The 72089-nt window shown below is 41.1% G+C and overlaps 1 protein-coding gene across 7 annotated transcripts; it reads left to right on the top strand.

Moving 5' to 3' along the window:
- The first annotated feature begins 17347 nt into the window (after window positions 1-17347).
- On the top strand, window positions 17348-66913 carry DAZAP1 (DAZ associated protein 1). 7 transcript variants are annotated; one of them, XR_016315033.1, is made up of 14 exons: window positions 17348-17499; window positions 33744-33784; window positions 34679-34845; window positions 35406-35471; window positions 35582-35695; window positions 45050-45098; window positions 48307-48389; window positions 53339-53492; window positions 54861-54890; window positions 54983-55129; window positions 55229-55402; window positions 55719-55779; window positions 63652-63696; window positions 65925-66015. XR_016315033.1 is itself a non-coding variant. In XM_089690742.1 (13 exons), exons 1-12 carry the CDS (start codon window positions 17471-17473, stop codon window positions 63687-63689), a joined length of 1092 nt encoding a protein of 363 aa, XP_089546868.1. In that variant the 5' UTR covers window positions 17348-17470; the 3' UTR covers window positions 63690-63696; window positions 65925-66062. The 7 variants fall into 7 exon arrangements, 6 of the variants coding, with proteins under 6 accessions (XP_089546868.1, XP_089546867.1, XP_089546869.1 ...); XM_089690742.1 differs by lacking the exon at window positions 55719-55779 and having other exon boundaries at window positions 65925-66062; XM_089690741.1 differs by lacking the exon at window positions 63652-63696 and having other exon boundaries at window positions 65925-66062.
- The last annotated feature ends 5176 nt before the right edge of the window (window positions 66914-72089 follow it).

Here is a 72089-nt window from a genome sequence, read left to right as displayed (position 1 = left end):
CAATGCCCCTCCTGTTTGCAATATGCACACTGATCTTTTCCCAGCCTCGGTGCATAATCTCCTTTTTTTCACTTTCTTGGCCTCCTTCCGTCTAAACATTCCCTGGTCCTTTTGGATCTCTCTGTCAGAGCTTCTACTAACACGTTCACCTTCTTTTTCATTCTCCGATTCTCCTCTTTTCTTGTTTCTCAATCCCGATTGACAAACACTTTCGTAGCTATTTCTAACAACTGTGAAATGTTCATACCAGTGAATTCTTCTTGCTCTTGCAATTTTACACTTATATTTATCTAACCATATATAGAAATATTAATCTTGCTCTTGGTATCCTTTTTCCCCTCTCCCTTCTCCTACCCCATACCTCCCCAGCCTCTAAACCCTCCCCCGCAGCCCTGATTATTTTCTTTCCTACTCATTCTATTAATCCTATTCAAAGAATATTACTTTTTTTAATTTACTATTACAATTATCCTCCATGACTTCTATTATCTAATACATATATTCCAGGTATGAGTTTGACTTTTTAAATTCCTCCCACTTTTCCCATTTTATACGGAAAATCTCCATCCTATCTTCATCCATATGGTAAAGTTCCTCCAATTTATTTAAGTCCTCTCCACCCTATCCAGTCCTTTACTCTCGGTGTCTGTTGTTCCCTCCAGAATTTGGGTATCAGGCCCTTCGCTGCATTCAAATAGTACCCTAACCCAATTTTTTTATATTTTTTACTGAGAGCTCAGAGCCATAGAAAAGGCAAATCTCTGGATCCTTTGGCATATTGACCCCCATTATTTCCTGTATTAAGTATACTATACCTCCCCAGTACTCTTGTATTTTATGACACTCCCACCACAAGTGAAACATTATGTCTCTATCTCCACATCCCCGCCAACATAAAGGTGAATTATTTCCACTTATCCTATGTGCAACACTCGGTGTAATGTACCATCTTGTCAAAAAATTATAGTTCATTTCCACCCTTCATATTTACATTTCTGTGAATTAAACTGTACATTTTCTTTTGTTTTTTTTCTCATCAATTATTACTCCTAGATCCCTTTCCTATTTTTCTATAAATAGTGGCCTTATATCCGTACTCAAACCTGTAAGTATCTTATATATTTTAGAAGTCCCGTGCTTCCCATCTCCCTGTGTTTCTAATAAGTGCTCAAAGGGGTTCCAATCCTCTTTTTTTCTTAGTGGTTTTGGAAGATTCTCTATAAAGTGTTTCAGCTGAAAATAACACCATACATCCATTCTCATGAATATTTCCCTCTTACTGTCCAATTCCCTACGTGAACATATTTCCCCTCCCTTCATTATGTCTCTTAACTGTACTTCTTTCTTCTTTATCCACTTCCCTATAATACTTTCTTTATCTGGAGGAAAAAACTCTATGTACCCAAGGGGCATTAACAGTGAATTAAATTCCCATCCCTTTTGTGTAGAGCATCCCAAACTCTTAAAACATTACGTGTAAATAAACTTGTGTTATCTGCTAATCCAGGGTACTGAGGAGGTAACCAAATATTTCTACATAAATCCGTACAACTTAATGTATTTTCTATTTTTACCCAGCTTTACCCCTGTGCATTATATGTCCAGTCAAAAATTCTTGCCAATATTACTGCATTATAGTATCTTTTTATGTCTGGTACTCTTAAACCGCCTCTTTGTCTGTACTTAAAATATCTTAACTAATTCTAGGTTTCTTATTCCTCCAGATAAATCTTGTCAGGATTTTTTAAATTGTACTAAAGTATACCTCAGGTAGTTTAATTGGTATCATTTGGAATTTATATAAAATTTTTGGAACAATCACCATTTTTATCAGATTTATCTGTCCAATCCCTGACTGAGATCCCCAGCCTAGTTTCTTTATTTCATCTTTAATCTCATTTAAATAGTGGAATATAATTTAATCTATATAGATTTTTTTATAGATACCGTCAATTTTATACCAAGATATTTTAATTCTCTTTCTCTCCAAAGGGGAATTACTCCTGTAGCATTTTTTTATCTCTATTTAGAAGGTTTATATTTAAACTCTCTGTTTTAGTTGGATTATTTTTAAATTTGACATCTCACCATATTCTTTTAAAGATTTAATTAAATTTGGCAGTGTTATCCTTGGGTTTCCTACATAGAACAGCATGTCACCTGCATAAGCTGCCACCTTATGCTCTATTTCTCCCACCCAGATTCCTTTTATATTTATATTATTTCTTATGGTGGCCAGGAGAGATTCCAGAGATAATACATATAACAATAGAGACAGACAGAGGACATCCCTTTCTTGTTCCATTCTGCATCTCAATATATTCTGACAATTCCCCATTTACCATAATTGCGGCCGAGGGTTGATTATATCATTTCCTTATCCATTTTCTCATTCTGGGTGCTAATCCCAAAGCTTCCAAGGTGTCTATCATATATCCCCAGTTAACTCTGTCAAATGCTTTATCAGCATCTAGAGTATCAACGCAGTTTTCTCCTTCCTACTTTTTTGTATAAGAAACAGAGAACTTAATCCGTTGCCTCTACCCTCTCTCCCTGGGACAAACCCTACTTGGTCCATATGTATCCACTTCGGCATTAAATCTTTCAACCTATTTGCTAGTACTTTTGCATATAATTTAGTATCTGTAATTAATAGGGAAATCGGTCTATAGCTTGAACAGTGAGTGTCGTCTTTACCTTCCTTACGTATAAGGGCAACATGAGCTTCCAGGGATTCCCTCATTTCCATCTCTCCTCCCAAAGCATTCATATATAGCCTCAGTTTTGGTATTATTATTTCTTCATATTTTTTATAGTATCTTACCGTGTATCCATCGGGTCCTGGGCTTTTCCCAACTATAGTACTTTTTAATGCTATATGTATTTCTTCTTGTGTTATTTCTATTTCCAGATTTTAATTGTTCATCACTTAATTTCGGTAATCCCGCCTTTTTCTTGTTCAAACTTTTTATTGGGTTACAGGGATAAAGTACATACAGTGAAATCCTGCACGTGGTACCATATGCCACGAGTAGGTAAATATGAGGCTCAAGGCCTTTAAGCAACTGTATGGTTACAACAACTTTATGAACTGAATAAAATAACCAAAGAGAGAGGAAGGGAAGAAATAAAGAAGGAGGCAAAAGTAGAGAAAATTAGAAAAGGGGGGGAAAGGGGGATGGATAGGGCATGTGACTTCCAGGATGGGGGGGGGGGGGTTGAGCGGGACCGGACCAGTGCTCCGAAGCATCTATCAGGGAATAAATGCATTAAGGGAGGAGTAGAGACTCATCAAATCCCTGAGGGAGGAAGTGGTCAACAAAGATCCATTATCTCCTGCGCTCAAAGACTCAGATCAAACAGGCGTTAGTAACAAGCAGCGTGTTGTGTGTTCATCCACTGGTGATCAGAGGTTGTGCAGCTCTATCATGAAGCTGGGGATGCTTGATAAAACTGTAGAAGAAGATGAAAGAAAGAGCGCACAAACTTTGCGCATTATCTCAATAAATAGTGACTCATTTTTTTAAGGAAACATACTCACAAATGTTTAGACTAAACAGGCTGAACTGCTGTAATACTGACACTCAGTGGCTGAATATCTCCTTGCCATGGGAACTCTGCCATACTGAAGTCTCTATCTGCTCAACCCAGCTCTGATGAAGAAGGGACCACCCTTCGAACGTGTTAGCCTTCATCCCCACCCCCTTTTGGATTTATCTGTAACCCCGTTTGGATTATGGTTACTTATGCCTGTTATACCATCACTTTGTGAGTATATTTCCTTAATAATAAAATTAGTCACTATTTGAGGTAATGCGCAAGGTTTGTGCGCTCTTTCATCTTCTTCTACGGAGGAAGTTCTCAACCCAGGGGGACCCGGTCAATAAGAATTTGGAGATTGTGTCAGTGACGGTGGCCTCTATTTTAGCATGTATCATAGACTGCGTCACCTTGTTCCGGACCGCCTGTACACTAAGCGAGGGGGTCTTCCAGGATTTCACTATGATTTGCTTAGCGGAGCTTGTAATTTGTAAAAGAAGCTTAAACTGGGTTTTAGAAATAGAGAGGGGCCAAAAATTGAGTAAGGTGATTTCCGGTGTTGGCACAAAATGCTTTAGAAAAAGGGTGGATAACATGTGGAAAATATCTTCCCAGAAAGAGTGGGCTATCGGACAAGACCACCAAATGTGGAGGTATGTGCATTTCATCGCACAGCCGCATTTCATCGCACAGCCACGGAAACAGTCGGGGGAGTATCCGGGTGTAAATTTAGCAACCCTAGTCGAAACCAAATACCATCGGGATAAAACCTTATAGTTTGTCTCAACTGCCACTACATTTTGCGAAGAGGATTTGGTTGCCTGCCAGATATGATCCCAATCTTCAGGGCTCAGCTGTGAGGTTAGGTCCCTCTCCCACATGGTGACATATGAGGGGCGAGAGGAAGATATGGGGGTGGAGAGTGGAGCATAAAGAATAGAGATAATCCCGCCTTTTTTTATATATGTCTGTCGTCTTTCTATTTTTCTTACTTCATCTTCTCCTTTGGTACCATGGGGCATAATATTGTATAACTTATTATAATATTCTTTAAACACTTTTGCTATATCTTTAGTTGAGTACACTAGTTCTCCTTTATCATCTCTTATTTTCTCTATATAATTCCTAGATTTTTTTTCGTCAGGGCCCTCATTAAGTATTTTCCTCGTCGATCTCCCTATCTAGATCTTTCACTTATCATTTTGTTAAAAACGCTCCTCTTATCCTCTTCCAAGAAATTATTATTTTTTTTTATAAATATTTGATTTTTCAAATCATATACAAAACATTTCAACATTTCTATTAAAATCGTTATCAAAACATTGTTTTCTCCTCATAATTTATTTATATATAACTTCCATTTCTTACCATCCCCCCCACCCGAGAACCCCCCTCCCTCTATCCCCTTAGCCCCTCCCTCCTCCCCCCCCACTCCACATTTTCCCTTCTCAGATTAAGTCCATATTATTCTGTTGTTCCTAAACCGTTTCTAAACCTCTTCCAGGGATATTATCTCATCATATATTTCACCTTTTCTCTGTATTCTTCCCAGCCTTTCCATTTTTTTATTATACAACTCCAACTTGTCGTCATGCGTATAGAACAATCTTTCTGTCTCTAAGATCTGGTTTACTGTACCCATCCAATCCTCCTCAGTTGGCACCTCTCTTTTCTTCCAAAACCTGGGTATCAGGCTCTTTGCTGCGGTCAAGTAATACCATATCCCCGAACTCTTATATGCTTTCACTGAGAGTTCTGAGATATGGAGGAGACATAATTCTGGATCCAATCCTATTTTGATTTTGGTGATTTTCCCTATCAAATAAACTATCCTCTGCCAGAACACCTGTATTTCTGGACACTCCCACCACATATGATACCACGTGCCCACCTCTCCACAACCTCTCCAACACATCCGTAAAATTTTGTATATTCATCTTGTGCTCCACATTAGGGGTAATGTGCCATCTATTCAAACACTTATAATTTATTTCTACTTCCCGCATACTAATATTTTCGTGAATTAGTGTGAGCATTTTCCTCTGTTCCTCCTCCTCTATCTTTCTTCCCATATCTCTTTCCCATTTCTCTATGTGAATTAATTTTGTGTCTGTGTCAAGATCCATTAATATCTTATGAATTTTTGCCGTTCCGTGTCTACCATTTCCCCGTGTCTCAAATATTCTCTCAAATGGATTCCAGTCTTGGAAGGCTCTCATAAAAATACTTCAGTTGGTAATATCTTAGTCTATCCATCTTATTGAAGACTTCTCCCTTTCTTTCCTCCAAATCTTTGTATGACCCAATTTCCTCTCCTACCATTATATCTCTCAATTGCGCCTCCTGTTTTATAATCCATTTCCCTGCTATGCTATCCTTACCCGGGGTGAAGTATTTTGTGTTCCTAAGTGGTATTAATTGTGAATTATAAACCCACCCCTTTTGTCTGTGTAATAAATCCCATTATTTTAAAACATTAAGAGTGTACATACTGGTGCTCTCCTCTAATTCCCTATATTGTGCGGGTAACCAAATACTTTTACTTAAACTTATTCCACTCAGTGCTTTCTCAATTTCAACCCAACTTTTCTCCGGATTATATATCCAGTCGAATATTCTCGCAATAAACCCCGCTTTATAATATCTCCTGCAATCTGGTACCCCCAATCCTCTTTCTTTACTTCTAGTCAACAGTTCATAACCTATTCTAGGCTTTTTATTCCTCCATATACATTTTATTATCATTTTCCTAAGTTCTTTAAAATATGCCTCTGGGAGTTTGATTGGGATCATTTGAAATTTATATAATATTTTGGGGACAATTACCATCTTTATCAAGTTTATGCGACCTATCCACGATGGGTTTCCATTTCCCACTTTCCTCAATCTCATTTAATAATGCTATATAATTGGCTTTATATAGGTTCTTAATTGAGGCTGATAGTTTTATTCCTAGATATTTCAATTCTTTGTCTCTCCAGAGGAACGGGAATTCCTCTTGTAATTTTTCCTTTTCGCTGTTTTTAAGGTTTATATTTAAGATTTCTGTCTTTGTCGGGTTAATTTTCAGGTTCGACAGTTCTCCATACTCCCTCAATGCTTTCATTAAATTTGGAAGTGATGTTCTGGGGTTTCCAACATAAAACATCAAATCGTCCGCATAAGCCACTACCTTATGTTCTCTATCTCCTATCTTTATTCCTTTTATGTCTATGTTTTTCCTAATCATGGACAATAAGGGTTCCAGTGATAACACATATAACAATGGCGACAATGTACATCCCTGTCTTGTACCATTTGACATCTTAATATACTCCGATCTTCCTCCATTTACCATTTTGGTAGCGGTAGGGCTTCTGTATAACTCTCCAATCCACCCTCTCATTCTATTTCCAATTCCTAACACATCCAGGGTATCCATCATAAAACCCCAATTCACCCTGTCGAATGCCTTCTCAGCATCTATCGACATCAGTATCATTGGGGTTTTCCCTTTTTTGCCCTCCTGTATAAGCAACAGTCATCTCAGAGCATTATCTCTACCCTCTCTTCCTGAGACAAACCCCACCTGATCTCTATGTATCCACTCCGGCATCAACTCTTGCAATCTATTTGCCAAAACCTTTGCATATATTTTGATCTCTACATTCAGCAGCGCTATTGGTCGATAGCTTGCACATTGCGAGGGGTCTTTATCTTCCTTCTGTATCAATACTATATTAGCCTGTAAAGATTCTCCCCTTATCTCCATCCCCTTCCCCAAGGCGTTCATGTAGATCTTCATCTTAGGTATTAAAAGCTCTTTATATTTTTTATAGTATTTGACCGTTTATCCATCCAGACCCGGACTTTTCCCTCCCGCCATGCTTTTTAATGCTGTTTTTATTTCCTCTGCAGTTATTTCTGCTTCTAAAGAATCCAATTGTATTTCTCTTAATTTCGGTAGGCCTGCATCCTCTAGGTATGTCCTTCTTTTCCCTCTATTTACTGTTTCCGTTTTCTCAAACGTATCCTGAGGTATGATATTATACAGCTCGTTATAATACTCTTTGAATGTACTAGCAATATCCTTGGTTGAGTGTACAAATTCCCCCTTGGGATTTCTTATTTGCTCAATATAATTTTTATTTTTCTTCTTTCTTAAAGTTCTTGTTAAATACTTTCCCGGCCTATCTCCCCATCTATACCTTTCACATGTTATTTTATTAAAGACTCTTCTTTTTTCCTCCTCCATTACTTTCTCTAATTCTTCTTTCTTCTTCATTAACAACTGCATTGTCTCCTTAGATCTTTCCCTTTTATGCACCTGTTCAAGATCATATATTTCATTTAATAATCTATCTTTTCTCTCCTTTCTTTTTTGTCCCCATTGCAATGAGTATTTTTTTGGGGGGTGGAGCCTGAACATGGCGGCACGGGAGAGTGTGGTTTAAGCACTCCTCGTTAGCCTCCCCCGTTTATCCTCCCTGAGATGTCCCAATACCGTGACTGGCTGCACTGGAGAGCGTGCGGAGTGTTGTCCAGCTGGAGAGGGGCCTCGGAGACGACGTGGCGGTGAGCCCGAAGGGAGACGTATGAGCTCCTTCTCCCCTGGAGATTCCCGCGGCAGCTCCGAAGGAAGCGCAGGGTTGCCCAAGAGACGGGCGCAGCGGCGCAGACACGTGGGCTGCCGCGGAGGAGCTCTGGGAGTGGGGGAAACTTCTGGCGTCCCAGCGTCCAAGGTATCTGGGTGAACGATGTAAGGGGTAAACGCCGGCATACCGCCTCCATACTACCTCCATACCCATACCATCAACTCCATACGGCCTCCATACTACCTCCATACCCACACCATCATCTCCATATTGCTTCTATACTACCTCCATACCTATACCAGCATCTCCATACTACCTCCATACCTATACCATCATCTCCATATTACTTCCACACCACTCTTATACCAATACCTCCATACCATCACCTCCATACCATTTCCAACCATAATACCACCTTTAACCCAGGAGAATACGGAAAGGAAGACAAGGTATAAAGAGACCCACAGGAATCCCTCTAAGAGAAGACAGGAGAGGACTGCATACTCCAACGTGGAGGGTGAGTGATTACTGCGGCCTCTCTGCAGGTCTCCTTATACTCTCTATATATACTGGATTTATATACTGGATTCTTTGTTTTTTTTATACATGGGATTTATGCATTGGATCTCCTAGTGCTTGTAACAAGACTTTATATATTATATATAACAGCTAATTGGAAGTAAGGAAATAGAGGTTCCCTTGGGAGGGTCTGGAAGAGCTGAAGAAGAGGAATTCTCAGAATAAAAGTTAAAAAAACAAAATACCATGAAAGGTAAAATTATTAAAGGGAGTGGGACTAAGAATTCCCAAACTGGTACAATTAAGAAGTACACGTCACAAGGGAATTTGACCCCAGAAAGATCTCGGGGAGCAAGTGAAAAGAGTGAATTGGAAATAAGTTTGGATAATAGTCCGAGACTTTCCCTGGGACCGGTATATAATAGTCAACATCTAACGGAAGGTATAGAGCCGAGAGAAATTGAAAGAGACCTGCAAATACCAAATAAAAAGGAAATTGAGATGTTCAAAAACCTGGAAAAATCAATAAAGCAAGAGATGGGGACAATACAGGAAGATTTGGAGCAATTGTTAACCAGGGTGGAGGAAACGGAGGAAAAAGTTCAAATTCATACCCAAATTCTCCCAAAATTAGAGAAATGGATAACAGATAATAGAAAGGAACAAAAAAGATTGCTTTATATGATGGAAGAACAAGAAAATAGAGAAAGGAGAAATAATCTTAGAGTAAGAGGAGTCCCAGAGCCGACTCGGGGAAGACTTAAAAGAGTTAATTGGCAAAATCTTAAACTCCATAATGGACAAATCGGATACGGTGACGTTTAAATTGGATGGAGTGTATAGAATTGGGAAGTACCAACAAGAAAAAGGATTAGAGAAACCAAGAGATATAATTGTTAAATTCCATAATTATGGAGATAAAGAAGAAATATGGAAAAAGATTAAAGGAAGAACAAGTATTGTATATGGAGGGAAAAATATTCAAATTTCTGCAGATTTAACAGACTCTGAGAAGGAAAAGATCACTGAAACCCCTATTAGAAGTGTTGAAAAAATATAATGTGAAATATAGATGGGGTCGTGCAATGAGCTTAATCAGTTGGAGGGATGGAATTACAGCAATTTTAAGATTTCCGGAAGATATGGAAGATTTCTGTGATAAATTTGGACTGCAGAGACCTGAGATTCTGGGTTGGGAAGTAGAGGAGGGAGAGTTATATGCTCCTGGGGAAGGAAAGTGGCAGCTGGTTAGAAGAGGAAATAGAGAGTCAATGGATAAAGGGACACCAGGGAGGAGGGGGGGAAGGTGAGCGGTAATAGGCACAGCCGAACCTCTAAGATAGGGATCAGAAGTGGATTATGATCCAAAGGCAAAGGAGGCCTGGGGGGGGGGAGTGGAGGGGGGGTGGAAAGGGAGGTAGGGACATGGGGAAGGTAAAGGGTAGGGGGGGTAGTAAAACTCTGCAGGATAAGAGAAGGATGGAAGAGGAAGGATAAGACCGCAGGAAAAAAGTAAGATGGAAGAAATCCAATATATAACCTATAACGTGAAGGGGTTAAACTGTCCAGGAAAGAGATTTAAATTATTTAAAGAACTACAACACAGAAAATCCTCAGTGGTATTCCTGCAGGAAACACACTTAGAGATGGAATCAAAGGTTAGATTGAGGACTAGACACTTTACAACATGGTTTTATGTGGACTCACCAATTAAAAGAGCAAAAGGAGTAGCTATAGGCTTTGCAAAAAATATAAGGTTTGAGGTGGAGGAGAGATTAACGGATTTGGAGGAAAGGTTTTTGTTTTTGAGAGGTAAATTACAGGGAACTGAGTGTACAATAGCAAACATATACAGTCCAAATAAGAGGCCGGAGATGTTTATGAGAGAAGTGTTGAAGAGATTAATGGATTTCAAAAGGGGGTGTATGATAGTAGCAGGAGACTTTAACATCTGTATGGATCCACGGATGGATACTAATTCCTGTGTGAGGAGGGAGGAAAGCAAGTCCTTGAGAATGTTAAAGAAATTGTTGCATGAGTGTCAACTGGTGGACATCTGGAGAATTAGGAATATGAAGGAGAGAGATTATACTTTCTTTTCACATGTACATAAGACTTATTCTAGATTAGATTACATACTAGTGGAACATCGAATGATAGAGTGGGTGGAGGAAGTAAAAATTGAAGGAAGCACCCTGTCAGATCATGCCCCAGTTACAATGAAGTTAAGATGAGGTAGAGAGGGGAGAGAAGGGTATGTATGGCGGTTGAATGAGGCACTTCTCATAGATGAAGAGATTGGTCAAAGAATTAAGAGGGAAATTGAATGGTTTTTTGAAGAGAACGAAACAGAGGATGTGTCGGTTGCAACGGTGTGGGAAACACATAAAGCCTACATCAGAGGTCTACCCAAGAAATTATTTAATTCTTTGCTTTTATTTATTATCTTTTGCATCCCCTCGTTATTTTATTTTTATGTATCTGCTCTAAAAAGTGTATTTATTTTTTCCCTTCTTTTCCTCTTCTTTCTTGCTCCTATCGCTTTTAGGATTCCTCTAATATAGGCCTTATGAGCTTCCCACACCGTGGCCACCAACACTTCTTCAAACTCATTTTCCTCAAAAAATTGCTTCTTAACTTTCTGGTCCGTCTCTGGATCCTGAATAAGTGTCTCATTTAACCTCCATGATCTCCCTCCACTCTGCTCTTTTCCCCATATCAATTTCATTGTGACAGGAGCATGATCAGAAATTGACATGGTTTCTATATTTACTTTAAGCAAAGACTCAATAAGTTGATGATCCAACAGTATGTAATCCAGGCTGAATACATCTTGTGTGCATGAGAATAATACGTATAGTCTCTATCCTTCACATGCTTAATTCTCCATATATCTACCAATTGACATTGATATAGCATCTTTATTACATTTTTAAAAGAACTACTACCATCTCTATGCACCGAAGAGGTCACATCCATCTGTGGATCCATACAAAAATTAAAATTCCTTGCCAAAATCAAACTACCTTTTTTGAAATCCATTAATTTTCTCAACGTACTTTTTAGAAATATCTCCGGTTTCTTATTCGGGCAATAAATATTTGCTAGTGTACATTCTATTTCCTGCAATTTTCCTTTCAAGAACAAGAACCTCCCCTCCAGATCTGCTCATCTTTCTTCTAACTTAAACTTTATGTTTTTTGCGAATCCTATTGCTAATCCATTTGCCCGTTTAATTGGGGAATCTGCATAAAACCACTCTGGAAAATACCTAGATTGTAACTTCACATTTGTTTCTTGTACTAGGTGAGTCTCTTGTAAAAACACCACAGAGGAAAATCTATTTTGCAGCTCTTTAAGGATCCTAAATTTCTTCCCAGGACTATTTATACCTCTAACATTATACGTCTCGAAGTGAATCTCTTCTGTTTTTCTCTTTTTCTCTCCTCCTTTCATCCCTCTTTGCCCTCCTCCTCTCTCCTTCATGTCTTCCCCTTTGTTCATACCTCTTCACCCTCCTCCTCTCTCCTTCATGTCTTCCCCTTTGTTCATACCTCTTTACCCTCCTCCTCTCTTCTTCATGTCTTCCCCTTCGTTCTCTTGAGTTTCTCCTAACTAGTGTACCTCCTGCTATCCCACGTAGTCTAAGGCTGCCAAAGAGTCCCAGGCTGTCTACTACCTCCCCATACCCTTCTTCCTCCCCTAACCCTACTCCCACCATCCTCCCTATCCCCTCTTAGGCTTCTTTCTTGCCTATAAATCATTTGTGGTCCTAACCCCACCTTTGATTCGACTTTAAAGTGGAGCTCTAACCATGTACGTCCCTCCAGTATTCATACCTAAACCTCCGTGTCCCACCTTACTCAAAAAATAAAACACTCCAAAATCCTAAGAAGGAGGCAGAAATAGAGGGAGATAGTGAAGGGGAAAACAAAAAACAAATTTAAAAAAAAAAAAAAATCATTCAATTTCCCCCCTCCCTCCAATTTTGATCCTATTTACTATTTCTGCTCTCTATTCCTTCTTAACACTACCTGCCATCCCTCTTTTTCTTTAGCCCATGTCTCCCCTTCTACTTCCCACCCAAAAGTCTCACAAAAGTCACTCAAGTCTTCAGGATATCTCAATCACGCCGGGAATATCTAATAATGGTTTCAGAGATCTCCTTCTTATGAATGTTTCTGCTGCTAAATTAGCAAAAATTTGTATATTTATTTCTCCATATTTTATCACTGTTCTTCCTTTTATCTTCTTCATCTCGATCTTGTTGATGTCTTCCTATTCTATATACTCTGTCCATTTTAAGGGTCTCTGATGTAGATCTGTCCATTATAGTATTCAGCATTTTCCTTATTATTCCCATTAGATCTTCTCCTTGAGAGATCTCTGGAAGACATCGTATCCTTAGGTTCTCCCTATTCTCCTGATCTTCTATTTTATATAGCAGATTTCTTTGTTCTTTTCTTATTTCTAACGTCCGTTTTTCTAACTTCTGAATAATTTGGGCATGTTTATCCACTCTTTCGTCCGTCTCCTGCACTCTTAATAATATTTGCCCCAGGTCTTTGTGTATTTTAGCCATTTCTTGTTTTATAGATTTCTCAAGTCCCCTAAACATTTCTGCTATTTCTGTTTTAGTGGGCATCTGTGAGCTCTTATCTTGTTCTTCTACATTTCCCATCTCCACTTCTTACATTTGTTGACTACTATTGGCTATTCCTAGGGATAGTCTGTAGTTTTCTCCAACACCGATTTCCATCTCACTCCTTTCAGATATTCCCTGTTGTCTTTCTGGGGTCTGTTTCTCCTGTGAGGGTATATATTTTTTAATTGAGCCTGTTTGGGAAGCCTTAGGCCCGCCTCCTTTAGGCACTTTATTTTTCATATGGTCTATAATATTTTCAGATTTTTCCAGATTCTGGAGATTTTATTTTTTGAGCTAAATATCCAAGTTATGCTCAATTTTATACCCTTCCAGGGGAATTTCACTCTACTTTCTTCTTTTCCTCTCCCCCCTCTCCTTATCTCCTCCGCCAAGTTCCACTTCTTCTGGGTCTTTATTATTTTATGCTCCTTTCACTACTTTTCTTCTCCTTCCTCTCTCTTCCTTTAGACCCCCTTTTAGTTTTACAGCACAACTCTAGTCCCCCACATTTCTTCAATCACAGCAGTCTGCCACTCTCACCCTCCTGTCGCTTTTTTCACTTTCTCCTAGGTGAGGCGGCTGCGACTGCTCTCTGTTGGGGGTTTCAGTAGTCCCTTCCCATATTAGGCAAGTTGCAATGGGGGGGTTTTTCAGACTTCCGTGGGGTTGCGGCAGCCACAGTCCCTTATGCGAGGGGGGGGAATCCGGCGTCTCCTTCCCTCAGAGAACACCGACCGGCTTCCCCACCTCCCAGTGCTGGTTGTCAGCTGCTTCAGGGTCAAACGAGGTATATAGTCTAAAAACATCACATAGTCCCTCATAAAACTGTCCTGGACTTTCATTGGGCTGTTGAAAAACTTTTGTCGTCTTACTGAAATTTGTGAGCTTCTTGCCAGCTGGTTTCATCTCCTCTATAATAGCTCTCTGATAGTCTTTCCATATCCCCCTATTTGGATCCCACTTGGGGTCAGTTCATGGAAAATAAGCCTCCACTCAGTCCTGGGGGTAACATTTGTCTTTTCCCAATTCTCCAACATACTTAAGAGCGGCCTGGGTTATCCTGTGTCTTTCCTCTGTGTTAAAAAGAGTCAGTAGAAGTTGCTGGCAGTCAGACCAGGTGGGGTTATGTGTCTGGATTATCACACGGTGAAAGTCTGTCACAGCCTGTGGTTTCTCACTATAAGAGGGGTTATAGGTCTTCCAGTTCAGTAAATCAGTTGTGGTGAAGGGAGTGTAGACTAGAGTCCAGTGTCCCCCTATCAATTGTTCCCTTAGGGGCATTTGCATAGGTAAATTGTAGGATGTGGCAAAAATCTGATTACTAGCAATGGGATTCTTTGGGGTGGAAGTGAACACTGATCTATGCACCCAATACTTGTTGCTGTACCCCCAACTCCCATCCTACTGCTAATACTGAGAGTGTCATAACTAGGGGTGTTAGTATGAACATGTTTAGTAAGATTTGGCATTGATGGGCTGCTCACATCTGCTTTGGGAAGTAGGTCTGAGCTAAATTCCAACTGTCTATGGGGAGAGGTGTCAGGATTTGCCCCTTATCTATATTCACCCGTGGTGTGTCCCTGTACACATGGAGGAGGCATATCTGTCTCTTCAGATTGAAAAAAGATGCACTTGATACTTTTTAATCTGTGGGATTATCTTTATCATAACCATAATTTTACACTGCTCCTCCCTCACTTTATGTATCCACTTAGGGTCTTCCTCTGTCACCCTTTTCCAACAGATTATGTACGGAATCTGGTCATGCTACTGTGAATCAGACCTAATACATTCTTGCAATCAGTCAATTATCTCTAAATCAAACGTGCCCTGGGGTGGCCAACACCCAGAACGGGGGTCAGTCTTCCTCGCATAGAGTTGCTAAACTTTTAGAACGGAGTTTCAGTTTGCAGATTTTGCAAAATCCACTCCTGAAAATTACCGACCATGCACTCTAAGGGGGTCTGGATTGACTGATTACCACCCATATTGTTTCCTAAAATACACCAAAACAGACACAGAGGGGTAGGGGATTGGATTGAGGATCTGATAAGGAGTCCAAGGTCCTCGACACAATAGGGTTAAAAGAGAAACGCTTTCCCTTGTTGATGACTTGGTAAAGAACGATATCAGCCCCGGCACCAAGAACTGCACCGACACAGGGTCCACTCTCGCTTCACTGCTGGGCAGCATCTCATTCACTCACATACACACCAGACTTTCCAACCCAAAATTACTGACTGACTGGAGATATGGCCCAGGATGCGCAATCATCCAATTAAGAGCACCTTGGCAGGTGATCAAGCTCTCCTTCCCTCGAATACTGTCGAGAGGCCCTGACTGACTGTTACAACCCAAAAGGCAAAGATCTCAGCTTTTCCTGAAGTGGAGCTCCACAATTTGATGGTTGGTTCCCCAGTCTAGGTTCTTTAGATTTCAGCAGATCTATCCTCGGAGCAGGTGACCAAGATGTAGTGCAGTCTCCCAGACAAATGTCCAGCGGCGCCTGAGACAGCACAGTGATCCAAGGGGCCAGCTCCGGACTGATCCCCATGGGTCGTGGTGGAAAACCACATGTCTCGGTAGTTACACCTGGTTTCCCAGCCAATGCACCAGGAAATGTAGCGGCAACTTTGGGGATACCAGGTAAACTCTGGACACGAACTTGAGGAAAACAAACCTTTTATTTAACCAGTGCTGGTTGAGACTCAGCCAGACTCATGCCTGCACAGCTACGTGGCTTCAAAAACATCTCACAGAGTATATATATTAACAATTACGTCACAATGCATATTTTTCCTCTTTCACTTTCTGTACATTCAAAAGGCTTTCTAAACTGTGCAGTATATAGCCCTGAATGCCAGCTGCAGATAAGGATACCAGATACAAGCTGGAACACATTACTCCACAGAAAATAAGGGAGGGGGGGGGGGGATTGAGCTGGTGACCTTGCTTTTACTGTGTATATTAGCTGGACGATCAGTGTGTGAAAGCACTGTAAAATGCTTCAAAACTCACTGATCCTGGCTGGTAGGCACTGATCGGCTCTCCTTCTCACTCGTGGGCTCTGTGTAAGCAGAAACAGCCAATCACCGAAGCACGCAGCTGCATGATCCCATGCGAGCCCACAGTCTGACAGGACATACGGGCACATCCACTCAGAATGGCGCTTGTCCCACCCAGCAATTTATGCTTAGTGGTCTGGTGGGAAGCGGTTAAAAAGACAGGCTCACATAACTACAATCAGTACACTCTACCATCAGTTTGAAATGGAGGTACAAACAAGAACAAGAGACCACAACATGGAGTCAAATTTAGCAGAATTCACAGACGTAGAACCACAAATATCCCGTATCCCAGCCCTTTAAGGGTTTTGTGATTCTGGGAGGCAGAACAGGGTTTAGTCATGTGACCATAATTGGCTGTCACATGATCAGAAAGCCCGACTGCAAGTAGCGATTGGGACCTTTCCATGAGGTGCCAGGAACCTGCAGGGTACGCACTCTCCTCACATCTTTTGTTTACATTGGGCATGCAAATATGTGGCCCCTTGGCACCGAGGCTCACATATTTGCGTATGCTCAGCTCCAAGGAGTCAAAGAAAATTCACCCTATGAAATACATAATTAACTTTCACATTCTCACACTCAAAAATATGTTAAAATTTAAAATAAGTTTTTCTGGTGAGGGGTGTTTCTTCACTGAGGCCTTGGCTCCTGGATAATTGCGAAGTTCCCTTTTTTCCAACCATCCTCGTATGCCAGGCACCTATACATAAAACATTCTTCATAGTGGTCATTCTCCTCTGTACTGCGACACATAACAACATTGCAATCACACAATACATGACATTCACTCGGCGGCATGAAGCTCAGCGTGCTCTTCCCCACCTCCGGAACCATTACGTCACGCAGGCACCCATTTCACAGACATTTCCAGCCAGCTAAGTTCTTGTCTCTGGGAAAATGGCTCCATTTCTAGTCAGGAGAATCAGAGCGGCAGCCTGCCCTCTAGTGCTGACTAATCCGTCCAGTCACACGGCCCCAGCTCGCTCCTCCACACTGAGCGCTCTTCAGTGATGCGTGCGTGATGACGCCGCCCCCTGCGTGGAAACCCCGTAGCCTCGCGCCGTGTTACCGTTGGCCGGAGCAGGAGAGAGCAGCGGCTGAGAGCCGGGTCTGGCCGCGGAGAAATGAACAGTCAAGGGGGTGATGAGATTGGGTGAGTAACACGAAGTGGGGGAAAACAGTTGCGACCATGAGTCGGTTGAAATTGGCTCGTTGGAGAAGCAAAGGCCTGCGTGACCCTGAGAGAGTGTGTGTGAGAGAGACGATGCCAGGCCTGGGAGTGTGGGCAGCGCCACAAGTCCTAGCACAGATAGGCCTGGAGGTCAGACGGGTAGGCCGGGCAGTTGCTGGAAGGACACCTCATGGTGATGCATGGCTGCTGGTGTGAGGACAGAGCATATAGTCAAGTGCCTATCGAGCCTTTACTTCCGCATGGCTTTAGAATGCCTCCTTATGGGTCACCTGTACCCTGCTGGGTGGTGATCCTTGTACCAGACATCCCATATGGCTGACAGGATTCATTCATTAGGAAAAAAAACCCGAATGCAGTGATGATGCCCCCTTTCTACTGCTCCAGCCCCTCATTTGCATACATGGCCTGTACAGTAGCTCTGTAGGAGCTGAGCCCCCTCTTTTTTTTCAGCCATTTTTTTATATGAAGCTGCTTCAGTGGCCTTGATCTCTCACAGCTTCAAGGTTTGGGCTGTAAACCGGTTTGACAGGTTCATCCTTTTGTTTGGTAATTGCTGTGTGCAGCTCCTGCTTATTATTCTGATTAGATGGTAGGCGCAGTGAGAGCACATATGTAGGAGAAGCCCCACAGGGGGTAGAGAGGAGCCCTGCTCCCCATAGCTTTCATCCTCCTATTCCCTGCTCTGACACTGATATTTATAGGCAGGGTAATCAAGGCCCGGCCTCACTGGGAATAGTTAATTATTATGTGGACAGGTTTCTGTTTTTTTTTCTCTTCTCAATACTATTTGATTGCACCTAAACATGCTGTGATATTATTTGTAATGTAGTTTCAAAGTAACGCCTTTCAAATGTACATGTTTGCTTCTTACTGAATGTTAACTATATAACCTGCATACCATAGCAATTCTGAACTACACTGCATCTGAGCACCACAAACCAAAAGCGCTATTTAATTCACTTTTAAAATTCAAAGCAAACTCATCCATCCATGTCTCCATGCTTTAATGTGCTGGGAATTAACTTAGAAAAACAACCTCTAGCATTTGTGGCTGTGGCCATCTTGAGTAAGGGCAGATGATTCATGTTGCAGTTACTTCCTGGAATCAATCTGCCCTTAGTTCAGGCAGGAGGGTGTGCTTAACTGAGAAAACCCCTCCTCTCCTGAAGACTGCTGAGATGTGTGACATCATTTGCATAGGCCTGGAAACTAGAAAGTGACTAAAGAAATGTAAAAAAAAAGTTGAAACAAGATAAACATTCCTATTTATTTACTAATGCTGGAAGCATAAGGATTCAAAATAATCACTGTTGACAGAGAGTGACGTTCCACTTTAAAATATAAATAAAGGTAAAAGTTTTTTTTTTTAAGGTATAGAGGGAACAGGTATTAGATTACCTGTCAGGCTTCTATTGCTGTCTGTGCCCCTGTTAGGGAGAGTCACCATCCCCATATGTCCAGGTGACCATTACCACCAAGATTGGAAGTGAAAGAAAATCCCAAACTTTGGGTTGTCACCAGAACAGGAATAAAGTGAATCTCCTCCACTGGGGACAATAGTTTTGGTGACAACCAGGAATTCTCTCACTTCCTGTTGTGGCTATGAAACAGGAAGTAAAGAGAAATTTCCCCAATGGGACACAAATGGGGGAGAAAAATTGTCAGGGATCATAACCCTAACTATCTGAAATTTAAAAAAAATAGATTTGCCTATAGCTTTTCTTAAAGTGTAAATTGAACTTTCCTTTTGACAAGAAACAAACGCATTCCCACCCCAGTCCCCACTGTGCTTTCCTCCATGGATGATTAGCTTTCACTGCCCATGCAGCCACTGTTGGGGTCAGAGGATTTGAAGACCACAGTCTTATTCCCCTTCTTTCATTCGGAACACTATGATGGATCAGAGCTATTTTGATTGGGCACATGGCCACTTTGAGCAATCATAATCGCTCTGATCTGTCCCGAAAGAAGAATGCGGCTTTCAAATTACCCTCTGCACTGGCTGCGTGGGGAGTGAAAACTAATAACTCACAGAGGTAAGTAGTGGGGGGGGGGGGGGTGTAGAAGGTTGTACTTTTTTTGTGAAAAGGTCAGCTGACATTTTACACCTGAACGCCTTTGTAGATCATAGCTGCAGAATATTAGAACATACAAAATCCCGTGGTTTTTAAGCCCTCTTTTATACCATACATGCAGAAAATGTGATGGAAATGTAAAGATTTCACTTGCAGAGACATTAGTTTCTTGTGTGCTTCAATGAGTTTTATACACATTGCAGATTCCTGCGCATAAAAAAAATCTGCATGTGATACTAGTGTTGCGGTGTGAACGGAGCACATAGAGAGCAATTGATGTAGTTGTGCCCTTGCAGAACGCATGCGGAAAAACTGACGTTTGTGCACCATGGTGTGAACGAGGCCTCTGTTGTGTCTGTTCACATCTGAGTGTAGTGTCCCTTGAAAAAGTACCTAAGCTTCCTTTTAGTCGCAAGCTGCAAGTGTTTTTGGCCCCTGTAGACTTCAGTGGGAGCGCTGTTTTTATTCACTAGTAGCTAGCCATCCATCCATTTAAAAAAAAAAACAAAAAAAACACTCAAGACCCAGGCACTTACCAACAAAACATTTGCTTGAAAAAAAGATTTAAAAAAAGTGCAAATTGACCAGTAGCTCAACTCAAATGTGACTGAAGCCTTAGTAAATGGAAACCCTAAGGGCTTGTGCACAGAATTCCCAGTGAACTGAATTTTTCTACAGTGGATAAACAAAGGTCACTGCAAGGGCGTATAAATACAAGGTAATGCTCCTAAACATGCACATATGAAGTGAAGGGACCCTAACAGGATGGCATTTGGTTTACTAAAGCACTGTGTATCAGAAACAATTTACATATTTTCCTCCTTTTATATCCAGCCTCTTTGCTGCCACTTTCCTGTGTACTCCTATGTATGTTTGTATGCATTTATGCACCGCAGAAGCATTTCTTCCGCAGGTATCCTGATGGTGACTGCAGTGGACCTTGGTTGTTTAAAGGAGAATTCCTTTTGCACCAAAAATGTTATATAAAAATGCAGCTTATGTGCAAAAGGCCAAAATGCACATGTAATTTTTTTTTTTGGCACTTGAGCATTGCAACTATGATCAGTAGAATGCAGGTGCAATGCTTTAGCTGTTACAGATTCTTCCTCCAGCCCCAGGTCTGTACGGAAGTTACAGTCCTTCAGCTATGGAACTGGAGAAAGTATTACTGGACTGCAAGTGGGATGACATCGGTGCACTTGTGCTGTATGGGACTTGTGTCAATCATTCACAGGAATGACAAAACTACAACTTTGAGGGGGGATGGGCAATGTCCACTGGCCATGGTTCATGTTACATATAGGTGTAACTTTAAGCATCGTCTAAAAGGTAGAATTAGCTTTAAAAGCAGAACTACATCCCCTCCCCCAATGTGTTTTCTTTAAACTGGTTGTAAATCTCAGGTATGAAAAATGCCCATCTTTCTTTATTGTGTTTTCCCAAGTCATCTTCTAGGACAGCTCCACATGAGAGATAGGCTCCTCCCAGGAAACACTTGCTCCTCCTTTTTCTCCTATAAGTAGCCTCTCTCCTAGGGAGACCCTCAGTATTAGTGTTTCCTCCAGCCAGGACAAAGCTACGCCCGTTTTATTTTTGGTTTTTTTTCCCTGGCTGTCTGGCGAGGTAGAGAGGCCCCCTGGCCGAGGCCCCCCTTCCTCCTTTTCTTAGTAAGGCAGGGGACTTGTAGGGTGGCTTCAGCCAGATTTTTCACCCTGAAACATCCCTTTGGGACAGGGGAGACAGACCCCCGGATGGTTCAAGCGGGGCTCTCCAGGGGATAGAGCCCACTCCGCCAACCTATTTTGGCAGTGCCATCCCTTGTGGGACAGAGAGGGAGGTCGGCGTGCCGGGACCCCAGGGAGGGGGTGGAACCCAGTCAACCCTACAAAAACAGCCGCACCGAGAATGGAGGCAGATCTCTCGGAGCTGGGGGAGGCCTCTGCAGCAAGGTAAGAGCCTTTTTGGCTGCCACTCACCCCCCCTCCCTCCCTTCCCCCGCAACCCCCCGCCTCCGATGGCCTTTTCGTCATCGGGGTTGGGGTGGGCCAGGGGATTGGGGGGTCTCCTCCCTCTCCTCTTCTCTCTACAGCACCCTAGGGCTTTCTGGGTGCCGGTGGGTGCACGTAGGTCAGTCCCCCGGGCCCCTTGGCTTACAGGATACCTTGTCTCCCTGTCCCTAGATGGGCCCACAAGAGGAGAATGGGGGGGGAAGAGAAACTCCTTGTGAGTCAAAGAAAAAATGCGCTACCTGCAGGAAGAAGCTAGCTAGCGCTTGGCGGAAGCAACTGTGCCAAGAATGTATTGATAAGCTAATTAAGAAGGTTTAAGATTTTCTGCAAAACATGACGCAGGAGATGTCTAAAACCTTTCAAAGTTTTAGGGAGCAGAGGCAGGAACCAGCCCCGGACAAGCCTCAACCTGGCACTTCAGGCATTTCCCCACGAGGGAAAAAGAAGAAGCAGGACCAGGCCGCCACCGTGAGTCGAGAAGAAGAACCTTCCAGCACTTCGGACTTCTGGCAGCTTTACCTGACACCAAGGGTTAAAAAGGTGATGGGGAGGGAGCGGCAGCACTCAGCCTGAGATTAATTTTCACAGCTGTACTTTTTCTCTTTATTGTGTGAAGTGGGGCTCAGTGAAGACTTCGGGTCCCTTCCCCCTGCTGCTAGATCAAAGAAGAAGTCCTTTCATTTTTGTCTTTTCACAGCTACAGGAGAGTGTTTCCTCTGTGTATCACCTGAGTGTAAACCTTTACATTTACCCAGTGAAGTTACAAACATTTTAAGGGGTAAGTTACCCATTTTTTTTTTTTTTTTTTAACTAAAGGTGAACTATTATTTTTTTTTTACACTGGACCCTGTAAAGCATTGCTGGTGCAATGCCAGATTCCTGCAAGACACTCAGTACAGCTCTGTCTGTACCTGTGGGAGATGGGACTTGTCATTCATTTATTCACAGATCTCTGGGAAAGAATGACGTATCTGTGGGCGGAGCCCCACTGCTGTCTCAGAAAAAAGGGGATGGGTGGGGGCTGAACATATTACACCCTAAATATGGGTGTAACATGTTCAAAAGGTGTACTTGGCCTTTAATCTCCTGCTGTTTTTTATAAACACTCTGAATCCCGCATTGGTCTATGGGCTCCCCCACCCTTTGTTGCACACAAGGTCCTGCGCTTCAATTTTGATGTCATTGTGAGCCTGATTTAGGTAGCCGTGATGCACTGTTGGGTCCATCCCCCTCCTACCACTATATTGAACTGCTAATGCCCCCTGGGATGTGTGACATGTATATCCTAGGAGGCTTCAGGAGTAAGAATGGAGGCAGTGTTAGGCTTGAACGAGGATGGTAGGGCTCATCGAGTATTTTATTGAAAGGGAATATCCAATTGCCTTCTAGGGGCTCAGGAAAGAATTTATTTTTCCCCCATATGAGCAAATTGGATCATGCTTTATAGGGGGTTTTTTTTTGCCTTCCTCTGGATCAGCTGTGGGTATAGGATTCTGTATATAGAGATTTTCTATTTATATGGCATTGTTTGTAAGTGCAATTGCCGGCTCTTTTTTTTTTTCTTCACTATAGCTCAGAGAAAAAGCTGTCATTCTTGGAGGGCTAAAGGGAACCAAGGGGCGGGGTCACCCAGTGACATTACCCAGTGACCCCAACCCTTTGTTTCCTTTAGCTCTGGGGAAAGTGACGTCTCATTCTCTGAGCTATAGTGAAGAACAAAAGGTGGTAATTACATTTAAAAAATGGCACAGACATATAGGCAGCCAGTCACTGTATACACTGCTCTCTTGCCTTTCTCTGACTCTGCCCCCTACATCTGCAGTACACACAGTCCCCTGTATCGGCAAAATGCATAACATGTTTCAGCGGCCAAAATTTCGGTGCATCCCTAGTTTTTACATGTTTTTTGTATTTTTTTTTTTTTTTTGGCCAACTTGTTGCAGGGAAGATTAAAAACAGAAAACTCATTAAAAGCGTGCTACATGTGTTTTCTGCAATGTCTCCATTGAAGTTTGTTGAACCAAAGATGCAACGTTTTGCATTTGAAAAAGTCCCTGACCCTTTCCAAAAACATAGCAGTTCGAAAAAGCATAGATGTGAACTTGTCCCATAGGAAATCATGTTAAATGGACTGTAGTGTTTTTCTGCGGAAAACGCATTGGTGTGAACCAGGCCTCCGTGTAGAGGTGTGTTGTTTTTTTGTTTTTTTTTTGTCTTCAAATATGCACCAAAAATGCGGCAAGCAAAAGATTTTTAACACCGCAGGGGAAGCGCAGTGAAACAGTGTGAAGATATACATTGAATTTGTCCCCGATTGTAAGCTCTAACAAGCAGTGCCCTCTTTCTTCTTGTACCAAGTTGTGTTGTAACTGTAATGTCTACCTTCATTTTGCAAAGTGCTACGCTAACTGTTGGCACCATATAAGTCCTGTATAATTATAATTTAAAGGGATGCATTTTTCTTAAGCTTTTCTTGTTTTGGTTTTTTACGCAAAAGTGCTGCAAAAACCACTCCGTGTGAAAGCAGCCTATTGGTCAAAAAGATTCTGAAAATCAATTATTCATTTAAATTCATTATATTAAGTCAAATATAATACAATTTTATATTTAAAAAAAAATATTTAAAAAAAACTGTCCATTTCTGTTTTAGTTTTTGGGCAAATGCATCCTGAATTTTCATTTCGGTGCACCACTACTGTAAACACTTGTTCAATTTCCTGTAGTTCAATACATGTCCCTACAGCATGTAAACCACATGACCTATAACATGTCCTTACTATATAATTTTTTTTATTTTTTTTTAAATAGCTGTTGCAGTTTGACTACACTAGTGGATGCTATCATGCCTATAGGAATAAATGGTTTTACACAAAAAGGTGTACAGTTTCAACTGGAGAAGTTTGAACAGACTCTAAGATGGCATAGTCCATGTGCCAGAGGAAAGGAGAATGTGTGCTGTGAGAAATACTGAGCCATTGCTGCCCCTTTCTGAAAATACTAGATGCTTGGCTGCCTTTAGCTTTCACAACATGAATAACTGACCAATGGCAAGTATAAGGCTAATTTTCAGGTCATTAACTCAGACATTGATGTTAAAGGATCTGCTGTCCTTGGGACTCTGTCAGACCTACAATTGCAATCTGAGTATTTCTCCTTTTTCTTTAAAAGGTTGTTGCTGTAGTTTAGATGTGTTTAGTTCCTGGATTGGGATTAGCTAGGCTGCGTTCTTGACCAGTTTTTGGTGATTAAATAGCTGAATAATCGTAAACGACCAACTCTTATACTAGAAAAATATTTATTTTTGTTGCTCATCCTGCTCTCCCACATAGAGGCATAATAAAGTATTATTAAACCCTGAATGTATAATAACAATTACAGCAGTTGACTTGCATGCTTACCATGTTTGCTGCTGTTTCTCCTTTTAAAAGCTTACTACTTTGATTCAGCCATTCTAAAGACTGCTGCCTCAGGTTTCCTCTTCTTGGGTGGCTCTGTTGCTTTGCAGGGTCCTATGAAACCACCCTTTCCATCACTAGGAAAGCGACTCCAAGCTTACTTTTCTGTACTTGCATGAATGGGGAGCCAGAGGCCTGGATGGGTGCCTGTGAACAGTGGCATCAATGGACAGTAGTCCTTGAAGTCCCAACATGATGCTCAACTGGCATATATAGATCTAATTCTGCAAAACTAATTGAGTTTTTAGCATTACCTTAAACCGAACTACAGCTTTATGTGTGGATCTAACATGTTGCTAAAAGTAGAAGTAGCCTTTAAGAGCGCTTTCTGTTTTTAAATTGTAGAATGGTTTAGATTTTATCCCTTTCTGACCTGCCAGACGTGGAAGCTAAGAGGTTTAAAGTGTGGTTGCAGTGCATTCTAATGTTCTAAAGCATAATGGTATTTACCCCTAAATGGAATGGTCTTCCCCCTCAGATTTTGAATATGGCAGTACAATGCAAATGGACTAATTTGAATATGGGTGCTGTCACCAAGCTGCACAGTGCTCTATGGTAGAGAGAGGTTTTTATTCTCATCTCATGTTTGAACAGTTGTGGTTTTATCCCACTTGCAAAGGGTTTTTTTTTTATGTACACAGGCACCTGTGCATCCTCACAGCTGAGACATATAGGTACATAGTCTGGCTGAAAAAAGACAAAAGTCCATTCATTTAAACCATTAATCCTACACCCACAGTTGATCCAGGGGAAGGCAAAAAAATCCAGCTAAGCATGATCCAATTTGCTTCTGAAGGGGAAAAATTCATTCCTGATCCCCCAAGAGGCAATCTGATATTCCCTGGATCAACTTTACCTATAAATGTTAGTAATTTAATGATTTATTATTATTTAATGAGATTTAATCTCTTACTATGAAGAAACATTTGTGTTTTGGAGATTAAATCTTTTTCTCCAGACATAAATAGTGCCCCTTGCCCTCTGTGATGACCTCAGGGTGAATAGCTCTACACCGAGTTCACTATATGAACCACTGATGTATTTATACATGTTGATCATATCCCCCCTTAATCTCCTCTTCTCAAGAGAGAATAAATTCAGTTCCTCTTTCCTCATAGCTTATCTCCTCCATGGTTATCAGTTTGGTCGCCCTTCTCTGAACGTTCTCCAGTTCCCCAATGTTCTTTTTGTGAATTGGTGCCCAAAACTGAACTGCATATTCCAGATGAGGTGTTACTAATGATTTGTACAGGGGTAATATGATATCTCTCTCTCTGGAGTCTATACCTCTTTTAATACAAGAGAGGATTTTGCTCGCTTTAGAAACCGCAGCTTGGCATTGCATGCCATTATTAAGCTTGTAATCTACCAGAACCCCCAGATCCTTCTCCCTAGTATGTATGATGCATGCATATTCTTAGCCCCCAAGTGCATAAACTTACATTTATCAACATTAAATCTCATTTGCCCCAAAGTTGCACAATTAAATTGTGCATTGAGGTCGGTTTGTAAATTGAAGACATCCTGTAAGGACCTTATTCCACTGCTCAGCTTGGTGTCATCTGCAAAGACTGAAATTTTACTTTTAATCCTAAACCCTATATCATTCATAAATCTATTAAAAAGTAAGGGTCCCAACCTTGGGGTACACCACTGACAACCCTAGACCAGTGGTCGGCAAGCCGCGGCTCGCGAGCCACATGCGGCTCTTTACAAACTTTAATGCGGCTCTTCTGTGTGCCGGGCGCCCGCTCCCCTCCCTCCTCTCGGGCGGCCACCCCAAAAGTCAGGACTCTGCAGCTAGCCCAGCAATGGGCAAACTACGGCCCGGCGGACCTTTTAATCCCGCGGAGCGTGGCAAACATTGGCTGTCAGGATGTAGGCGGGGCAGCGTGACGAACTCCTCTCCTCTCACAGTCCGCCCTGAAGACCGGAACGGCGCGGGAACACGGCGAGAGGAACGTAAGTGAATTGACACAATATGGGGAATGAATTACTATAGGGGGGATGAATTACTATAGGGGGGATGAATTACTATAGGGGGGATGAATTACTATATGGGGGATGTATTTTCAGTTTTAAAAATGTGGCTCTCAAAATAAATTTCAATCGTGGTTTTGGCGAGATTTGGCTCAGTTGGAAAAAAAAGGTTGCCCACCACTGCCCTAGACTATTCAGAGTATGAATCATTAACCACTACTCTCTGAATACGATCTTTTAGTCAGTTTTCTATCCATTTACATATGGATTTTTCCAAGCCTGTGGACTACCTTACACATTAGCCGTGTGTGGGCAACTGTGTCATACGCTTTTGCAAAATCCAAGTATACCACATCCACCACCACCCATCTGTCCAAGTATACCACGTCCACCACCACCCATCTGTCCAAGTATACCACGTCCACCACCACCCCTCTGTGCAAGGTTTTGCTCACTTCTTCATAAAAAGAAATCAGATTTGTTTGACAACTTCTGTCTTTCATGAATCCATATGCTGTCTGTTGCTTAAAATATTTTTTTTCAGCAAGAACTCATCTGTGGTCTTTTATTAAACTCTCCAGTATCTTCCCAACTTAACCAGAAGTTAAACTAACAGGTCTATAGTTACTTTGTAAAGATTTTGACCCCTTTTTAAATATAGGCACATTGGCCTTAAGCCAATCCAGTGGTACTATGCCAGTCATTAAAGTGTCCCTAAAAATTAAAAACAATGGCTTTGAAATTACATTCTTGAAGGACCCATGGATGTATGCTATCCAGTCCAGATGCTTTATTCACCTTTATTCTGTTATGGTGGAGCTTCACCTAAAAGTGAATGTTCTGCTCATCCTCCTGTAACATTATTGGCATTTTTTTGTTTCTGGGAGTTGGTACCTTTTTCTGAAAGATACCCATGCCGCCTACTCAATTTCTCACCTTGGTGAAAATGACGGAAATTTGACCCGCCCCTTCCCTGTCCGCAACCTCTTGAGACATGTTGTAGGAGGCAGTGGGACCAGTCTGAAAGCTCAGCACATCTCATGCATGTTCAGTGGGGAGCTGGCGATGAAACAAGTAGGAAGTCACAGCTGGTTCCCCACAGCCAAGATAGGGATCCGAAGACTGGCAAACACCTCTGAGTGCACTGCATGTTGCTTGAGCTGTGAAACGTAAACATCCCGTTCCACACACAAAACAAAATTCAGCCATTCCTAGACAGTTTTGTATTTGAATGAATACGATGCTTCTTCTGAGTTGGAGGCCATGGCATCATCAGCATGCCTCCCCACCTCAGCCAATCAGGAAGCTTTGCATTAATTCTGACAATACAAAGCTGCCTATGAATGACTGAGCAGAGTTAGCCCGACTCAAGTTCTGGGAGTGAGAAGGGAACTTCCCATTCCACAACTGAGGCTACATACAGTTTATACAGCACGCCCAGTGGGTGTGAATGTACAAAATAGTTTTTGGGCCAACTTGGCCCAAACAAATGAGTTGAAGTGACTAAAGATGGAGATCAGCCTCATTACCGAATGGTTTGAGATGAGGGGAAAGCAATATGATGAACTGCACATTAACCACTTGCCCTCAGAAAGATTTAACTCCTCCCCCCCTTCATGACCAGGCCATTTTTTGCGATATGGTGCAGCATTACTTTAACTGACAATTGCTCATTGTACGCAATTAAATTTGTCATGTTTTTTCCCCACAAATAGAGCTTTCTTTTGGTGATATTTGATCACCTCTGCGGTTTTTATTTTTTGCACTGTAAATAAAAAGACTGACCATTTAAAAAAAAAAAACAAAAAACAAAAGAAACTTTTTGTTATAAAACACATCCAATAAAAACATTTTAAAAAAATTTCTTCACCTAATGTAGGCAAAAATGTACTCTGCCACATGTCTTTGCTAAAAAAAAAAAAAAAAAAAATCCCAATAAGTATATACTGGTTTACGTGAAATTTATAGTGTCTACAAATGGGGGGATATATATATATATATATATATATATATATATATATATATATATATATATATATATATATATATATATATAGTTTTTTTTAATATACTAGTAATGGCGGCAATCGGCCACTTATAGCAGGACTACGGCAGGCATTCTGACACTGGCTGATAACTGCCACTGACATCTCACTAATACAGTGATCAGTGCCAATAAAAAGCTGGGCAGGAAGGGGTTAATATCTGGGGCAATCAAAGGGTTAATGGTGTGCTGTTTGTGTTTTACTGTGAAAAGTGTGTGCTGTTTTACTAGGGAGACCTGCTGCTTTCTATCTCTCTGCTGTGCATAGAGATAGAAAGCAGCACGTCCAAGCTGACAGTAGAGAGATCTGTCTTTACATGAAGATCTCTCCCCTCTCAGCTTTGCAGACGATCATTGAGTCCCGGCCAGGGCCGGATATTGACATCCTCAGGAACCAATTGTAGGGCGGAAATGTACAGTTAGGTTCATATATATTTGGGCACAGGTACAATTTTAGTTTTTATCAGGTATTTACCAATACATCAAGCTATAGAATGTGAGGGTATGTACAGTACATCCAAATTGGAGGAAGGGTTTAGGAATTACAGCTCTTAAGAGTAGCCATCCCCCATTTTTCAGGGGCTCAAATGTAATTGGACAAATGAATATAAACATAAATAAAATTAAAGACTGGGTTTCCTACTTTCTGATGCTTTGCCAGGCTTTAACTGCAGCTGTCTTCAGTTGTTCTTTGTTCGTGGGTCTTTCTGCCTTTGAGCATGCATTTCACTTGCTGAAGGCAAAACTAATTGGGTTGAGATGAGGTGATTGACTCGACCATTGCAGAATATTCCACTTCTTTTCCTTCAAAAGCTCCTGGGTTGCTTTTGCAGTATGTTTTGGATCACTGTCCATCTGTACTGTGCTTCATTTGGCTGAATTTTGCTGTAACTTTGCTGCATTTGGCTGAATCTGAGCTGACAGTATATCTCTAAACACTGCAGAATTCATCCGGCTGCTTCTGTTATATCAATCAACACCAATGACCCAGTGCCACTGGAAGTCATGCATGCGCATGCCATCACACTGCCTCCACCATGTTTTACAGATGACGTGTGCTTTGGATCATGAGCTGTTATAAGCCTTCTCCACACTTTTTTCTTCCTGTCATTCTGGTACAGATTAATCTTAGTTTCATCCAGAACTGGTATGGCTTTTTTTAGATGTTTTTTTTGCAAAGTCTAATCTGGCTTTTCTATTCTTCAGGCTTATGAATGGTTTGCAGCTTGTGGTGAACCCTCTGTATTTGCTCTTGTAAAGTCTTCTCTTGATTGTAGACTTTGACATTGATACGCCCACCTCCTGGAGAGCGTCTTTCACTTGTGTGGATGTTGTGAATGGGTTTTTCTTTACCATATAGCGGATCCTGCGATCATCCACCACTGTTGTCTTCCGTGGACGTCCATGCTTTTTTGTGTTGCTGAGCTCACCAGTGCGTTCTTCTTGCCTCAGAATGTACCAAACTGTTGATTTGGCCACTCCTAATGTTGCTGCTATCTCTCTGATGGATTTTTGTTTTTGATGCCTTTACAATGGCCTATTTCACTTGCATAGACCGCTCCTTTGAACGCATGATGTAGGTTCACAGTAATAGATTCCAAATGCAAATACCACACTTAGAATCAACTCCAGACCTTTTACCTGCTTAATTGATGAAGAAATAACGAAGGAGTAGCCCACACCTGGCCATGAAACAGCTTTTGATTCAATTGTCCAATTACTTTTGGTCCCTTGAAAAAGGAGGAATGGCTACTCTTTAAGAGCTGTGATCCTTAAACCCTTGCTCCAATTTGGATGTACATACCCTCAAATTAAACCTGAGAGTGTGCACTTTCAACCCATATCCATTACATAACTATAGCTTGAATATGTTTTGGTTAATACCTGAAAAACCCAGATTGCGCCTGTCTCCAAATATATTGAATGTACACATCAGCGAGCCGGATGTCCAAGATGGCTGCACTGCCGAGTTAGGGGAGAATTTCCTTCCGAGCCGGGAAACTGTGGACAGCGGCCGAGCAGAGCGTGGCTGCAGCTATTCATTTGTAGAGCCCCCCCTGAGCCAGCCATCTGCAGTATCCAGAGAAGGGAGTGTCTGAAAGAGGCATCTACACCCATCCATCCCTTAAAGGGACCTCTGGCCAGCTGGATCCTTTACCTCCTGTGAGCTCCTGACAGCACCACCTTTGCCTAGAGGGAGGATTATCCTTGACCAGGATCATATCCAACTCCTAAAGGGCACCTCTACTGATTCATTTAATGCGTATATACATTACGCATCTGGTGAGTGCGTAATTCTACCACACTATTTGGAGCACCAATACTGGATTTTACTGTCATTCTGCACCTAGACCTGCACAGACTGTCACTTTTCGATTGATTTATTTTTTGCATATAATCTTAATATATTTTAAATATTTAGGGACATATATTTATATACTCATTATTTTTCGCCCTACACTTATTTATAAAAAATGTCATGCCTTTACAACCAGTTTAACCCTTTAGCTGCCAGAGCCATTTCTTGAACTTTTGCACACGTTTAAAAAAATCATTTTAGGCCTGAAGATTACATAAAACCCCCAAAGCATATATTTTCTGAAACCCTAGAAAATAAAATAGTGGTAGTTCCAATTTCTTATGTCGAATGATATAACCGCAAAGGTCTAGCAAATGCAAAATTTCAGTAAAAAACATGCTAAAGGGCAAACACACTCAATAAATTACCCAAACGTTTGATAAAACATAAAATACAACGTTGCACAGAGTAAATAAATACCCAACATCTCAAACCTTTAATTTGTGTGCACCCGTGAAATGGCTACAAAATTCAGTACCCTATATTTTCTTTAGTAGGCACTTCAAAGCCCTTCATAGGTCATCTATTTAGCATTACGGAAGAGGCCTGGTGCTAGAATTATTGCTTTCACCATTGGCTTGCGCTGTGATATGTATGCGTGTGTATTGCAATCAACGTTTGCATGAGTAGGCATCACCAATGCAGGTGTTTACATTTGTACGTGCATATATGTGGGGGGGGGGGGGGGGATTATATGTACTTTGGTGTAACTTGCATTTTTTGCAAATTAAATAAAAAAAAATTTTTTTTATTCAACACATAGGGGACAAAAAGTCTCTTTAATGAGACCTGCAGGGTTGAAAAAGACCCTGCATGTCTACTTGTCTTCTATATGCTCCACAGATCGCATTGCAATACATTCCTTCCTGGCTATGCTAGCCGGGGAAAGTGACAGGGGCACATGGATGTGATGTCATACACGTAATTTTTTGGGTCAACAACGAAAAGCAGAGTTGTACGGACACTCTCCCCTCTACCCGGCGGAACCCACTGTGTTGGTTCCGGGCCCACAGATGGGCAAGCGGAGCCTGGAATACATGACAAGGGGCACCATTACAACAGTTGTGTGGAAGCAATAGTAGCCCAGCCACCTGAATGCTTCCACCTGACAGGCAGGAATATGCTTGTCAGAGTTGCACACAATATCGGTGGCTGCATAGAGCATGAAAATGCACTGAAAATTGGATATGCCTCATTTTGCAAACACATCGGACAGAAGTGAACAGCCTCATTGGATTTAATGTATTTTTTGACACATGTTTTGTGCTTTTCATAACCCACATAAAAACTCATGTTTGAACCAGTCCTAAAACCTGACTCCAGAGTCTTTGAGGATCTTTAAGAAGAAATAAAATTAAAATAAAAGCAGCTGGAGAGGTTAGGGGTAGCTTGTTGTGAAGCTGAGCATAGTTAATAACTCTATAGTTCATAATCTGGCCACAGCTCTATTTGTAGTAATGACAAAATTATTGCCCCGTCTTGCCACCTGGTCCAGGCTGGACCAATGTAACTATGTTTAAAATATTCATACCTGGAATATTCATACCATATTTACCTCATTAATGTAAATGTGCCACAATCCTAAGCAGAGTACAGGAATATTTCCGGCTATGCGGTTTGGCAGACATGTATATCTCACAGCAGTGGGTAAGAAAATGGTAAAATACTAAATCCATATGCAAGTGTGATGGTTTATGAATTTCAGCTGTGTGTTTTTAGCTAACTGGAGTTCTGCTTTATTGGTGATACTTATTCGCCTTACCTTTGTCTTTGCATGCATGTGGTTCTTGTCTAAAATGATCATGTCACTGGTCATCCTTCCACACTCTGATAAAGTTGTCACTTTGGTCCAGGACTGTTCTATTTTGGGTTTCTACTTATTCATAGCTAGCCTGCATATCTTTAGGCATGTCCAGTATCTGCCTCCATTGGACCCACCTGGTAGCTGAGACCTGCTGTGAGTCTGGGCTTTGCCACCTGCCAAGCCTCCTTGTTTGTCATTGAGGCCGCCCATCTATTCATTGTACAAGTAACTTGTATACGTTTATCATATGCTAAGGTTGAATTATTTTAGTTCAGTTCATGTTCACATACTTGTGATAGCTATACTTCATATGATTTTACTTATGTGATTGTTGCATTGTTTGACTGTCTATGGCATACGTTTGCATTTCTGTTCTCTAAGGAAAAAGTGTGAAAAGCTTTAATAAAATATAATCAAGAAATAAAACCATGAAGTATGGATTCCCCATGTTTTACTAATTTTTTTTTTTTCCCCCCCAGAAAACTTTTTGTTGGTGGTCTTGATTGGAGTACAACGCAGGGTAAGGCGCTACTGCTTGATGTTTGCCGCATTAAATTATTTTGAGTATTTTTTAGTCTACCTACAGATTCTGCTTGCTGTTGCTTCAGTCTGTCACTGGGGATGTTTATCTTCCTCTGACTGCATAATCTGTGCTTAATGTCGATGTGATACAAATCTTTTTGATTTTATAGCTTGTTCTGAAACAAAGGCAGATATAAAATTGTATTGCTGTGCAGAGCAGCACAGACATTCCTTTTAAAATACAGATTACTTTCTTTTTTTTTTTACACAAATATGAAGCCTATGCCATCTCCTACGTACCTACAGACTTTTACGTTCCGATTATAGTTTTGAATAATAGCTTAGTTTTAATTAAATGTATATACACCAAGGAACATGTTTATAGAGCAATTAATTTGACATTCACCATACATTCATAGCAGATGTATCTTCTGGTATGTGTTTTCAATGACAGTAATTGACTTATCACCAATGAATCTGGCCACAATGTTTGCATCTTGTGGTCCTGCTTCATTCCAAATGCACAGTAGAACTCTATATACTTCTGTATATAGGGACTTTGTGTGCTTTCACCTATTCTCTTAAATAATTTTCTTAAAAATCTGTTGTTTTTCGGATTTGTAATGATAAATAACTATTGTTTAGAAAGCATACTGTACTTTGCGTAGGAAAACTCCTGCTTCACCCAGTGAATTAGTGGCTTTTTGAAATTTGCTACTGAAGTAAAAGGGAGCTAAACCTTTAAAAACCATTTAATTTGTGTAAGCTATGTTAATATTTGATTAATATCCTACCTCGGTAGGAAAATGTATGCCATGCCAACAAATATTACAACTCTTGTAATGTTGCATACTCATCTCTTATGCTTTCTGTATGTATATGCCTTAAACAGAAACCCTGCGCACATATTTCTCCCAGTATGGAGAAGTCGTAGACTGTGTGATAATGAAAGACAAAACAACTAATCAGTCAAGAGGCTTTGGATTTGTCAAATTTAAAGATCCCAACTGTGTTGGAACAGTTTTAGCCAGCAGACCTCACACATTGGATGGCAGGAATGTAAGTATTGTTTTTTTTGTTATTGCCTTAGATGGGTCATACTCTGCAGTAATGAAGAGAGCTGCATAACCAGGGTTGCTTTATTCGCTACATCTGTTCTTACTAATTCAGGCAGTATTTAAAGGAAAATTATTACAAGACAAACATGTAGGCTACAAATGCTGATCTCTTCTGATAAAGTTGGCTGCCTGAATGTCGTGATGCTTTGGCATCAATAATTAGAATCGATGACCCGGGAACAAGTGTGCTGATAATAAATTGAGGCTTTCACCCATTGAATTCTTGTTCCAGGTCAGTGATCCAGAAGCATTGAAGCCGGAAACATCTAAGAAGCTGATTTCTGCAATGGTAGCACCTATAGTTTCCACCCTGGCAGATGCACTTGTGTGTGGAGTAAAGGGAGCAGTTCATGTCAGATGTGTGAACTATGGGTGCTGCACAAGGGGACTGCCCATATTTTTATGACTGATTAACAAAAAAATATTTTTATCAATAGAAAAAGTACTAGAGAATTTACTTTTCTTTAGATTGTGCATTCATAGAACAGTATTGTTTTCTAGATTGACCCAAAGCCATGTACTCCTCGTGGAATGCAGCCAGAGAGAACAAGAACACGAGATGGATGGGTAAGGACCAAATCTTAAAGCAGAATTTCAGTTTTTATTTTAACAAAATAAAAACATTTAACACATGAAGATGCCAGTTTGTGAAAGCAGATTGTGTTTCATTTGTACAGCAACCAAAAAGCCCAAGAACTGAAAGCAATAAATCTAACAAGATTTTTGTTGGTGGAATCCCTCACAATTGTGGTGAAGCTGAGCTGAGGGACTACTTCAAGAGATTTGGCATGGTAAGTGTTGATGTTAATACCAGCCCAGCTAAAGCTCCAAAAAGGCTTAAAGTGAAAGTTCACATTTTCACAAAAAATGGAAAGGTGAACTGGGAATTTGAAAGTAACGGTGTTATTACAGGATGGATCAGAGTGATTTTGATTAGTCATGTGACCATTTGACCGATCAGAATCACTTTGACCTGTCCAGGAATTCCTAAGAAAAAAAGATAAAGAAGACTGTGGTTTTCAAATTCCTGGACCCCTGCACTGGCTGCATCGGCAGTGAAAGCTAATCATCCACAAAGGTAAGTGGATGGGGAGGTTGTACTGTGGTATTTCACCTTTTAATTTTTTTGTGAAAAGGTGAACTTGCACTTTAAATTTTGCTCTCCAACATCTTTGCTAGAAAATTCATAGAGCTGAATAACTAGAATTTAGGCTTCTGAAAGACTCTAGGGTAACTATTTTTAAGCATTCATTAGCAAACTGGAATTTGGGTGCAGAACATATCCAGGGGTTACAGACTAAAGTTTCTGTGCCTCCACCCTGATTTATGCTATTGAACTTGCCAGCTTCTCCACATCCTGGCAGATCTTCACATTGCTCTCAGGCACTCTCTTAGAGTCCATCACTTCTGTTTCGGAACAGGAAAAGGGTTTCTACTCAAACCTATTCAGAGTTCCCAAGGTAAAAGGAGACATTCGTCCCACACTGGACCCACATGTTCTAAACAAATTTCTTTGTGTTCAACATTCGGTGTAGAATCTACTCAGGTAGTCATTGCCTCGTATAATGGAGTTTTTTTCGGGCCTCTGTGGACATAAAGCAAGCTTATTTGCACATCCCATCTTTCTGGGACATCAACGATACTTAAGTTTTGCTGTTGGCTCATAGTTTGCCTTTCCTTTTGCCCTGCCCATTGTGCAAGGTGGGCATCAAGGTGCTTGCCCCTGTCCTCATACTGCTGTGGATGATCTCCTGCTGAGGTATCAGTTGACTCAGTTTAGCATGGATCCTAAATCTTCAGACAGCACTGGATCTTATGCATTGGTTGCAAAATATGTACCTAATCTTGGCTATGTATTGTACAGGGTCTTCTTTTCCTCACACAAGCTCATGTATCTGCTTCTGTGCTTAGACCCAGTAACCACCGAACTGTTTGCTTTTGCATGAGGGTTTTTGACCTGATAGTGGCCTGTTTTACTCCAGATCATTGCAACTCAACATTATGCCAGCATGGGACAAGCAGGCTCATGCAAGACTAGGCTTGACCTGGCATGCTTGATCTCAAACCTGGTTCTTGTATCTGGGAAATCCCTTCTTCCGATTCTCTGGAGGGTGTTCACAATAGATGCTTCCCTTTTGGGCTGAGGAGGGTGTCCTGCATGGTCTCTATGTGCAAGGGACCTGTTTGTTGCAGGAGGCACAGCTCATGGTCAATATTCTGGAACTTGGGGTAGTTGATTTGTCCCTTAAAGGCTGGGTCTCTTATCTGCAAGGTAACCCAACCAGAACTCAGACATGACTGTGGCTTACATCAGCCAGTGGGGCACCAGAAGACATGCAGCTCAAGGATAAGTGGACCTGACCCTCGCTTGGAGAAAAGGTGTTGTCTTGTTCCAGCTCTAAACGCCATGCACATATACAAGGTGTGGAACATTTAGCCGGTGGACTTTCTCAGTTGAAATAACCCAATATATTGGTGCCTCCTAAATAGATGTGTAACTACCATAAGTGTATGGAAGCCTACAGATAGGTCCATATATATTTGACCACAGGCACAATTTTAGTTTTTTCAGGTATTTACCAAAACATATTCAAGCTATAGTTATATAATGGATATTGCCTGAAAGTGCACAATCTCAGGTTTAATAAGGAGGAAGGGTTTAGGAATTAAAGCTCTTAAGAGTAGCCATCCCCCTTTTTCAAGGGACCAAAAATAATTGGACAAGTGAATATAATTATAAATAAAATGTTCATTTTTAATATTTTGTTGAGAATCCTTTACTGGCAATGACTGTTTGACGTCTGGAACCCATGGACATTACCAAAGACTGGTTTTCCTCCTTTCTGATGCTTTGCCAGGCTCTAACTGCATCTGTCTTCAGTTGTTCTTTGTGGGTCTTTCTGCCTTTAGTTTTGCCTTCAGCAAGTGAAATGCATGCTCAATTGGGTTGAGATGCGGTGATTGATTCGGCCATTGCAGAATATTCCACTTCTTTTCCTTCAAAAGCTCCTGGGTTGCTTTTGCAGTATGTTTTGGATCATTGTCCATCTGTACTGTGAAGCGCCGTCCAATCAACCTTGCTGCATTTGGCTGAATCTGGGCTGACCGTAGCTCTCTAAACACTGCAGAATTCATCCAGCTACTTCTGTCACATCATCAATCAACACCAATGACCCAGTGCCACTGGAAGCCATGCATGCCCATGCCATCACACTGACTCCACCATGTTTTACAGATGACGTTGTGTGCTTTGGATCATGAGCTGTTCCAAGCCTTCTCAACACCTTTTTTCTTCCTGTCATTCTGGTACAGATTAATCTTAGTTTCATCCATCCAAAGTATGCTTTTCCAGAACTGGTCTGGCTTTTTTAGATGTTTTTTTGCAAAGTCTAATCTGGCTTTTCTATTCTTCAGGCTTATTAATGGTTTGCACCTTGTGGTGAACCCTCTGTATTTGCTCTTGTGAAGTCTTCTCTTGATTGTAGACTTTGACAATGATACGCCCACCTCCTGGAGAGTGTCCTTCACTTGTGTGGATGTTGTGAATGGGTTTTTCTTTACCATAGAGAGGATCCTTCGATCATCCACCACTGTTGTCTTTTATGGACTTCCATGCCTTTTTATGTTGCTTAGCTCACCAGTGCGTTCTTCTTTTCTCAGAATGTACCAAATTGTTGATTTGGCCACTCCTAATGTTGCTGCCATCTCTCTGATGGATTTGTTTCATTTTTGAAGCCTTACAATGGCCTATTTCACTTGCATGGACAGATTCTTTGAACACATGAGGTAGGTTTACAGCAATAGATTCCAAATGCAAATACCACACTTAGAATCAACTCCAGACCTTTTACCTGCTTAAGCCCCTTTAAGTGTAAACACCAACAAACAATTTTGTAGGATTTGATAGGTGCTAATATGGCATAATAAACTTTGAATATCTAAAAATTAAATAGTAAACAATATTGTATCCAAAACGTCCAATAAAGTGCATATCCCAACACCACACTGTGTTATAAGGGTCCTTTATTAGGATGATATCAGTCTCCCAAATTCTTCAGCACTTGTGCTCCTAAGGAATTAACACTCACAAGTGGATCTTGACCCCTTTGTTACAAGAAGGTCAATTAGCGCGTTTGTTCCCCAAAATTGTACTCATGACGAGGATCTCCAGATTTCCTTCATTCAGTTGTCATTCAGGTACACTCAGTAACAGATGAAGTAGGAGGAGACTGTCCTGGATTGGTGGTCGTACTGTAGGCTCGGAAATGGGTATTTGGCTCCATATCCCTGAGATATGCTTCCTATGCAGATATGTTTAAATGGATGTTTCCTCGTCTGTTATTAAGTGTACCTAACTGACACAACTGAATGAAGGAAATCTGGAGATCCTCCTCATGAGTACAACTTAGTGGAACAAAAGCGCTGATTGACCTTCTTGTAACAATGTCTTCAAAGTCCACTGGTGAGTGTATATTCCTAATGAGCACGTGGTGAAGAAGTCTGGACTCCAGAGAATGATTCTCTCACCTGGCAGTTTTTTTCAAGGTCTCTGTCACAGTTGAAAAATACTGGATATGGATGTCTTGGCTTCTAGGTTCAAAATTAATTTGACAAATTTGAAGCTAGAACCAAGGATCCTCAGGCCTTTGCAGTGGATTCTCTGGTGACCTGATGTTTGAGTTTACCCCAGAGGCTTCTTTTTCATTTGCTTTGCTCATGAAGGACATTCCAGTTGTCCTCATTTTATATAACTGTCCCAAGAGGAAGTGGTACTTGGACATAGTGAGGCGTCTGGCATACTGGGACCTCAGTTTGGTTTTGTCAGTGGTGTTTTTTTTAAGTATCTGAAGCAAAGTTTTTCTGCCATATTCTGTTTTTTATTAATTTTGTAGAAAGTAGTACAAAGTGACATTTGTGTGATTTAAAGAAAAAAAAAAAAAATGTGACGAGCATAAATTTGCACAATATTGAAACACCTGATGGTTCGAGGTCACGCAGGACCACACCACCCCTGAACACTCCCTCCCTTCCCCATCCCCACCCCCCCCATCTGTAGAGCAGCATATTTTATATGTCACAAAAGTTAGGCTCTGGAGAAGCAGAAATGACTACCAATATTTCACCCACCTCCGCCAATGTAGCATACTTAAAGCATATGAGCTAAAGTATCAAGCAGGATTAAAAACTTGTGTGCAGCCTTAAGGCACTAAGTTTTACTTAGGCCCTTTTTTTGTTTTTTGTGAAGGGGGTATATTGGCTGATTTTGTTGAAGTGCTACCCTCCCCTCAGTATTTTTTAATCTGTAATAATCTGAATCTGCCTGTGTCCTGTACTGTATGATCAAGAAAATGGGACATTTGACTTGCCTGTGAAATCCATATTTTGGAATATAGTGCAGGACACAGGCCTTTGTGATCGGTCTTGATTGTTTGCTGCAGAACTAAGGATTGCTAGGAGTAGTGTTCAGTCACCTGAAGGTACCTGCTTTAACCTATGTGTCTCTGATTCTGCCTGTGTCATGTACTGTACACCAAGAAATTGATTTCACAGAGAAGTCAAAAATTCTGTTTTTCACTTACCCTGCTTTTGTTGTAGAAAATGAAGATCCTTGTCAAGTGTTTCAGTGTAACAAAGTGCAATATTTTTGTTGTATAGCATCATTTTTGTGGGTTTGCTAAATGTCAATTAAAATGAATACATGTATATGAAACTGATGTTTTTTCATATCTTTTTACAACCATAAAACCAAGATACTTTTACTTTTTAGTTTTTAGAGGTTGCAGGTGTATATAGAGTACCGTATATACTCGAGTATAAGCCGAGTTTTTCAGCACATTTTTTGTGCTGAAAAACGGCCCCCTCGGCTTATACTCAAGTCAACGTCTGCAGGGGGCTGCTGTCTCTTACCTGGCTCCGTTCCCACGACGATCCGGTCCAGGAAGCGCGGCTGCTCCTTCATTCATTCATCCACTGGATGTTCGCGCGGCTGCTCGGCTCCGCCTTCTCACCGGTGATTGGCCGCCAGAACTGTAGCTCAGGAAAGGCACACAGGCGGCCAATCACCGGCGAGGAGGCGGAGCTGAGCGGCCCCGCGAAAATCGAGTGAAGGAGATGCAGGTAAGTGTGCCGTGCTTAGGTGCTGCTGCTGCAACCACATATGCTGGCTGCAGCAGCACCATACTGGAACAGGGGTCAGCAAGTGTCAGTGGGAGGAATAGTGCCCCATCATTGGTGTCACTGATACCAATGATGGGGCATTATTCCTCCCACTGACACCAACGATGGGGCACTTTTCCTCCCCCCCACTGACACCAACGATTGGGCACTATTCCTCCCTCCCCCCCCACTGACACCAATGATGGGGCACTATTCCACCCCCCACTGACACCAATCATGGAGCACTATTCCTCCCCCCCACTGACACCAATCATGGGATACTATTCCTCCCCCCCACTGACACCAACGATGGGGCACTTTTCCTCCCCCCCAATGACACCAACGATGGGGCACTATTCCTCCACCCCCCCACTGACACAAATGATGGGATACTATTCCTCCCACTGACACCAATGATGGGACACTATTCCTCCCACTGACACCAAAGATGGGACACTATTCCACTGACGTCAATAATGGGGTGCTATTCCCCCCACTGATACTAATGATGGGGCACTATTCCTGCCACTGATACCAATGATGGGGCACTATTCCTCCCACTGACACCAATGATGGGGCGCTATTCCTCCCACTGACACCAATGATGGGGCGCTATTCCTCCCACTGACACCAATGATGGGGCGCTATTCCTCCCACTGACACCAATGATGGGGCGCTATTCCTCCCACTGACACCAATGATGGGGCGCTATTCCTCCCACTGACACCAATGATGGGGCGCTATTCCTCCCACTGACACCAATGATGGGGCACTATTCCTCCCACTGACACCAATGATGAGGCACGATTCTTCCCACTGGTGTTCCCACCCTCGGCTTATACTCGAGTCAATAGTTTTTCCCAGTTTTTTGTGGTAAAATTAGGTACCTCGGCTTATATTCGGGTCGGCTTATACTCGAGTATATACATAGTGTTTGATTTTGTTTCGTACAACAGAAAACGTTAGGTTTATTTCCTCTTCTACCCAAATTTTATTTTTGGTGCACTAAAACCTTCTAGCCATTGTGCCTGGTGTGAACCGTACAAATCTGTTTTTGATATACAGAGCATCATCGTAACCAAATTTTTTTTTTTTTTTTGGCATCAAATTTTTATTGAAAGTTTTTTTTAATTTAGATCTACATGCATATATTCCATACTTACAAATAACATATAACTCCCCCTTTCCCATACATACATTGTGTATCATGCTCTTGCCTATATTCTTAAACCAATTAGGCCATGTGCCCAAATATAAAATGCACATTAATTTCCCAATTTCCACATTTTATAATGATTCTAACACTCTGTTCGCCACCCTCTCAGAGGTCAATTCCATAGTATCCACCCACAGTCCCCATATTTTTTCAAATTTCTTAAGACGCCTCCTTTTCGTGTAGACAAACCTTTTCACTTAGTCTTTTTTTTTTTTTTTTTTACTTTTTTAACCCATTCTATACTTGTTGGATGGTCCTATGCCAGGGGTGGGCAAACTTTTTGACTTGAGGGCCGCAATGGGTTCATATATTGGACCCGGGGGCCGGACCAAGAGTAGATGAATGATGTGTATGTGTCATCCATAGTAAGTATGGTAATATTCCCCCATAGTAAGCATAGTAATTCATCCCCCATATAGCAATTCATCCCCCATATAGCAATTCATCCCCCATATAGTTATTCGTTCCCCATATTAATTCGTCCCCCATATTAAGTCCCCCCTGTGTCAATTCACTTACCTTTGCTCCGCGCGTTCCTCTCGCCGTGTTCCCGCGCCGTTGCGGTGTAGCATGAAAATCTGTCTCCTATGAGGATCTGTCCCCCTCGACGTATCTGCGCATGTGCCAGTTTCAGGCATTAGCAGCCGATCGGCGATCTCCGGCACATGCGCAGATACGTCGAGGGGGACAGATCCTCATAGGAGACAGATTTTCATGCTACACCGGTCTTCAGGGCGGACTGTGAGAGGAGCCTAGCTCCGCGGGCTGGATTAAAAGGTCCGCCGGGCCGTAGTTTGCCCATTGCTGTCCTATGCCAACAATTTCGTTTGCAGTAAGCTACCAAGCCTGGAATAAACACCTAAGTAAACCGATTTATGTATTACCTAACAAGGCCCCCCCGTCCATATAGCCCAACATACATAATTTAGAATCCAGTCCCAAGAACACCCCAAACAGAATTTATGCTAGCAAGAATATCTAACGAATACCTATTTAGTTTGGGGTATCTCCAGACCATGTGGATGAGCTCACCAGTCTGATCCTCACATCGCGGGCATGTAGCCAGATGTACATTGTTTCCAAATGTAAAGAATCTTTTGGGGGAAAGGTAAGTTCTATGTAATAAAAATAAATGGAAAAGAGGGGGACATGGACACCAATGGTACTGCTTCCAGTTAATATTTCCACACCAAATCTAGCTGGCTCCATATTCATTTTTCTGCATTACAAAGAAAGTAAATTAAACTTTATGTAGTAAATTCAATCTCTCTTGAAATATGCCCTTTACCTTTTCATGTTCTTTAATTTGCATTAGAGCGCTGCAAATGAAAACATGAGAATCCCTTAAAGTGCATGTCAACCCAGAACCTTAAATGCTTCCTCATGTCCCTTTTTAAAGTTTGTTTGCATAGTCTTTTCTAACTTAGCAGTAGTAATCTGCTTAATCTTACTGTTCCCTTAGGCATAGGTAATGAAGGTGGGGTGACAGCACTTTCACACGCTACCATTCAGTAGGGCAGCTGCATTGTCAACCATATGTCACCTTCTGTAGACCTGTATTATCTTCTGGTTCTATATCAGTTGAAAGTGCAGAGCAGTGCCAACTGTCATGCGGATGTACTTCCAACTCTCTTGTAGCCTTTGCCATGAACAGAATTCACCACTATGTAACCTCTAGGCTGGAACAAAATGTAAAGAGTTTTATTTAACATTTTTGCACATGGTATGCTGACTATATTGAAACAATACCTTGCTTGATTCTTGCAGTTTAACTTTATACCTTCTTTATTCTGAATTTAGTATAAGATCTTTGTACTTCAGGGGTCCTCAAACTACGGCCCGCGGGCTGGATACGGCCTGCCAAAGCCATTTATCCAGCCCGCCGGGCCAGCTAGCAAAGGAAAAACAAAAAAAAAAAAAACGGATCTGCAAATAGCTAGGCTGCTCACTGGGTCCTCGACCTCGAGGACCCAGCGAGCGGCAGCCTGGAAGCCCCTGATTTCACCTGCTGCAGCCAGAGGAGCAACAGGTACAGTGTATTGCGGTGTGTCCGTGTACAGCGCATTGTGGTGTCCAGTGCATTAGCGCAGTTTGGTGTCCAGTGCGTTACGGTGTCAGGTGTGTCGGTGTCCAGTGCGTTACGGCGTCCCGGTGTCCAGTGCATTAGTGTACAGTGCATTTTTAAATTTTTTTTTTCTTTTTTTTTTTGCACTACAAACAAGATATATGCGGTGCGCATAGAAATTTGTTCATATTTTTTTTCAAACTATAGTCCGCCCCCCCAACTGTGTGAAAGTCTGTGAACTGGCCCCCTGTTTAAAAAGTTTAAGGACCCCTGCTGTACTTGAACCGCTTGCCTGCCACCCTATAGTAGAAGTACTGCTACAGGGCGGCAGGACTGCGCAAAATCTTGTGTGTGTATATATACATGATTTGCATTCCCAGGTAGGGGGTGTGCGCCGCCCTATCCGCGCCGCCATTGGCAACTAGAGATGTCAATCATTGGCTCCTGGCCAGCGATTTCCCGCCAGCAGTTGGTGATCCTCAGGGAAAGCTGACAGAGAGACTTGTGTGTAAACACAGGTCTCTCTCCTGTCAGCAAGCACATGCTGCTTTGTATTTTTTTTGCAATATAAAAATAAAATATTTACTAAGGACAAAGGTATTTTAGTTAGTCTTCCTATGCCTTTGTTTGGGCTGAAGGTTTGTTTGTTTTTTTTTTTCTTAAGTTGTGTTTCAAAAAGAAGTACAATTTTCTTTCTTCTCTTCATAGGTGACTGAGGTTGTGATGATTTATGATGCTGAAAAACAGAGGCCCAGAGGTAAATAAAGGCTGATCCATTTTATTCTGCAGTCTTTTTCATCATTCTTTTCATTTAGATGGCAAACAATTTTACAAATAACAGAACTTCACACATTCCTGTCTTCACCTTCCTGGGGTTTAATCCATGCTCCATTTTGCACTGGAGATGTGTTACTATAGTGTACAAACTGACAGCATTTGTAAATTGAGCTGAAAATAAGAAAATCCTGAAATCCAAAACTTTGAGCAGCAGCCCCTCTCTTGCTGCAGGATGCAGTTTGGGTCATTTGCAAGCTGTGACGTTTGTCTTGGACATTTTGACATTTTCCACTTGTATTTCTTTTCAAGCTGCCATATTTGCTTTTCCTTTGTTACATATGGATGGCACTTCTGAAATAGTGCCAGTGCACCAATCAGAATCCCATGTGTTCTGCATTGTGTGCAGGAACATAATTTCTGTCCTGTTGATGTCTGCTCTTTGTTATACTACTCAGTGTTCCTCTCCTGAGCCCAGGTCACATGCTGGTTCTGGCTGCAGAACATTCATTGCCTGTTCCATACATAGTGTCAAAATAGTTTGCCATCTGAATGTCCTCCTGTCCATTTCATTGTCAAGTTATGGATATAGTAGAATGCTCTTTGCATTTTAAGCTAAGTTATAGTGTTTCTCATTTTACATTCTCACTCATTTAAGTTACAGTAAAGTATTGTTAAGTTGTCTGTTTTGTTTGTTTGACTGTGATTAATGTTATCTCTTTAGCTCTTTTTTTTCTCTAGGTGTTTTAAGCTCTATCACTCAGGTACAGGCCAATTTAGTTAGCTAAGGGATGGGTGCTATAACTTTGGGGTGTAAATGAAGTGTGCCTACTTAGAGGGTTAGCCACACCTCTGTGGTACATTTATGAAAATCAAATGGAACAGTTAAATTCCATGGCAGTGTTCAGATCTTGTCTCTTGTCGTTGTAAAATTTAACGGTGCAAAGCTACTGTTTTTACGGTACTTTATTAGTACACTGAACTGTCTATCTTGCAGCAAAGCTTTAAACTAGTAGATGCACTGCAATATGGTTAGGTATACCGAAAAAAAAACCCTACATATTATTAAGCTCCTGTAGTGCTAATGCACTCTTGTGTACCATGTGTAAGGTTTTTTGTTTTTTTTTTTCATTTTTTTTGTTTTTTTTTTAAGATCAGCATTTTAGGACAATTATTTGTCTTTAATTGTCTCTCTTGCAGATCTTTCTTTACTAAGGAGCATATTTTCTTGAAACTGCACCAGGTTTTGTTGGCTAATATACTTTAACTGCAAGCTGAGTATACTGGCTGAAGAGGCATATCCCTTATTTAGCAGGAATTGATGTGCGCAGAATGGAAATTTTGCTAGAATTTTTGCATACACACTGGTTGTAGTTCTAACATTAGCCTCTCATTTGTAAATGCATCTCAGGTCTGTTGAGAAAGCTTCCTTTGGCTTACCTGCAACACCTGGGCACTGTCCTTTATACTCACATTTTGCAGTTACCAACAATTTTTTTTTTGGCTTCTATTAAAATCTTACTCAAACTCCAACTTTGACATTAAAACTGAGACAGTCAGTTCAAAGTAAAAGTAGCATAATTTGCCTGATTTATGTCTTTAAAGTATCAGTTGTTCTCTTATAAGTGTTCAAAATTTTCTTGATGCCATTGGTTTAGTTGTCTACAGGGGTAACTATGGAATATGCATATAAACGCAGCATTGCATTGTTGTTGCAGTTCAACAGTACATGGCAACAAGAAAAGTTTGAATATTTTCAATTAGACAGAGAAGATACCTTAGAGCCTATCTCCAGCCAAAACTCTGTGCTCTCCCTATCCCGTTGATGACTGTACCCCCTATTGCTTATGTCGGTGTTGACATAAGACAGTGTGTGGGCACACAGACAGAAGAACCAAACAAAAATGGTAAATCTTGCCTACCCTATCCAACACTAAAAAGAGATCATTTAGCTGCAGTGAGGCTTTAAAGTAAACCTGCAGGGCAGCAGGTTCACTTTAATGCAGTCCTTCCATGCAGCTCCATTCAGCTGTGGGGAGTGGAAGGAAAGCCCTGTGCAAGATACAAATTGCAGGATTTGTAGCTTAGATAGGGCTTATAGACTTTCTACCCTGTGACAGTGTAAATGAATTGTCCCATGGTACAATAGGGTAGCGAAAGAAAGGTAAGTACATGCTGCTTGGGAGGGAATTTTAAGAAGACCTGTTTATTTTGCCCTAAATAGCAAAGCACAGGTTTTCTATAAAAAAAACATATACAAGCACTTTGAGGTAAAATAGTTATAAAATGTTTTTGCTATATACTTTTGCTCTCTAGGCTTAGACTAGCCATAAAGGTTGGGTTACCCTTTTAAGGTGCCTTCTCTCTACATCAAGTTAAAGGTTAATTGCCAATTCCAGTAGTTTCAGATCTCCGCAAATAAGATGAAAATATCACTGCTTACTATAATTGGTAAAGAGCAATAAAGATGTAGTTGGCGCTCAATATTTTAGAATTTGGAAATAAGAACATGCTAGTAAAGGTTGAAGCACTTGCTGATTTAAGCCTTTGCTTTCTCTTGCTTTTTGCAATGATAGGCGTGTGACAGGGTGTATCACTGCAGCACTGCCGATGTTTCATTTACACTTCATATCAAGTAGTGCGGGAATTGCAATCTTCTGTTTTTTAGAATTATTTTCATGTCTTTTGCTCTTGCTGCTGACAGCAGGTTTTGTCCTGCTGCATCTCAGCTTGGCCTGTATCTTTGTGGATTCACATAGCTTTCTCTCCAATACATACTCTGGGCTTTCTCAACTTTGTTGGAAAAGCTTTGAGAGTTCTTAGCTGTTATAGATATTGTATCTCTGTTTAACGCTTTAGAACAATATATGGCTGCTGTCAGCACTAGCTGCAAAGCAAAATGCCACCACGGCGGAAGCATCAGGTCTGTAAAGCAACCTCACAGCTTGTATTCCTTGCCAAATCAGTGCAAACATTCAGCGTAGTAGATAGAATGCAAGTACTTTGTTTTTAATTATGCAGTACAGTTTTGTTCTCTGCTACATGCTGAACATTAGGTACAAAAGGAATTGCTGCAGTTGCTTTTCTGTGATCCTGCTGCTACAGCCTTGGTTCTGCTCCTAATACTGTTCATCATCCTGTTTTGTGTCACAACACCCTGCTACCTTGATTCACTCTTCGTCGTTGGCTAGGTTTTGGATTTATAACTTTCGAGGACGAACAATCAGTGGACCAGGCTGTCAACATGCATTTTCACGACATCATGGGCAAAAAAGTGTGTAGTTGTAGTTTTATTTTACCTTAAGACTGAACTAAGCCTTGGGTAGCAGTCAATGTCCTTGGTGAACGGCCAGTAGCGTGAGGTATAGGGATGGTGGGATATACATGTTTCTGACAGAAAGTTAAGGATAGTAAACTTGGTTGTTCAGGTTCAGTGGGTGTCCATTTTATTCTTGTTACTATTGTTTGATTGCAGTGTCCTAGACATTTTGTTTGGCCCCCAAGGACATCTCTACTGCTTAAGGTTTGGTTTACTGCCACTCCTTCTGATGTCATTTTTCATTTGAAATTTTAAATGAAGTTGGGAGTTTAAGGACTGGGAAGTGCTGGTGTTATGTATACCTTTTCATTTTTTTAGACATCATGAAGGACTGGTTGCTGTTATTGTTTCATTACTTGGTCACTTACTGTGAATCTTTGGTACAAATGCCATGTTCTCAGTAGTTTAACCATTCTGCAGTAAAGTGATCTGTTCATACTGTGTTGTCAGGTCTATGAAATACTGTAGGGTGACCTCGTGCACTGTGGGTTCGCTGTTGGAAATAGGTTAATAGTTTGGATCCAACACTTTGTGCCAACAGTTTGCACAGTGCTTTATAAAATAAAGGTAGACCGCACTGTTACAAGACGACTAGGAGGGCTCTGCTTGTGAGTGGTTTTTTTGGCAGTACAGCTTGCACGTGTGCATCGGTCTAGTGTAATCTGGCTGCAGTTTAATTTACTAGTTACAGTTTAGCCTATTCATGTCCTGCTTTAGTTTTATTTAAAATGAAAAAGTGATTTCAGAAAAATGAGAATTAACATTGTAGGTGGAGGAAAGCGTGAGTTTGAAAGCTTGTTTCTAGCATTTTCCACAATAACCCTGAGAATGGAATGGAGACTCTTTAACAGTACACTGTTGTAACAAGGCCATTTTATGAGCCGCAGATCTAGGTGTGGTATTTGGCTCTTGCATCGTTTATACAGTGTATTACCCCACAAGAATTGGAGGCTACCTCTGACATCCTCAGAAGGTCTTGGCAGTTGGTTGAACGGGAATAAAGGCTAGAGACACTTATCTGCCCTCTTTGCTTAAATCCGCTCTTGGTTGCTTTAAGTCCAGTTAACCTTCACTGATAACTATTTGTAACCACTTTAGTCCCCAGGGCATTCTCTCCCTAAATCCCTTTGAGTCCCCCAGCCTTTTTTTATTTTTTTCGATGTCTCACTTCCTCCTATTATATGTTTTTTAGCGTTTTGTAGTCCACCCTAATATATTGGGGGAAAAAAACTTGGATACATAACAGTAAAGTGCAATATAAACACATGCGTTTTACTTTGGTGAGCTTGATTCACACAGGTGCCGTGCAGATTGAAGCTCAGGTTTCACAGCTAATTGATACAGTAGTTGTAAACCTGACATGAACCGCTGAACATCAGGTTTTATCCTGTTCACACATGTGCGGTTTATAAACAGTTTCCATAGAAGTCATTAGCCTGTAATCCACACTTGAACCGGACTGCACTACTCCGAACAGGACTTTGTTTTTTTGTTTTTTCTAAACCGCACTGAAGCTACACCACTAGTGAACAGGCACCATAGGAAGCAATATTATTTCACATGTCATGCAGATTGGAAGTGGTTCAAACAGCATCCAATCCGCATATATGTGAACCAGCACTTATTCCACTTTCAACACTACGCAGCAATGTGTTCAGGGGGGAAAATGGTTTGTGTAACTTAGCAATACTTTAAGATAAGATTAAATCAGGTTGATGAGAACACAAATTGGCACACAAGTGACTTTTTAAAAGATTTGCAATTGAAAAAAAAAAAAATTGATGGTCTTTGTGTTCACTTAGCGAGCATTTGATGCTTGCACAGTAAACAAAAATGTCATCAGATCATCATTGTTGTGCAGTTGGGATTCATTTTGGGAGTGACTATATTGATCTGTTTTTAAGATACAGCTATGGACTAATTTCTTGGTGCACCTCCTCAATAAAAGAACCCACTGTTTTCTTTGAAATGACTTGAAATTAACAAAAGTAATTCGCATCCACCATTCATTGTCCCATATAACAAAAAAAAAAAATCAGACATTGCTTGCCAATGAAAATGGCATGGACAAAAATGAGACCCACAAACTGATACGTCATTCTGCAACCCTTTAGAGGCAATCCCTACAAACAGGTGATTCCTGTAGCTCTCCATTAAACTTCTGCACATGCTCAAAAGTAGTTTGGACCACTCTTCTTGAGCAAACTGCTCACAGCTGTCTTAGGTTTGATGGGTGCCTCTTCCAAACCATATGGTTCAGCTCTTTCCATAGATGCTCATCAGGGTTCAAATCCAGGCTACCTCAGAGAAGTTCATTGTTTTTGTTTGTACCGTTTTTGGGTCATTATCCTGTTGGATGATCCGTGATTTCTGACTGAGCCCAATCAACAGTGAACAGTGGGTACATTTCACTCCAGAATTCCTTGATGGTGTTGAGATTTTTTTGAGCCCTGCACAGATTTGAGATGCCCTGCGCCAGATACAGTAAATCTAACTGAGCCACCTCCTTGTTACACAAAAGGTATAATGTTCTTTCCATTAAAGTTAATCTGTGCACATAGAGCTGATGAAACTCACCAAAAAGCTCCAAAGCTCCAGTTTTGTCTCACAACAATGGAGTCCTCCTTGATCACCTTTCTTTAAGCCCACTATTACATAATAAGCGACTGATATTGCAGTCAGACCCTGATGTACCTTGGAGTTCAGCTTGCATCTCTTTTGGAAGTTTTGAAAGATCTCAAAGTATTTTTTCCTTTTTGCTTTCTTCAGTGTGTTGCACACAATGATACCAAACTGTGACTACTTTTCTCCATTTAAATAAGATGACTGATTACTAGACTGAAGATAGGTGATATTAATTACAGAAAGCATGCAGTAATTTGCAATACTGCTAATGATCCAATTGTCTCTTCTTTGGGACCAACAAATATAACAAATCTGTCCAGACCATATTGAATATCTTTATAGAATAAGCAAGAATTTCTCTTCACATTTTGCTTTACTGTGACATACTGTACCTAGGCATGCAGTGTATATGAGACTGTTGCTTTTAATTTAATCACTTTTCAGGAGGAATAAAGCAGTGTTTTAATGAGCTGTAAGGGTACCAACAAACTTGTCCATGACTGTATACTTTGTGTGTATGTATATCTGTATATAGATGCATATGCTGTATGGCAATTTTAAGCACTATTACACCAAAAAAAAAAAAAAAATCATATATTGCTGCTTAGCCCTTCTTAAATGTGGCAGCTGCATTACTTTTCTGTTAAGTTTTTTTTTTTTTTTTTTTTCCTGTTTATATTTGCCTGGTGATCTGGTCAGTAACACACTCAACCAGGGGAGAGGGTAGTGTTACATGCAATAGAAGATACAAATGGGTTTGACTAACAATTTAAAGCTGAATGCCAGCTAACACATTTCATGCAGTTACAGCAACAGGGTTTTTTTTGTTTTTTTTTTTAAACTTTTAGACCTCATGCACACTGGGTGTTTTTACAACTGCTGTTGTCCTATGTGTCCGTGCACACACAGGCTTTTATCAGTGTGGTTTGACAGGGGTGTTTTCAGGCTGGAAACCCCCCCCCCCCAGAACTACTGCGTTTTTCAACTGTAAAAGCACTCTAACACTGAAAATTGAGGCTATCTGGCGTTTGAGCATCTTTGATCTCCAAGCTTTCGCAGGTGTATAGTTTTGCTAAAAAAAACTTAAAGGCTGAAAAATGCTAATGCAGAAATGCAAAAAAAAAAAAAAAAAGTGACAAAACTCACATTTTTACCTCGACATTCTACAGCTAACGCTACTGGTGTTTTTATAACATCCAGTGTGCATGAGGCCTTAAGATATGGTGTTGTATGAATAATTAAAAGCTGACCATGCACCCCTGTCAATGATAAAGGGTTTGTCTTAAATCTCTAACTGCCAATTTTTGCTGGACAGCTTGGTCTGTTAAAGGAAGCTGAAAAAGAAACTTACTGGCAATATCACCAGGTGAAAATAAAGGGGGGGGAAAAGCCTTAAAGAATAATATTGCCACTGCTACATCTACGAATCTTTGGGCTGCAGTATGTTTTTTCTTTTTTCGTTTTTTGGGTTTAATAATGCTTTAATATAATTATCACAATATTTCAAGGAAGTGATGGCAAATGGCTGTCAGAGCAAAATTCTAAGCATTCAGTTTGTAAATTGTCTGCCACCTGTCACCTGTTGTGTGGTTTTTTTGTTTTGTTTTATCATCAGAGGCCAAACAGTTTGGGGTATAGGGCAAAAAAAGCAGTTACAGTCTGATAACTTAACAACACAGTATGAAGAATATGCTTCTTATTGACCAAACTGTCCATTTTGTATTACTTGCATGTTTTGTTTACTTTTTTGTTAGATATAGTGTAAGATTCTCTTACCACATCCATTCCCTCTGACATTATTTGCAAGTTAATTAAATTGAGATTCTTAAAGCGTTAGCCTGGGGAAGGTAAGTCTTTATCTTCCATTAGCTCTTTCTGATACAGCCAATCACCAGCCTCCCTAGCAGCATTCCAGTCCCGTCCTGTTTTGTGATTCTTGCTTGTGAACGAAGTTTAGACTTCAGTTCATTTGAAGTATACCCGTCCTTTTTATTGCCCCTGGCATTGTCCTGCATCCACAGGACTCTTCAAACTGGACTCAAGTTCTGCTTCCTTGCTTTTCATAGTGATAAGAACCCCTAGTACACAGAATTAATAATCCTTATAAAGCCATATATTGTGCCTGTCAAGTATTTCACTGACCCTTATGTAGACCTTTATTTATAGAATTATAGTAGTATTATGATAAGTTTAGTTGTAAGTACAATTTGGGGCACAGCAGAAGGGGGAGAGGGCAGGGACTATGGAACTATTTTTGACCAATCTCTGTCTTTGTTTAGGTGGAAGTGAAACGTGCAGAGCCTCGTGACAGTAAAAGCCAAACTCCTGGACCTGGAGGATCCAATCAGTGGGGTAATAGGGTCGTGCCCAGCACAGCCAATGGATGGACAGGTCAACCTCCTCCCACATGGCCACAGAGTTACAGTCCACAAGGTGAGACTTTTGGAGGCATTAGTAGCTTGTAAAAATAAAAATCATGTTGCATATTGTTGTAAAGTAACAGAAGTTGCTGTAATGTTTGTGGAAATATCAGTACTTAATTTAAATCAACTTCTCTGTTTTTAAATGAACTGTCTGTCGAATTTATGATTGTAAAAAAAAAATTGTAAAGCCATTTTTTTTTTCATTTATTTAAATAGCAACCATGTTATACTTACCTGCTGTGTGCAGTGGTTTTGCTCAGAGCAGTCTTTAGTCGTCATCTTCTGGGATTCCCTGTAGGAGATCTTGGTTCCTCCCCCCTGCTGAGTGCCCACCACAGTAAGCTGCTTCCTATGGGGGCACTCATACAGGCTCGCTACCGAGCTGGCTCCCTAGACACAGAGTGCAGCTCAGCCCTGCTGAAGCCAGTGGGGGGTGGGGAGCTGCATATTGAAAGTTGTTTTTTTTTTTTTTTTAACCTTAAAGGAGAAATACAGCCAACGCTCTGGTGGCTGTACTTCTGTGGATCACAAGAATGCAGTTCATTCTGCACTCCTGTGACCCGTTTTCAGCTGACAGCAGCCTGACAGCTGAAGCCTGCTGTTTGACGTCACTCAGGTTGTCCAAGCTGGGGAAAAATCATAGCTTTAAAGTCGGGATCCACCCCAGAGTCTGGAGCAGTACCTGACTCAGCCTCTCAATGAGCCACTGAGAGCCTGAGCCAGGCTCTGCTCTCTGTTCAGAGCAGGTGTGGGGACTCGGTCATGTGATTGCTGAGTTCTCACACTTAGAGCCGGCGGGGGACAGATGCCGCAGCAGAATGATGCTGCATCCACCTGGGTAAGTAATCCCAGACATGTTTTAATGCAGAGAATACATCAAGGTAAGAAAAAAGAAAAAAAAACCTTCAGCCTTTAGAACCACTTTGAAAAAAAAAAAACTTCCTTTTTAGTGGTTCTGGCACTTGTTTATTTAGCGGTTTCTTGGTTTTGTTAAATTCCCCATGTCACAGCCATTCATGATAATCTATTTTGCCTTAATGCTCCCCAGTGATCATAGTATTACCCCCCCACTTTTCGCTACACAAAAGGTAACTCCTTAAATTCTCTGTTCACTAATGACAGTTTATGCAGATTTAATCTCTAACTATCAAAAGATAGTAAAGCAATATGTTTTGCTCAATATAGTGTCCACAAATAAGGAAAATTGCGACATTTAGTCACAAATGTGTACAGCCATTGAAAAATACACACTTTCGAGTAACTTAAAATATTTGAGCAACAGACTGACATAATCTCCATTTATCCTCTGGAAAAATTGCAAATCAATACACACAATTCTTTTTTTTACTTGCTGACTTTAGAATTGTTTTTTCTCTAGGCATGTGGATGCCAGCAGGACAGACTATTGGTAAGTAATTCCCTTTTAATCTTTGTTATTTTTTTGTAACTTGGGCAGATCACTTCATTCTCTCCTACCTCTTTTGGTTCTTCCTAATGCAGTCTTCTCCACAGGCGGGTACGGGCCTCCTGCTGGCCGGGGTGCTCCTCCACCTCCACCCTTTACCCCCTTCCTAGTGTCCTCACCTCCAGGAAGTTTTCCTGCACATCAAGGTTTCCCACCAGGTTATGCAACACCCCCTCCATATGGTAAATTATAATGTTTGCATTCTGTTTTATAAAATTCAGTAAGATTTTCTACTTGTCAAGTTAACCTATTGTGTGAATGTTTTTCTATGTCATTTACAGGTTATGGCTATGGACCTCCACCTCCTCCCCCTGATCAGTATGTCACTTCAGGTGTTCCACCTCCACCTGGTACTCCTGGAGCAGCGCCACTGGCATACTCTACAGCTCCAGGGCAGACAGCTCAGGATCTTGGTAAACCTGGTGGTCAACAAGACTTTTCTTTTAGCCAATTTGGTAAGTGATGGCAGTAATATTAACTCTCTTACTAAAAATGTAATTTGGCAGTAGTTGGGTGGTTAGTAAGTCTTGCACAGTTCTTGAGCAGAGGCTGGAGCTCTTTTCATTTTTGAGGGATGTGTGAGGTTCCCTTTATAGCTTTTTATGAATTTATATGTCCCCTCCCCTGCTATAGAATTCGGGGCTGACAACTCCATTCCTAACCTTGCCATGCATTAACCCTGCTGCCTGGCTGGTTAGCATATCAGGTTGGGGTTTTAGTGCATGCCTTCATCATCCCACGTAAAAAGCCTGAAGAAATCACTCTTTCTAGGAAATGCCTGCTTTGTGAAATTATCCGAGTGGATTTGAACTCTCTCTGAAGGACACAAAAGGTAAGTGATGGTAGGTAGTGGTAGATCATCGTTTTTAACCACTTCCATTATGGAGAGTACCACCCCATTCATTAACATTAGTCTTTTATCTTTTCTTTGCGGTATTTACTTGAGGTGATTGTAGCCGTATTTGTGCACTTGCGTTAGAAACAATTGAGTACTGTTCATTATATATATTTATTTTTTTTAATTTGCACTAACGTACAATTTTTCAGGACAAGCTTTCAGGGTGTGCCCCCTTCTTCGAGGTCCAAGCGGTACTAAAGCACAAAGTTTTAGCAGATTGTTAAAAAGTCAATCTCTAAGAGAAAAAAATTCCACAAATGTACACAGCAAATAGTAATTAAGCTTCCATTGCTGGCGAGATAAGGCAAGGAGAGAGCTATGCTATTGGGGGGGGTTCAGAGATGGTAGAGAAGTCAGAGGTGAGAATGGTCATAAAAATGTTGAACAATGATTTAGGAAGTTGAGGTCTACATTCAGATCATGATCTTTTATGTCAAATAGAATACTCTTTCTTAGCTTAAACGTTTTCCTTTCCAGAGTAGTGTTTGACAGTCTCTTTTAAGAACCAAAGCATTCAGGTTGTCGATAGTGTGGGCTGGTTGTGAGAAATGTCCTACAGGTGTGCAGAAATCATCTTTCTCATTTATGGTATGTCTGCGCAAATTAATTTTGTGCTTATCTCACCAACATGAGATCCTTGGTTACATGTTTGCATTGAATGAGATACACATTACTGGAGGTGTAGCTGTATAATGCATTTCCAAAGCTCTCACCCTGCCTTCTCACCAGCTATCCAAGCTTAATTACCATTGCTGTGTATATTTGTCAGCTTTTTGCCCTTTTAACACTCTGCTAAAACTTTTTGCTTTAGTACCGCTTAGACCTTGAAGAAGGGGACATACCCCATAAGCTTGAAAAATTATACCTTGGTCCAAAAAAAAAAAAAAGAAAAAAAAAGTGGACTGTACGCGATTGTTCCTTTGCGGCACTGCAATTGACCATAGTTTTTGAGCTTTTTTTTTTTTTTTTTTTTTTCTCTGTTTGAAGAAATGTTTATTTTTTAATGGGTACTCGGTAGAGAATACCCTATAAAAAGTCAAAATAAATCCTATAACAGTATTTGAATGGAAGCTTGGTTAAAAATTAAAATTACCTCAAGTATAAACACTTACAGAGTAATTTATGCAAGTTATATCATAATTATAAAGCCACATAACTAGAGTTTATATTTTAAATATCAAGGGTTTTTCTTTTTACAATAAATAAAAGTGAGAAAACCTCCCTTATGGCAGGAAGGGTTATGTGATTATAATGAGTGTAACCCACCAGACCACTGAGGGTCAGCTGTTATAAAGCCATCTGAAATTTGCTTCAAAAGAGCATGAACAGTTTGAACAGCTTGAGGGTTTTTTTTTTTTTCTGTGATGTGGGTTTGTCTTGTCATTCAGTCATTTTAGATTTACTCTTAAAGGATAAGTGCACGCATCCCTTTTGCCCCCTTCCCCTGACCTATACCCTCCCCCCCTTGGAGTCTAGTGTTTGTTTACATACAGTGCTGCAAGTCCATACTGCCTGGCCTTGTGCATTAGTGCCCTATGGACTTCTGTGGGCTGTCTCTGGCCCTGGGACACAATCCTGAAGAAGTGTATGGGCCAATAATGCACAAGCGCAACAAGGTATTAAAAACTGCTGCTCTATGTAAACAAACACCAGAGCCTGCAGCTGTTGGATTGTGGAAAGAATGCGTATGTGGGAAGCAGAGGGTGGAGGTCATGGCAAAAGGCATAACAGCAGATTGTATTATGGTGCACCTATTCTTTAGGATGACTTGTAAAAGCCACATGTTATACCACATGCTTTACCCAGACCAGCAAAGAAAGAGCTACTATAATGGTTTTGAGTCAATGTGATTTTAGTTTGGAAACTTGTATAATTATATAAATTTTTTTTCCAGAAGTTAGTTAGGAAAAGAGGGTCGGGATGTGTATGGATTATTTTTTGGAGGCGAGGGCTGGCTGTAGATCAAAATTTCGCTGGTTCAGCAGGAAGCCATCTATGGCTGGTCCTGTTCAAGAGCAGTCAATATATTGATGATCGCTGCAATCCAGTTAACTCCTCCACTGTCAGAATACAGTGACACAGCCTACTGTGTGGATGGGGGGAATTGGCTTCATTTAAAAAAAAAAAAAAAAGGAAAAACTGAGCCGTGTATGGACAGCCTAAAGATATCAATTAGCATCACTTTAAGGTCAATTCTGAGCCACAGCTCTTGTAAACAAAAATAAATTGAGCAGGCTATTTTTCTTTATTTTCTTTTTTTTTTTGCAAAAAATGTTTTTATTGCCTCTTTTTCATCCATGCCAAATGGACACAGTTCGAAGAATGGTTCATATGTTAGAACGTTGTAGAAAATTAGTACAAATCATGAACATAAATCACATGAGCGAGGGGACAGCTGAAACTGTGCAGTAAGACTAGTTGTGGTTATGACCTGTGTTCAGCTGGTCTTCACATGTCTACATTGAGAAAAAAAAATATATGTAGGAATGTCAGCAAAAGACTTGTAGTTGGATTTTTTTTTTTTTTTTGTACTGTAGCTATCCTTTTTTTAGGATGGTGATCTCTTGCATCAGATGTAGCTTATCTACGCACAATATTCATTCCACAAGTGGTGGTGGTCTGGGGGTTTTCCAGTATTTGGGGTCAAGTTCTTGGTTATCTTCAGAAAGTGTTGAATCAATTATCCTATATGCAGTTGCAGAAATAGTTATCTTATGCAATAAATGGACACAGGGCCTAGTAGGAGGCTCACGGTGGTAATTTTCGCCATTAGGTCAGTTTAAAAAAAAGATTCAATAAGTGGGCACTACCACCAAATATGGGAGAGGGAATACCCATCCACATCACCCGCTCTTTGGAGAAAACTTTGTGTTCCACCTACTTAGGCATTCTGCATCTCTGTACTATCGAGCTGGAAGTTTAATATGAATCCCTAGTATATTGTTTTTGTCAGAGTGTCTGAGACAAGCAACTGTTCCCTAGTTGGCTAAATAAGCTGGATGATTTTGATGTGCTGCTAGGAGCAGTTTATCTAGTGACCAGATGCAATCTGTGGGGCCTGAAGTGAGAGAACACTTTTTGTAGTGGACTAAGAGTCTAGGTGTCATCATAGTTTTGGGAAGCTCTTGACAAAATTCCAGAAGCGTTTGTCCATATCTGTCTTTTTATTCCTGAAAGCTCAAGTATTTGCCACTTTAGTAATGTGATATAATCCCAAACGGGAACTTGGTTGGAGAATGGTGGAATGCTCCTTCATCTTGACCCAGAGGGAATTCGGTGTTTTTAAGTAATTCATTACCATAGTATTTTCCAATGTCTGTAAAGCTCATGCCTCAGTTGGTGTTTGTTCGGGTTAGGGCTGGTAGTTGGATTCTGAGCTTTTGTGACCAAATAAAATCAATAAATTTTTATTTTAACCACTTGACCTCTGGAAGATTTACTTCCCTTCATTAACAGGCCATTTTTTTGTGATACGGCACTGTGTTAGTTTAATAGTTGAACGGTCATACAACGTTGTACATAATTGCATTTTTGTCATTTTTTCCCCCCACAAGTAGAGCTTTCTTTTAGTGGTATTTGGTCACTTTTTGGGTTATTTTTTGAAAGATCAATGGAAAAACCCCAACATTTAAAAAAAATAAAAATGTGTGTGTGTATATATATGTGTGTGTGCAGGTACGGACTGACAACTTATGGGCACCCCCCCCCCCCCCCCCGGGCAATAGGGGATCCTGGGGCCCCTGTGTCCTTGCCCAAACTCAAAAAAGCCTATGAAAAAGGTACCAGGGGTATCTCATGGGGCCCCCTACTGACCTCGGGTAGTGTGTGTGTGTGTGTGTGTGTGTGTGTGTGTTTCTCTGCTATAAAACCTATCCAATAAAAAAAAAACAATCACATAAATTAAGGCCAAAATGTAGTCAACATATTTTTGGTTAAAAAAAAAATTGAAAACCCAATAAGCGCATATTGATTGGTTAGTTATAACGTCTGCAAATGGCAGTAAATATTAGAATTTTTTTCCCTATACTAGTAATTGCAACGATCAGTGACTTATAGCAGGACTGTGATATTGCAGTGGACAATCTGATAATAGCTAACACTTTTTGGGAATCGATGACACTAATACAGTGATCAGTGCTAAAATATACACTGTCACTGTATTAATGTCATTGGCTGGGAAAGCGGTTAAACATCTAGGGTGATCAAAGTGTTAATTATGTGCCTAGCCAGTGTATGTTTACTGTGTGCCGTATTTACTGGAAAATCGAGCAGATTGCCAATGACATAAAACAGCTCTTCCTTGTTTAAATAGGCAGAGCTGTGTTACGTCAGTCTCCTCGGCCATCAACAGGTGCCAGCGCTCACCTATTGGCCGACACCTGTTGTTCAGCTTCTGCTGTGTCCAGTCACAGCAGAATCAGTGCTCCAGTGTCGGCGCACCCTCCAATTGCGAAAGTGCACAATCATGTTTATATTTATTTATTTCAGGTACTTGTATAGTGCCGTCCATTTTCGCAGCGCTTTACACACACAAACACACATATATATTGTACATTCACATCAGTCCCTAACCCTCAAGGGGCGTACAATCTAAGGTCCCTAACTTACATTCATACATACACATACTAGGGCCAATTTAGACAGGATCCAATTGACCTACCGGCATGTCTATGGTGTGAGGGAGGAAACCGGACTACCTGGAGGAAACCCACGCAGGCACAGAGAGAACATACAAACTCCAGGCAGGTGGTGCCGTGGCTGGGATTCGAACCAACGACCCTAGTACTGCCAGGCGGAAGTGCTAACCATTTAGCCACTGTGCTGTCCACATATGTGATTTTGCACAGAACGTCTGCCCTGTAGCAGTAAATTTGCTTTAGGGCAGACGGCAAGTGGTTAAGGATCTGAGAAAGCTTGAGGGAAGTGAAATCGCCTGTTATCAGTTAGAGTAGAGCTCCCCAGTCCAAGTAGAGAGACTGATGGTAGTGAGCAAAGGGTTTGGCTATATCTTTCGAGGAGCAGTGTGTATCTCCTCTGTTATTAATGGACGTTTTGGTCTTGTAGAGCCGTTTTTCCAGGTCCATAGTAGTTTGGTCTAATTTATATAATGCTCTTTTAGTGTCTCTATCTAATTGTTTTGTAAGGAGTCAGAATGGCTGAGGGAGAGCTGTAATCAGATTGGCAAGCTGCAGCCCAGCCCAATGTTTAGCAGATAGTTAATCGTTTAAAACTTTAGAATACCAAGAACATATGGCAAATTAGAACAGACCAGGGTGTACTGATGTGGTAATTTTACTGACTCTGGTGTGGAGATTAGTTCAAAGATTCAAAGCACCACTAGGTGGTCAGGGCTTTAATAAAAAAAACAAACAGATTACTGTAATTTAAGTTCAACACCAGACAAGGGAAGTGGCAGGAGGGGAGTGGAGGGTAGAGTTCAAACTCTATATTGATAATTAGGGACTGGACAAACTCATATAATGAGACTAGCCTTGAAGCAATGGGACATGGATGTCCAGTCCCGGACAGAAGTGTGGAGTTTCTGCAGTCCATTATGGCAGATCTGCTGTGTTTGCATGCGGAGGAAGAAGGGGTATCCACAGTGATACATGTCTGCTCGATTAAGTAGGTTTAGTAGAGGTTTTAATTCCCACTGGCTTGCATACGTTTCCTCTGCCATGTATAGATAGATGGTGATCAGGACTTAGTCGAAATTAGTGTAAGTTATTCCTCTGATCTTTTGAAAAACAAGTTCCTTTTCTTCGTAATGCTGGAAGTGACATAGGACATCTAGTAGCTTGTTTGATAGGTAATTTGGACGCAGTGTTCTATACTCTGTCAAGGAGAGTTCAGCGGTGACAGGGCATATGTTTATACTTGGCTATGGCTTTCTGAACAACATCCCATGTAAATATTAGGATTCTTTTTTTTTTTTTTCATGTCTACTTGAAGTAGATCTAAACCCAGTGTACTGAAATTTCATAAAAACCTAACATGCTTTCATAATCACAGGTCTTGTACATCTTGACCCCATATCTGGCACGCTTGCTGGGGAGAAGTTGTTTGAATGCAAGGTGGTCAGAAAAATTGAGGGACTCGTCAACGTAGATGTTTTGCTGGGGAGTATAGACTTCTACAAATTTTTGGTTAAGGTGATATACGAGGGGCCGAATTTTGTGGAGCTGGTCAAATTCAGGGTCACCCCGAGGACAACAGTGTATTGTCCTTGAAATGCATAAAACGCATTATACTCTTATATCTTTGCCTGGCCATGGCAGCAGAGAACACGGGCATATGATGAATCGCGTCTGTGGACTAATACAACTGTAATTCATTTTTTTTTTTTTTTTAGTAATGCGCGTGGTGAGGGTTAGGCCCAAAAAAACTTTAAATTCCGAAACTGTAATGAGTTTTCATGCGAATGGTCTGGCAAGGTTTGTATTTGGGTTGGCGGTGATAAACTGTTGTGCATATAAATCGCTTTGATCTACAATCAATGCATACAGATCTTCCGTGAAAAACAGCTCCAAAAAATCAAGGGGAGTAGTTAAATTTGCTGTTTCCACCTGAATTCCAGGTTGGGCAGTGAATGGAGGAAGTACGGGTGCTGCAAAATTTGTGGGCTGCCAATCGGGATTTGCAAGCACATCCGGACGGATACTAGGGGCTCTATGGGCCTGTGTGCGAATTCTTGGTGGCTGCGGGACAATACTTGTGCTAGCCACTGCACCAGCTTGTACTGCACTTATGGGACTCACCACATCACCAAGTGATACTGCAGTGCTGGTATGTGAAAGACCAGGATGTACTAGGCCGCTGGTACTTGCCAGTTCACCAAAAGATAGAGCGGCACTAGTACTGGCACTCTGCTGCATATGAGAGTCATCAAAATTTACCGGCAAGTGCTAACAGAGATCAAGCCTGAGTCTGCGAACACTGCGGTTTTGTGTGCAATGTATCAAGTGACAGTGACCTACTGACACTGCACTTACTGGGGAAGAAGGGGGGGGGGTAGTTAAACCTAGGAGCTAAACGCAGGTGCCAGGACTGATCCCGCTAACGCTGCATTATTGGGGACCCTATACTAATGTGAACACTGGTATAGTGCTGATCTGATCAAAGGTATTGATCATTTCAGACACTGTACTATCAGTGGAGGTTTATTGTGTATATAACCCTGTTCTTGGCAATCAAGGGGTTAAATGGGATTATTGGTGTACTGGAGGGCACTGAAAACCGCGGGAGCGCATATATATATGTATGTGTGTGTGTATGTATGTGACCCTTAAACATGACGCTTTCATAAACCATTTTAGTTTTATTTTTCACACACTTTATTTTTTGCAAGAAAATTATATACTTTGTGAAGGCAGAGGCCCAGTAGAATAAAATGGTGGCAGTTGCAACTGTTGTGTTGCGGGAAATTTGCATGACTGTTTGACAAATCTTTATTTTCAGTTTAAAAAAAACACACTAAAAAATGTTAGTGCACACAAACAGAAAATTAATTTTACTGCACACACTTCAAAGTACTGTAAAAGTGATTAGGCGGAAGATGTCTTAAAACAATAACAAGCTCACACGTGTAAGTGATGCTGATGTGCTATCTTTGCAAGCTTGGCTAAAAAAAACCCTGCAAGGACTCAACCACTTTGAGATGCACAAAAAAAGGGTGGGTGGGTGGTAAAAGTATTTTATGAAGGGGGTAAAATAATGGAATTGTTTCTGCAATGCTTTATCCAGCTAAGGTTTAGATATTCTTTTTAGAACAGTAATTAAATATGTTTCTATATGCATTATTTTTAGTGCCTGGAAAGCCTCTGGTTTATAAGGCTTGTTTATGACATGAAGGTAGGATTGTTACTTGTAGCAGTTTATCATTTTTCAGCTTTAATGTGTTAGGATTTTCATGTAATCCTAATTGATTAGTGTTACAAAATATACCAACATAAGGAATAAACCACCAGTCTCATAAATTTTAGGTTTTATATGCAGGCATTGTGTTTACAATATACAGCAAAGTGCAGAAAATAAGTAAACCATAGAAATAAGATGCGTAGTAATCAACAGCTTGTAAATAGGAGGGTGGAAGATGGCAACGTGAACCCTTAATAGCAAGCAGTGTTCAGTAGTGAGATTAACTTGATTTGTCAAATTCTGACCTCTTAGGGGTCTATTGTAAAGCGCTGCGCAAACTGTTGGCGCTATATAAATCCTGTATAATAATAATCACAAGTACTTATGGTGTCCAGAGGTACTCAATACTGCACAGATAAATGTTGCAACTTGTAGTTGGCCTAAGGCCAGACTGGCAAAGAATGGCGTTTGACAAAATTTTGTAACTCAGTGCCTAATAACCAAGATATGGTTGGCACTGTGGGACATTCTGGCAGGGTTTTACTGTACAGTGCATATCTAAACCCCAAACCAAAAATGTAATTTATTGCAGCTTACAAATCCTTAAATGTGATGATTGCAATATTTTCTTTTCTTTGGCTTGTTTTCCCTTTTATTTTCACCTAGTGATTTGGCCAGTAACACACTTCCTGTTTTAGCCCTGGTTCACACCAGTGCAAACTTAACAGTTCAAAGTCACACCCCATTTGCGGCAATGGAACCGTTCAAATCGATGTGACTTGTTCCAATACTATTTCTGTCTGGCTTCAGTTCGACTTGCATTGGCATGTTAAATGAAGTCGCATAGATGTCAGCAAGCTGCACATGAAATTGCACTGATGGTTGGCTTTGAAGTTGCACTGAAGTAGGTGTGAATTAGGGCTTAGGGCGGCTCTTATGGAAAAACAGAATGGTTGGCCGCACAAACAGCAATGTGGTGGATGAAATCCTTTATTGGAATCCATTACATGCAATATGATAAGAACATGACAGCTTCAAGACAGGACAGAGGAGCAGTATACTTGTTTCACCAAATGGGCGGCTGTACTGAGGTGCAGAGGAGTTGCCCTTAGACAGCAGCATTGTCAACCTGTGACGATGGTAGCCGTCTTAATTGGCCAGTTCCGGATGAAATGACTAATGTACACTTGCGCTGTGACTGAAATGTAAGCTGTGCAGCTCAGTAAGAGGCAGGTAAATTTATTGTAGAAAATACTTTTCCTGTCTTTTCTGTAGTATATAGCCTGCCTGCTTGCAACCTTTTTTACTGTAGTTTTTTGCTTTAAATGATTTGTCTCAAGCCAACTACCACTTTTGCTGGAAATCTTGGTCTGTTAAAGCAGAACTAACAGCACCATATTCACTTCTCCAATGGTAAGAATCCCAAGAGGGGGTTCCCTTGCTGGCATCTTCCAGATGCCAGTTTTTGACCCTCTTTGATTGGCTGGTGTGGGAAGATGTAGCTCCTGCATATGTGCAGAAGTTTGTTATCCCGGCACATAGGGACCATGCTGATGACGTTAAATGAGCTGCATATGCTACAAAACAACTTTTAAGCAGGCAGGTTATATTATGCAATGTCTCTTCTACAATAAATAGCCTGCCTGCTTGTAAGTTTGTAAATGTTGCCTTTTGTTCCACTTAAATGAAAGTTTAAAAATATTCACTGCATCCCACCACCCCCAGTTCCTGATATTTCAGTGATAGATGTCTAAGTTCCTGTAGTTCAGTAGATGTTTTATGTAAAACATTCATTAGGACACAATAATTGTCATTTTTCACTCTGTACTCTGCCTTGGGAGAAGAATGTAGTTTCTGTCGCACCCTTAAAAATTCAGTATGGTTGAGAAAACATGCTAGTTTTATGGAAGTAATGCCCAACTTTTCTGATGTGCAATATACACAAATAGGCTTAGATATGTTCCAAACCTGAATTACAAAAAAATGTAATGGAAAATTGTATACAAAAAGTGCACCCATCTGCTTGTGTGACTTAAGCAAAGAAAAACATGAAGCTTTTACAAAATAGTAGTGTGCATGTGTTATGGTTTGCATTTGGTGGGGAGGGGGACAGGACTGAGTTTACCCTGTTTGTAGCTTGTGTTAACGCTAAAAATAATGCCTGAATGTGTATTGGTTTTCGTTTGCAAAATCTTTATACTTGCCTGTTTTGTTTGCTATAGGATATGGACAGGATATGAGTGGGTTTGGACAGAATTTCTCTGACCTCAGCCAACAACCCCCCTCATACACGACAGGAACAACTGCACCAGCATCGGCAGGCCCGCCTGCGGGTGGCAGTGGCTTGGGAAGAGGACAGAATCACAATGTGCAAGGATTCCATCCTTATAGACGTTAACATCAGGGAATGGGGTGCACAGTGGAAACAAGGACGCATCCACCTCTGAACTTGTGACAATCACCTGGTCAAGACACATCCTGCTTAGAGACTTGTGGAGGTTCTATGATTGAAGGATAAGCTGTGGGTGTTTGGACAAGAGTTTTTACATCTTTTTTTGACCCATCAGCACAAACAAAGCCAATGAGTCACTGGTTCCAAACAGGGTCTTGAAAACATCTGCAGCTTTAATGGAACTCTTCAGGTTTATTGGTTCATATTGTTTTCCTTATTTTGGGGGAATTTTTTTTCTCTGAGCCTTTGTTTTACCATTAATTGTAAACTTTTATGTTTAAAGATAAAATATATACATTTAAAAATTGTGAATTTTTTAAAAAAAAAAGATTTTCTACTATGTATGCAGGTTTATTTTTTAATTTAATTGCAGGGTTTCCGGCAACACTGGAGTTCAGAAAAGTTTTAACTCCTTGCTTCTGAATATATTTTTCATTAATTTTATTTTATTTTGGGGGTTGTGGGTTGTTGAGTGCAATAAGTCAGCATCTCTGAGTTACCCAGTGATTTCCTACTGAGTGTAGTTCTTGATTTTGTTACTTGACATGAGGCAGAGTGCAGGGAACAGTCACCTGCTCAAAAGTCACCAATGCAGAGACTTGATTTGTGCCCCTTACTTATTGCATTCTAATTGCAAGTTCTCTGGGGTATTGGAGCCATCTCCTAGATGTAAATTCCTCAGGCTGAAGGTGTGCAGTGCATTTTGCACTAACTGGTGAATACCTCCTGGTTTGAATAAAAAAATCATTTTGGATGATACATTTTGGTGATTTTCTCATTATTAATCTATTGTTTAAATTTTTTAACTGCACTTTTACTATTAAAGATAAAAATGGGAACTGTTTCTGAAAAACGGGTATTTGGTGGATGCACAAAGATTAAGGGCCAGTTCACACCACATGCAGTGCAGTGCTTTTTTTTTCTGCGTGAAAAAGGCATGGAAAATATGTTACATGGGTTCCAATGGCAAAGTTCACACCAGTTGCAAAAAAAAAAAAAAAATACAACATGCTGCTTTTTTCCTGCATAGAACTGTACTGGAATGCATCAAGAATGCATACCAGACCCCCCAGTACAGTGAAAGGAAAAGGTATAAAAAAAAAAATGTATTTTAACTTCTATGATCCTCTTCTGCTCACATGCACATCTGGACAAGATGGAGCATTGAAGGCTGTAACCAATAACGCCTTCTCTTGTGTGCAGTCTCAGCAGTGCAATGTCCATAACCAGGAATAAGCCTGCCAGTGCAGACATCTTCTTTACACAGCCGCACACAGTACGCAAAGGACACTTCCAAGCGATAAACAGGAAGTGATCCGACAGGAAAGTGACCCAGAAGCATCTTGCAATTGAAATGACCCCCAAAATAGTATGGGGGAAAAAAAAGCATCTGGAATGTATCCGGAAACACATCAAAAACATGTTAAAGCGCATTCAGAAACACATCCGAAACAGATCTGGAAGATGTTTTTGTGATATGAACTGAAACTTCATTTCAGATTAAACTGGAATTACAATGTAAATAGATGCAGCAGAATAAAAACATGGTTCAATAGTACATGCAATAAAAAAAACTTTACCTATACAACAAATTGTGACACGTAACCTAAAATACTCTTCTAATTTCAAAGCTGTATTCTGGGTAGAGATTGCTTCGCAAAACACACAGTCATGACTGGGGTTAGGCCAGCAATGGGCAAACTACGGCCCGGCGGACCTTTTAATCCAGCCCGCGGAGCTAGGCTCCCGCTAGGCTCCTCTCACAGTCCGCCCTGAAGACCGGTGTAGCATGAAAATCTCCTATGAGGATCTGTCCCCCTCGACGTATCTGCGCATGTGCCGGAGATCGCCGATCGGCTGCTAATGCCTGAAACTGGCACATGCGCAGATACGTCGAGGGGGACAGATCCTCATAGGAGACAGATTTTCATGCTACACCGGAACGGCGCGGGAACACGGCGAGAGGAACGCGCGGAGCAAAGGTAAGTGAATTGACACGGGGGACTTAATATGGGGGATGAATTACTATATGGGGGATTAATTACTATGGGGGAATATTACTATACTTACTATGGATGACACATCATTCATCAACTCTTGGTCCGGCCCCCGGGTCCAATATATGAACCCATTGCGGCCCTCAAGTCAAAAAGTTTGCCCACCCCTGGGTTAGGCACTATGCTATCAATCAATTTTTATGGAAAGGAAAAGAGATGAAAGGACAGCGATGTCCCTGGAGGGTCTTAGTACGCTAAAGCAGGCTTAAAATTTTGAGTTTAAAGCTTTAAACCTGTAGTACATTTTTGTATTTTTTTTTGTTTATCTCCTGCATCTTTAACCACCGCCCGCCCTATAGTACAATGACGGGCGCAAGGTGGTTCTCTTGTTCTGATAGGACGTCATATGATGTCCTACCATTCTCACTGCGCATGCGCGGCTCAGGGAGCGCGCAGCACGGCGATCGCCGGTCCGCTGTGTCCCTCGGAAACAGCGGATCACGGAAAGAGCCGAAGATGTTGGCTCGGTCATGTGATCAGCTGTGTCCAATCACAGCTGATCACATGTAAACACGGAAATGCCGGTTATCGGCATTTCTCTCATCTCCAGCTGTTACCCTGACAGCTCAAGAGGAGAGGAGAGCCGGTAATTGGCTTTCCACGGAGGGGACATGTACACTGATCATCAGGGCACTGATAAGTGTGCCCTGATGATCAGTGTGGCCCCAGAAGTGCCACCTGTCAGTGCCACATATCAGTGCCTACCAGTGCACATCAATGCCACATATCAGTGCCCATCTGAGCTGCCTTTCAATGTCACCCATCAGTGCCGCCTATCAGTGCCCATCAGTGATGCCTGTCAATGCCCATCAGTGCCACCTACCAGTGTCCATCAGTGCCCATCACTGCAGCCTCATTAGCGCACATCAGTGAAGGAGAAAAATCACTTATTTACAAAATTGTAACTAAGAAATGTTTTTTTTTTTCAAAATTTTCAGTGGCTTTTGGTTTAAGAAAAAATAAAAATCCCAGAGGTGATTAAATACCACCAAAAGAAAGCTCTGTCTCAAAAAAATGATAAACATTTCATATGGGTACAATGTTGCATGACTGCGCAATTGTCATTCAAAGTGTGACAGCGCTGAAAGCTGGAAATTGGCCTGGGCAGGAAGGGGGTATAAGTGCCCTGTAGGCTAGTGGTTAAAAAGACTTTAGTAACTAAAGTCTCTTAAAAGATGTAAGTTTAGTTTAGAAGTATAGCATAAGAAAAAGTGCTTATTTTGATGCCAAAAAACATGGAATAGCAAACATGTATTTTTTATCTCCAGCAGAGACCTTAGAGAAGTGTGGCATAAAGAAAAAAAATGCCTCTTTTGATGGCCAAAAAACATTGCATAAAATAAATAACAATAGAAAACATTTTGCATTTTTTATCTCCAGCATCTTATTAAAAGAGAGCTTGGAGAAGAAGTGCATTAAGAAAAAACAAAGTGCTTATTTAGATGCCAAAAAACATGGCATAACAATAGTAAACATTTTATCAAAGATGTGCTAATAGAGCAGGCATGGTTTGTGTTGTACAGCAGGACCAAGACTTGTGTAATATCCTTTTTCAATTGCAAAATACCACTTCAATGGCTGTGTGTGGCTTGCAATCTATTCAATGAAGAAAAAAAACAAAAAATGATTTTTTTTTTTTGGTTGACAAAAAGCAGTAGGAAGCCAGTTTCACATCAAGATTTGCTATGGTTTTCATTGTACAGCAGGAACGACTTGTGCCATACCCTTTTTCTGATGCAAAATATCACTTCAATGGCTGTGTGTGGATTCAGCTCAACGGCAGTTCAGATTAAACAAGGCAGTTCAGCTCAACGGCAGTTCAGATTAAACAAGGCAGTTCAGTTCAGCGGCAGGTCAGCTCAAAGGCAGGTCAGATTAAAGGCGGTTGTTCAGCCCAACGGCAGTTCAGATAACGCCACTTCAGATTAAAGGCTGGCCTGATTGAAGGCTCCTCTGGTGGCTCGGTGTGTCTGCTGCCTGGGCTGCCTTTCAGGAGCTGGTCTCTTCCGGGCGGAGCATGGCTGCTTGCTTGGTGGGTCTGTCCACGCATTACAATTGTGAGGGACCAATGGCGACTCTAGGGAAAAAACGGCGCAGATAAGATACCACAGTCAAAACTGGGAGGGCACTGATAATTTTCACCACTACCATATGAGGATGTATTCATATGCATACTCTGCTACCAATTTAATTGAAAATATTTTTTTTTCATATTATATTAAATTTGTGGCTGATTGTGCATAGGTGTGCTGTGCATTTTTTGTTTTTTTAACTTTTTTCGAAATCATTTTTCCCCCAGAGTGCAGCACAAAAAATTAAATTTACCTTAATCTGGCGGGTGTAGGGATGTGCACCGTTGGCGCGGGTCTCTTCTTTACGTGTCCCCCACGTTGGTGTAGAGCGGGCCTCTCCTCATGTTCCCCAAGGTGGTGGAGAGAGTGGGCCTCATGTCCCCCAAGGCGGTGGAGAGCGGGCCTCTCCTCTTGTCCCCCAAGGCGGCGAAGAAGAAATCAGAAGTCTGCTTTACAGCGAGGCTTGGAGCGCAAGTGTAACGCAGATCGATCCCTGGGGATCGCATTGCAAGCCACCCGCTCCATCTGTGCTCGCCAGAAAGGGATTTGGCGAGCAGAAATTTCAAGTCCTGCGCTAAAGGACCTGCTTCTATAACTCTTACTGCTGGGGAATTTTGCATTCCTTGTACCTCTACTTGCCCAGTTTTATTGAATGGCAATAGTCTTCTGCATACTACACTGTTAACCCCATAAAATCTTAATCCCAGTGCTCAATGAGGAATCTGAAAATCTGTCAGTGGAAACTGGATAAATCCCTATTACTGGACGAATAAATTAGATCAGTTGTTGAAACTGAACACTCCTTCAACTTAACCAACAAGTGGGGAGACTCCACCGTTCTTGCTATGGGAAACCATAACTTCTTTACCAGAAGCCTTCTGGTGCCTCAAGGTGCTAGGCTCAAAAATGTCTGCACACAAAAAATAATTTTTTTTTGTGAGCCTTTTTCAATTGCGTCTGGGTTATAAATTCTGATCATCCTTAATCTTAAAATGATTCTAAAGGTTATTTTTTCTCCTTTGGAAAATAAACATGTTATACTTACCTGCTGTGTGTAGTGGTTATGCACAGCGCAGCCTGGATCCTCCTCTTCTTGGGTCCCCTGCAGGCTCTCCCGGCCCCTCCCTCCTGTCGGGTGCCCCCACAGCAAGCATCTTGCTATGGGGGCACCCACTGCTCCGTGTCCATTCACACACGGACCCCTCTCCTCATTGGCTGGCTCCTGTTGCTGTCAATCATAGCCAATGAGAAGACAGAGACCTGGGACAGCAGAGGCTGTTCACAACGCTGGATCGTGATGGGCTCAGGTAAGGATGGGGGGGGGGGGCACTGCAGAGCACAGGTTTTTTATCTTCATACATAGAATGCATGAAGGTAAAAAAAAAGCCTATACAACTACTTTAAATAACCTCTAAATCCTCTCCTCGAGACTTAGTGACCTTTTTTGCTTTACAAAATCAAAGCCAAGAGCTCTGAATCCAATAGATTTTGTTACAAATGGTGCACAAATCGAGTAGAATGCTGGTGAGAGTCCTCAAAGAGACCAGATTATAATCATACATTCTTGTGCAAAGACTCTAGGAGGTACAATAGATTATTATAGTTTATGGGCTGGACACAGACAAAGTTTTTATAGACCCTGGGTTATAGGCTAGTACCTTCAGATGATTGGACACTGACAAGCTCTGGCACCCCTTATATAGAAAAAAAGATGCCCCCCCCCTTTTTTTTTTTATAAGTTATTATTATTATACATTATTTATATAGTGCCAACAGTTCGCTCAGTGCTGATATAAGTGATCACAT

Source organism: Staurois parvus, unplaced genomic scaffold, assembly GCF_062004578.1.
Source record: "Staurois parvus isolate SC_StPar_1 unplaced genomic scaffold, SC_StPar_1.0 ptg000541l, whole genome shotgun sequence".
Lineage (NCBI taxonomy): Eukaryota > Metazoa > Chordata > Amphibia > Anura > Ranidae > Staurois > Staurois parvus.
Note: the sequence above shows the minus strand (reverse complement) of the source record. Positions and strands in the feature narration are given on the sequence as shown.

Bases quoted from the DNA above. Each gene is read 5' to 3' on its own strand.
- DAZAP1 (XM_089690739.1), top strand. From the start codon at position 17,471: ATGAACAGTCAAGGGGGTGATGAGATTGG. The intron at 33,785-34,678 runs GTAAGGCGCTAC...TGCCTTAAACAG, and splicing joins TGATTGGAGTACAACGCAGG to AAACCCTGCGCACATATTTC. The intron at 35,472-35,581 runs GTAAGGACCAAA...TCATTTGTACAG, and splicing joins CAAGAACACGAGATGGATGG to CAACCAAAAAGCCCAAGAAC.